Source organism: Acomys russatus, chromosome 3 (genome assembly GCF_903995435.1).
Source record: "Acomys russatus chromosome 3, mAcoRus1.1, whole genome shotgun sequence".
NCBI lineage: Eukaryota > Metazoa > Chordata > Mammalia > Rodentia > Muridae > Acomys > Acomys russatus.
Genome location: NC_067139.1, coordinates 24,332,134 through 24,392,544, shown reverse-complemented (window position 1 = coordinate 24,392,544; position 60,411 = coordinate 24,332,134). Strand labels below are relative to the sequence as shown.

The 60,411-nt window shown below is 43.7% G+C and overlaps 1 protein-coding gene across 1 annotated transcript; it reads right to left on the bottom strand.

Moving 5' to 3' along the window:
- Positions 1–2,543: 2,543 nt before the first annotated feature.
- Sycp2l (synaptonemal complex protein 2 like) lies at positions 2,544–60,011 on the bottom strand. The gene is given in 32 exon segments (XM_051143235.1): positions 2,544–2,651; positions 5,170–5,332; positions 8,187–8,278; positions 9,428–9,537; positions 10,718–10,795; positions 12,959–13,028; positions 13,227–13,300; positions 19,207–19,272; positions 21,008–21,152; positions 21,262–21,311; positions 22,028–22,172; positions 23,873–23,921; positions 27,216–27,294; positions 27,392–27,449; positions 29,237–29,361; positions 29,819–29,907; positions 31,907–32,060; positions 33,548–33,608; positions 33,715–33,807; positions 37,757–37,802; positions 38,596–38,648; positions 40,796–40,938; positions 42,436–42,470; positions 46,133–46,221; positions 46,332–46,417; positions 51,928–51,952; positions 52,473–52,577; positions 56,577–56,696; positions 56,786–56,923; positions 58,128–58,196; positions 59,806–59,944; positions 60,001–60,011. Coding segments are annotated over 32 exon segments (2,868 nt in total).
- Positions 60,012–60,411: the final 400 nt, after the last annotated feature.

Genomic DNA, 60,411 nt, shown 5'->3' with positions numbered 1-60,411 from the left:
TGTGTAGTTGTTGATGGCACTGACGTCCAGCGCGTGGGCACCAGGTAGGCTTTCCTCAAGTGCCAACAGCGGTGCCTGCCCACCCCTGGCTTCCCTTTCTGGGCAAGCTCCCATTTTAACTTTTCACTGTTAAAGAATTGTACTGACTTTTTAAACTCGTAAGTATACCGCCCTTCTCAGTGGTGTGTTCTGGCAAACACCACAGTCCCTGTGTCCTGTGCTGTCCCTTACTGTCATTCCTGCTGAGCAGACTCTGTCTGGAGACCACCTACTCTTCGATGTATTTTCTAAATGATTTTCTCAAGCTGATCTGCTCTCTGGTGCTTTCTCACCACCATCTCTGGTGACTCAGACTCAAGTCACTGGATTATTCTTTCCCAAGAATTCATGTTAAGGGTCAGCTTTGAGTATGTCATTGATCTTCTGTGACAAGACCAAAGAAGCAGACTCCTTGGTGAAACTGAAGGTCAGTTTTAATTTTCAAACATGATCTGTAATCTGTTACTAAAGTGAATTCTGGGTAAAAATTAAGACTCAAGAGGCATCGCTGGTCATTGCACCAGCTTACTCCTGCTTGTCAGTGAGAGATGCCGAAGCCTCTCTGTGCATTGTCCCTTCAGTGCGGGACGTCTTCATGACGCCACATCTGCGTAGCACAGAGGGCGTCATCTTTCTTTGGCAGATCAACAATGGCAGCTCAAAGTACCAGCAGCTTTAAACCTCCCAGAGCAAAGCTCAGAGCAACACTAGGCCTTACACCACACGAGGGCTGACAAACATGCAGAGCCATGACAACTGAGCTGCATAAATGTGCTCTGGTAAATGTTTAACCCATTTATTCTTAGTGTAAATTTTCTAAAATAGAAGTATAAGAAAATTTCTATCTCTATAATCTAATAAGAAACAGTGTGTTTTTCCCAGGTAAATTCCCTTTTATTCATGAGAACAAAAGTACTTGGGTACTATGAAACTTTAATTTCCCCAACTTTTAAAATAAAATGGAATATTTGCTGAATGTAATTAAGCATAGAAAATGTCAACCCATCAAAATTATATTTATACATATTGGTGGATAAGTTCCTGTCTTCCCACATTAGAGAATTATTTTTTTACCAAAATGGGCAGAATAGCATTTTGTACATTAGGACCATTCTACTCTAGTCCTTCCAGGCATTCGTGGGCCCCTTAAGAATGTTAGTGGAGGTCGCTACTTTGGACGCTGAGGAGCTTTGTTTTCCTTTGAAAGTGCTGCATCTGGAGAACACAGTATCATGACTGGGGTGGAAGGGAGGCAGAAGCCATTTTTTTTTTCTTTTAGATAGGAAGCATTCTGTGTGATTGTTGTATAATAAATTGATTTTTATGCTAAAACATGTTGCGATTTTTCTTATTTGGCTCAAAGAAACTAAAATGCGGCCCTGTGTGGTATTCCAAGTAATCTATTATTCAGGAATTGTCTTTACCAATAAAGTGATATTTTACCGATGAATTTTAGGTTCTTATTTCAACAAGCAGTGGGGTGTTAACATAACATTATTATGCTGTATTTATATACCCAGCTAAACCATCTAAGAAGTTGGTCAGTCACAAGGAAAATTTAGTAGCACTCAGATAAGCAGAGGCTGGCACTGTGAGAAACTAATTACTATAGAGTGTAACAGTATAACTGTGCTGTACTACACATACCGTATAGAACAGCAACCGTACCTCACCAGGCTTCACTACACACTGAGGGTACAAACGCCATAAGTTACCAATACCCTGGCCACCTGTGGTGTCTCCCCAGGTGGAGGAAGTGGCTGAAGCAGGCCAATCTTCCGTCCTTCACACAGAGGCTGCATTCTCAACCTTATGGCAAGGTACTAAAGCACACTTCATTAAAAGTTATCAAGAAAAAAACTCAACAATTCAATTAGAATTGCATACATTTATATTAGGGAAAACCTGCACATTAATATGCTGCCTATAACGTAACTCACTAAGTTATAACCAAAACATACTGCTCAACACACAGGCTCTACTGTCCAATCATAAGCTGTCTGACTTTGTGAGTATGCTCAAGTCATGTCGGCTTTGCTTAACTTCTACAAAATAAATTCAAATGCTCCAGTGTACACTCACCCCTCTGCAGACAAACTTCATGGGAGACTTAGGAGTGATCCCAGGAGGAATATTCCTCCTCACCTGAGCATGTGCTTGGGATAGAGGGCTGGAGAATGGAAACATCTGAAGAACAAATGTGTAACACCCTTATATATTCATGCCCAGCTGTTTTCACCCATTCTGTTTTCATATTACTTTCCCTTTAAGGGGCCTTATGGCATAATCTCTAAGCAGCTGCTGAGTTCCCACAAAACTTGAAGGCATGTCTCAAAAGTTTACTTTTAAAATTATATATGAAAAGTAAACCACTTGAAAATTGGAACATCTTGGATTTTTCTATTACTGGACCAAGTTTGACTATGAAGGCTAGTTTCTGTGAACAAATGGATAAGGTGGAAGAAGCTGTGGACCTGCCCTACCCTGCCCTCGCCCACCCTAGCTCAGCAGCTGCTAAAGGCCTGTCTGCTGTTGAGCGTCGCTCTGAAGGACATCCCTTGGGCCAAGACATTACAGATTCTATCTCCATACCCTTCCTCAGGCTGTTGTACCTGGTGGAAAAGGAAACGGAGAATAGCAATTAGTCAAGGCACAACCACCATACATCTTGGGCCTTTGGAACTCACAGCCAACAAGGCCATCACCTGTTCTTTTTCTTTTTCTTTTCTTTTCTTTTTTTTTTTTTTTTTTTTTTTTGAGCTATGTCTGTGACTCATATGCTGGGGGCTGGAAGTGGGGTAGTCACAATCTTAAACCCAGCACTTCGGTTCTCTGTCAGGGCAGCAGTAAGAAAGCAGAGAGACTGGAAGCCAGGTGAGGAGCCAATCAGAGTGCTCAGCCCAGTTAAGCTATAAATGAACATGCTCCAGAAGCTGTAACTCCCAAAATTCAATGTACTTATCCAACACAAAGTTATTTTGTAGGTGGCCTTATTGCATGAATGCTTGTATGTATGAGTGCTTTGCTTGCATGTATGTGTGCACACCACATAGGTGTATTGCCCAAGGAGCCCAGAGGAGGGAATTGAATCTTGAGACTAGAGGTACAGTTAGTTGTGAGCCTCCATGTGGGTCCTCTGGAAGAGCAGCCAGAGTTCATAACCATTGAGCCATCTTTCTTGTCTCCTATTGTCAGTGTTGTGTGTGTGTGTCGGTGGCAAGTGCCTTTGTCCCCGAGCCATCTCCCTGGCTTAGAACTTCTTTTTTGATGTGGTAGGAATGTGTCTGCACACTAACCAGCCACTGCATCTCCATGTTTAGTGCAATGTTTGATAGACTGGGGAGAGCTCTCAATTATAAGGACTGGACGACTGACCCAAGGGCCTAATCGTGGTGTTGGGGTAATCTCAAAGCAGAAAGGTAGCATAAGGCGTCAGGGTTTTCAGTGCTCATATTCTCCCACCTCAACTCACAAGGACCAAACAATGTAGATTTCTGTACCTACCTGAGGGTACATCATAAAGCCAGGCTTTGGCTTTTCTTATGAAGACTGAGTTGAATTAAACCTGGAAGGAATTAGCCTGTCACTTACTACATTCATATTAGGCATATTAAAAACAAATTTGTCTCAGTATGAATCAGAGTTATTCTGAGGATTGGTTTATGACAATGCCCAAGGAGGGTTTGTGGCAACTCAGGTTATCAACAGAAATGCTTCATTTGTATTTCCAGTGAAGTCTATTTTAGGAGTTGTCTCTGTTCACATCACTAGCCCACATATATGACGCAGTTAACCACCACCACTCAGAGCTCAGAACCCTTAACTCCTTGAGGCTATAGGCTAGAGGTTGAAACAGTACAGTTTGAGGGTGTCCTTGATGCATCCTAGGAAATGAGATAATGCTGTTGCTGAGATGGACTGACAGGAGGGAGGCCACTGCATACCTGTGTGATCTTGATGGAGCTAACTATCCTCTAGCCGGGATACTAAACATTGAGTACTCAATGTCATCACTCAGTGTGTGCTAAAAACCACATCTCTATCTGCCATTTGCAAGCCTGGGGGTGGGGGTGGGAGGGCAGTTTTCTTATGCCTTAGAAAGGAAAGAGAATAAAAGCAAGTGCTTAAGGAAGTACATTTGGAAGAGCGCTGCTCCCTAAGACAGTCTCAATTTGCCAAGGGCCTGAATCATAGGGAGATTGATGTAAACAGTTACTACTGTCTAACAGTGTTAGCTGAAGCAATGGTTGCCTCAGCTGGCAGTGGGGCTAATTGAAAACAAATGAATCTATCATGTTTTCAAAGACTTCTCTGAAGCTTAAAGCAGAGTTGCTTTCTATCAGCTGCTCTCAGAGCCAGAGATCCTGTGAAGTCAAAGCTTTGACAACAATGACATTAACATATTATTTGCTTTTCCATTGTCGTCTCACCACCATGCAGTGGTACTTCCTAGCTGCTATGGCACTCAAAGGTACAAGAAGGAAGAGACAGCAGTAGCGCCACTGATCAGGTGTCTGCACTCCTGTGAACAAACCCTCTTCCATGTTCCCGTAAGAAGATATGAAAGTGGAGGGGAGACTAGTTACTGAGAGGGAGAGGGTTGGCAGGAATACAAGACAGCAGGCAAACAAGAGAACGTGACAGGAGTATGAGCAAAGTGTGTTCTATATGTACATGAAAACAGGGTCATATGATGAGCTGATGGATAAGGATGCTTCCCATACAAGCCCGACAAGCCGAGTTTGATCCCTGGAACCCATTTAAAGATGGAGAGCTGACCCACAAAACTGTCCCCTGACTGCAAACAAGCTGCACCCCCATCAATACATACACATATAATAAATAAAAAATTCTCACTTTTGCAATGTGGTAATGAGCCAGGTGGGGCAGCTTGTACTTTTAATCCCAGTACGTAGGAGGCAGAGGTGGCAGGTCTCTGTGAGTTTGAGTCCAGCTTGGATACAATAATGACTTTATCTCGAACAAACAGCAAAACAACAACAAAAGATACTTCTAGAAAGAATAGTTTCTGAGGTACCTCAGCACTTGCTGATCACAGAATGATTGCAAGTCGGCCGACTGTTTCTCCCAAAACTCCTGAAATGGAACAGAGGTTTTGACTAAACACACCACGCATTTTTCCCTAGAGAAGGTCCCATTTTGTCCCAGAGACAGCACAAACAATGAACTTGCCAGAGCATCCTTCTCAAGGCACTTGAGAGTCTGAAGCTCCTTCTCCAAGTTGCTCAGCTGCTCAAGAACACAGTTGTGAAACCTCTCCAGCTTGTTCAGTCTGCCAAACACAAAAGCAGCTGACTTCAGTGGGACCAATTGGGTGTGACAGACTAGTCCGCAAGAGACCTTGCTCACCAGTCAGTCTTGCCTTACGAACATATTGGTGCCTTCCTCCTCTTCCCACGTTTTCATGGTCCAAGATCCCCAATTTCAGAAGCTCAATGAACTTGCCTCTCGCAGCAGCCCAGAGGAAGCCACTATGTCATCACTAGCTTCACAGCACAGGACAGATGGTTCCAGGAAAGGAGACTAGCGCACCCTCCTCCCTTCTACCTCTGTTTGCTCTCCTCTGTCTGGCCTTGTGCTGCTCTGGGAGCTAGGGTTGTGGTAAGTTCACATACCATTTTCCTGCCTCTGTGTTTTAGTTTCACATTTTCCAACAGAGCAGCTGTGGCTTTCTGCTCCTTTGGATGTAGAATGTTAAAATCTCTGTTCTAGGGTAGTAGTATTGTAAAGTGATGGAGGTGGGGCCTACGGAGAGTGCTTAGATCACTAATGAGCATGCCCCAAAGGGGTCTTGAGTTCTGGGACTCTTATTTTTATTTCCTGTCAGCTGAGTAGTTTTCTGTACTACCTGTTGTAGCCCACTCCTTTTTTGCATAACTATAGCCATTTTTGTTTCAGCTCCACTAGCCACATCATATCAGGTTGTTGCTGACATAAAAGAATCTCACTGGCTGCTCTTCCAGAGGTCCCGAGTTCAATTCCCAGCAACCACATGATGGCTCACAATCATCTATAATGAGATCTGATGCCCTCTTCTGTCAGAATACTATATACATAATAAATAAACTTTTAAAAAAATCTCTGTCCAAGGTGAAGTTGACCATAAACTATGTTTATGTTCAATGGGAAACTCTATGACCTTGTTATTCCCAGAAATCCTCCAACCATAAGCACAGCTGGCTCCAGCTGCCAGGCACACTTTCAAGGTTACCTAAAACTGCTTGTCTCGTTAGCAAAAATAACTTGAGTTAGAGCTGACCACCCTACCTCACCACCATCTGCCCCTCCACCCATATTGTGGTTGTTGGCATTATAAGCTAACTTTAAGAAACACTCAAGGTCACAGTTTGGCTCCCCGGTCCATTCTGTGTCCCTGATTGTGATCAGTCTTGGAGTGTGAGGTTCATTAAACCATCTATATTTGACTTAATTCAGGGACTGAGTGGTTTGTGTGGCTTCCTCTAGACCTCAACACTACCTGTTCTTTCCATGATACCTTCCTCTAGCCCAGAGCCTAGAGTAATGCTGCCAAGTAACCACAGACTAAATCCTCCAAAACCACGGGTCACAATATGTGTGTGCACATACATGAGGACCTAGTTTTATTACAACAGGGTCTTCGCCTACAATCTCAACCTATAAAACTCATTACATATCCCAGGATGGTCTAAAATCATGGCCGCTCTCCTGCCTTGGCCTCTGAAGTGATGGAATCACAGGCATGGGCCATCATGCCCAGCTGCCGCACAGCTGGCTCCCAATGCTCTCTCACACTGAGCATGGTGTAAGCACCTAGCACTACTCACATGGAACATATGATACATGTTCAGTGTGTGTTCGCTGAGTGGATACATGGCTGAGGATAAAGCCCTTCAAATACAACAGGAACTCCACAAATCCAGAGTCCTCCATGGCTTTGCCTAGCCATTGCATATGTTTAAAAAAAAACCAACTTGGAAAAATACAACTTTTTACTCAAATAATACATTTTAATCCCAAGAAGCTTTCTATCTCAACTAAGCAAATATCACACCCTCCCCCCCCATTTCAAGCCATTCCCTTCAATATGTAGCAATCTCTACACTCTCTTCCCCCATGTCACTCAAGTCTCCCCCGTGCCACAAAGATCTCACTGAAAAAGTGATTCCACAGCAGTTGCTCTGAACAGACTCTAATTACACAGAATCCATCTCTCACTTCCCTTTCCTCCTGTACTTCTCTAAAATGCAGGCACCTCGGGACCCCCTACCGACACAGTCATAAAGGTGCTATGTGTACTGTATCTTCTTATCACCGTGTAACATAAAAACTTCCCTTCTAACCATGTTTAAGAGGGCAGCTCAAAGCAGTGGGCATATCCACAGTGCTCCACACCCTCACCATTACACATCTGTAAAGTTTTCCCACATGAGAAACAGAAAATCTGTGCCCATTACACAATAGCAGTCTTCTCCCACAGCCTCCATGATGCTTTCTATCTCTACAAGTTCCTATCACTGCAGTAGGTACCTCATTTAAGTGGAATCATGCAATATTCACCCTCTAACAGCCTGGCTTTTTTCTCTTAGAACAATATTTTCAAGGTTCATCCATATTGGGTATGTGTATTGTTGTGCATGCATGCGTGCGTGTATACGTATGTGCATGTGTAACAATAATAATCAAGAAAAAAAAAAGAGGCCATAAGTTTGAGAGAGACGTGACATGGAAGGAGTTGGAGGGAGGGTTTTGGGAGGAGCCCAAGGACAGAAAGGGAAAGGGGACAGTGATGTCATAATACTTTAACTAAAAACAAATTTCTTCCCAAGGCTGGATGATAGTGGGTTGGATAGACCACATTCAACCTAGTCTCTTTATACATGAATTCCAGGCTTGCCCTGCTTTGTGAGTGGATTGTCACTTTCAAAGTAGCATCCCTGAGGGTTATTCCCTGTAAGATCACAAAGGGGCTGGAGGACAATGCTGAGTTCCAGCTCTTGTGTCATAGATGGAAGACAAGACACCATAAAGGTTAAGAGGTGCAGGAAGTCTCACACCCTTCACACTCTCTCCTCAGCCCCCATATGATGATCACAAGATAAACGTTGTTTCACCCCCACGACTTTGCTTTTCCATCGAGTATTTACCTGCACATGTATATCTGGTTCCAAAGTCTTATCAGGCAACCTGGCACTTCCTTGGCTTCTTCTGAAGAACATGGAATTGCTTTCTGCTTGAGCTAAGGCCATGAACACAAAAACAAGATGTGTGAAAACATGATACATAAATTCAGTGTTTACTGTTTCTGATGGACACCACCAGTATACAGGGATGCTGAAAGGAAACAGTCCTGCTGAGAGACCAGTAAGGCATCATCCTGTGTACACTTCAGGCACTGCCTTGGGGCTAGAACTATAAAGAACAAGAGAAACTAGGAAAACCTATGTTCATGCTATTAATACAATGTATTGAGTACTATGGACATATGCCCACTATACATTTGCCTTATTGCAGAAAGCAGGACTCTGGAGGTCTCCTGAGTTAGAGAGATGATATTTTTCTTGAATGTGCTGGTACGGAGAAGTCATTACAAACTTTCAAGTAATAAGACAAAAGTCAGAGGAATCCAAAATTGCTGTAATGTTCATCTCACAGACAAAGCTGAGGGGGCTTGCCCACCCAGTGTGTCAAAGATCTGCTGTTATTAAACAGAAGCCATCCAGCATCCCTCTACCCCTGTGTCTTAAGAGTCTGCTCTCCAGCACATGGTTCTGTCCTGTCACTGTGGCCAAACCACTGCCTTCTGAGAATGCCACCAATGAAACCGAGCCTAGAGAATGGACCGGGAACAGTCCTATCAATACAATATTGCCATCAGAATGGCAATAAAGTCAAGGGCCACAGCCAAGATGAATGAGGCTGCTTTACACATGAAGAGTATTGTGCTACTGAAGAGTGAAAGGAATGTGGTATATTCCCAATGAGCTGCCTTGTCTTTCTGTTGCCTTCTTGCCCAAATTTGTTGAGAGATATAGTTGACAAATTAGTTGTTTTTGTTTGTTATTCGAGATAGGGTTTCTCTGTGTAGCCTTGGCTGTCCTGGACTCACTTTGGAGACTAGGCTGGCCTCAAACCTACAGCGATTGACCTGCCTCTGCCTCCCCAGTGCTGGGATTAAAGGCGTGCACTGCCACCACCACCCACCTAGTTGACAAACTAAAAACATGGGGACTGGCGAGACTTCAGTTTGTTTGTGCTCCCTGGCCACTACCTGTCCATTCCCTGCCCCTCCCTGGTAACTGCCCTTCTGCTCTGCCTTCTAGTTCCACTTTCGTAGACCTCGTGCTCTGGCTGGCTGGCTCATTCCACAGTTTTTGCTTTAGTGGACTGATACCTCAAATTTTCTTCTCAGGTCTCTAGTGAAGTTTTCAAAGGCTGTTTTTAAAGCAGAACTACTTGCATTTTCTGGCACATCTTCTTGGGACAGAGTAGAAATATCTGATAAACAAAACAAAACATTAAAGATAACTAAAAATGCTCAAGTAGACATGCTTGATCTATCTGCTGGCCAGAGGATGGGGCAATTTGTAAGCACAGATATAAACCATAGACACCCCCAACTAGCTATCTGGGTCTGATTCTGCAACATGGCTGACCCTGACCTTGAACACACTAAGGCTTTACTGAATATGTAAGACAGGAACCTCATGCTGCCTCCCACCAAACCCCACCCTCTTTCAAGTGTTCATTTCATCCAAACCTCAGCACCTTAAATCAGATCAATTGATACTGTGTCAAAGGCAGTGCCTTGGGTATTACAGGAAGATGTAAAGAACACACAACATGGGAGATGGCTCAGTAGGTAAGGATGCTTGTCACCATGCCTGTTGCCCTGAGTCCAATCCTCCAGTCCCATATGATATAAGGAGAAAACCAACACCAGAAAGTTTCCCTCTAACCTTCACATGTGCATGACATGTGTGTACATAAATAAAGAACAAAGGATCTAACAGAGTATGTCAGTGAAGGTGGCCTGACATGGCAAGTCTGGCACCCAGAAATTCTTAAGCATATAAGGTCTCTGTTCTAAAAGATTAGCATTCACCAGTTCATTCATTCCTTACTAAAACCATAGCAGGTGCTTCTAGGACTCACATGAAACATAGACAGCGTTTGACTTCTGCAAGCTCATGCCGGTAGCAGCTCCAGGAATAGAACCCAGGTTATCTCAAATCATGATCATCTTTTGCCTCTTAGACTTCCCAATCTGTCTTTTTGGAGCCCTTCATTTCAAGATAGATAGTACGAGTCATCCAGAAAGATAGCCAGGCTCACATAGACATGCCAGATCATTCTCTTTGATTATAAATTAGTATAATTTATAGTATAAGGTAGTAGCTATCAGCCAAGCAGGAGCCTCTATTTTTAGAACCTGCAGGTCTTAAGGAAGAACTACAGGGCAGAAATCGAAGTGCTAGAAAGGGAGGGTGCTTGTTTTTAATCCACAATTGTGTAACAATCTGTTCATCTTGGAAAGAACAAAGTCCTTAGTGCGTAAGCTGCTGCAGCCCTAGTGATCTTGAGATGTAGTCTCTCTCTCGTAATTCACACGGGTACATTAGGAACACACATATCGGTCACGCCCCTCCCCTCAGCTGCTGCTAATGCGTGGGGCTACCTGTCACAATGGGGGATCCGGGAGCATCTTCTTCTAATCTTGATTGCTTTGGGGCCACAGCACTCCCATCTGGTGCCTCTAAATGTAAACAGACACTGTGATGAAACTCTTGTGCGTATTTCATTTCAAATGTATCTTGTCCGCTTTTCTTTGAGGATTTCACATGTGCCCGCTGTATATGCAGCACCGTATGTTGATGTAGGTCTTTCTACATCCCTCTTTCCAACCAACTCTTCTTGTATCCCCCAAACCACCCCCTCTTATACTCATAACCTCTACAGACAGACAGACAGACAGACAGACAGACAGACAGACACATGCACATGCACATGCACACGCACACGCGCACACACACACACACACATACACACACAATCCTACTGAAAGAAAAAATGTGTTTCTTCCTCCCTCAGTAGCCACTGACTGCCAAGAGTTCTCTGTCTAGGGTGGGCCTTGTAAGGTTTTCCTGCATCTATACTGGTGTGTCAATTGGTGCGGCCTTTGCAGGTCTTATGCAAGCAGCCATGTTTTCAAAATCATGGGAGCAACACCTCTGCTCTGTCCAGATGAAACTGTCACACGGTGTTAGTCTCAGTCCTCAGGCTCTTAACACCATCGCCACCTCCACTTTTGCGATGTTCCCTTAGGTTTAGATGTAGGAGTTATGGTCCTGGCCATTTGGAGCCAGGTACCCGTGCGGTCATTTATTTTATGCACTTTCACTGGCCATGGACCTCTTTTTGTCAGTTAATATCTAACTTTGATACAACGCTACAAACCCCATCTCCTTTCTGTTACTAATTACTTATTATTGGTGGGTGGGCTGAGCACCACCTAAGCATCAAAGCACTGGTGTCTACTGATGCCTGAAGGAGGACTTGACCACAGGCATCCCTTTGATGAGCTCAGACACGTTTATGGACTCTCTGCTTCACAAGGTACAGAAAGACTCGTTAAACACAGTACTCTGAGTGAAGCCAGAGCAGTGGACAGCAAAAATACTTCCAGATGGTTGTAGCTGTGGGCTTACCTATGACTCCTCTGTTCCCTTCCTTTGGTTCTGTGGGTTTTGTGTCAGTACTATGTTGTGTTTTGTTACTGTGTTGGAACCAGGTACTATACCTTCAGCTTGCTCTTTCTGCTTGCCTCTGTGACTTTGGTCTTTTGTGCAGCCTTGTGGACTTTAGGGTGTCACCCCCCCCATTTCTATAGAGAGTGTCATTGAATGTATGATGGGGCCTGCATTGAATCTGCAGATTGCTTTTTCGATAGCTCTTGAACAAATGGTGCTTGAGGGGTGAGCGCACACATAAAGAAGGGTGAGACTACATCCCGAAGTCTCATTCTCTACAAAAGTCAACTTAAAATGTAGGAAAGGTGTCACTGTAAGGCCTGAAACCTTAAAACTGCTAGAGAAAAACACAGGGAAAGCACTTCAAGATGTAGGTACAGGCAAGAACCTTCTGTAAAGGATGCCAACTGCCTGCAAAATCATAGCAAGAATCAATAAATGAGATTATTGATTCCTCTACTGTCTCCTGACAAGAATCTATGCCAAATACCTGAAATATTGACTTACAAACCTTCAGACCCAGTCTGAAGTCAATCAGTCTAGGATAAGAGCAAAAACTTTCACTCAGCAGAGGCTTGTCAGGTGCACATGCCAGAATCACATGACAAAAACACAAACAATATAACAGGCCAAGACACGACTCTCCCCAAAGCCATGGATTATAGAAATGTTCACCAAGGAAATTACCTACATAAACCCAATGACACAGAACTTTAAAAAAAATTATCAAATATGATAAAAGAATTCAAGGAGTTTAAAGAGGATAAGAACAAACATGAATGAACTTGAAGAGGAGAGGAAAAAACTCCAAGAAAATACAAATATATGCTGAATGAAATGATAAAGACAATTCAGAATTCAAGAAGTAACTTCAATAAGAAGATAGAAATACTGAAGAAAATTCAAGATGAAACGAAGTTAAAATTGAAAAAAACTAGAAATCTCAGGGTAAATCCCTATTGGTAGACAAAATCAAAGAGAAGAGGAAATATTGGGATCTGAAGATAATGTAGAACAATTAGGCCACACAATCAAAGAATATGATTACTTTTTAAAACACACATGAAAGGACCATGAGCAAAGTGATTTTTATCTGGTGCAAGCTGAAAAATGGCCCAGATTAATTACACTCCCTTCCCCCCTGGAAAAAAAATTGAATTACTAACCACCTCCATGTTCCAAGTTTTCTAGCTTATGTTTGAAGCTACTGTTCTCCATAAATGATTCTAGGTTCGCAATCTAAAACACAAAATATAGACATACATAATCTTATATACATAATTGTAGAACAAGGATGTGGCACTGTGCCATTCTCTTATCAGAACGCGCAATTGTTTATGCGAATATAACTTTAACTCTGGAAAATCTGGATAATAATAATAATAATTATTGTTATTATTATTATTATATAATAAAACTCTGGATAATAAGTAGTACCTGCAGCACATTTTCTTCAACTTCTGGGCTCTCTAATGAAGATACACCACCCGATGGAAGGGGACTTTGAAGTTCTGAATATTAGAGAAAACAATGCCCAGTGAGGGAACAGATCAAGAAACAAAGACAAACAGCATTCTATGACTGATCTCTGTGTCAGTTCTCATCGTTAAAAGATGAAGAACAAGCCAGGCGTGGTGGCGCACGCCTTCGATCCCAGTACTCCTCAGGAGGCAGAGACAGGCGGATCTCTGTGAGTTTGAGGCCAGCCTGGTCTCCAAAGTGAGTCCAGGACAGCCAGGGATGCACAGAGAAGCCCTGTCTCAAAGAAGGGGGAGGGGGGGGAAAGGATGAGGAACAGTCTTAAACAAAATTCTGTGCCTCTCAGGGAATGCATGCTTGTTGGGTTTGTAGGTAAAATGAACAGTCGAGTCACGCCAGCAGCCTCAGTAGCTGCCTGTCTGCTACATCCAATCCTGCTTTTCTCTCCTCCGACTTAAGTCACCTCCTTTATTTCATTACTCTTTCCTATGTGTGATGACTTGATTTGCCCATATAGCCCAAACAGCACTCACTGGTTATCACATTCAATTAATCCAAACATCATTCACATACAAAACCTGTTCATCTAAAAACGTAAGATTTGCATGCTTTGACACCTCCATTTTCTTACCCATATGGCAAACAACATTTTACTTTCTGCTTCTAGGATTTTGAATTGTTTTGACTCCACACACCTCTCTGATACAGCACCTCTCCAGTTGGCTCACTTCACATAGAGAAATAGCCTATAGAATCATCTTTTCCACAAAAGGCCAGACCTCCTTTTTATAGAACAGGATGGAATTTTACACACACCACATTTTTGTTAACCACTTGCTCATTAATAGACATATTAAGTCGTTCCACCAACGTACTGCGGGCTTAGGGTAATGACAATGAGAACCTTCTCATAGACTTTGTGGGCGTTTGGGTGTTTTGTCCATTTATAATTCTTTTTCACACTGGAACTGCAAGTTTCTTACAGGTTTTAAATATCAGCACTTCAGCAGTTATGTACAAATGTCTTCTCTGTAAGCTGTCAGGCAGGCCCCCTGGCCCCTTTCTTACTTATTTCTGCTGCCTACTTTTGTGTCATATCTAAGAAGTCATTGCCAAGACCAATGCCAAGGACCTGCTTCCCTATGCTTTATTTCAAGACAAGAGCTGCCTTGTTTTACTATGGGGGGGGGGGTTGCACAGACATTTCATGAACATATGTACTGTAACTTGAACACATTTGCCTATTAGTTGCCTCTGCTCCCCAGACAGCTCCCTATGGCAGTTCACAACCATCTTTCACTTCACTTCCAGGGATTCTAGCACCCTCTTCTGGCCTCCATGGGGACCAAGGGCATGTATAAACACACACACACACACACACACACACACACACACACACACACACACACGCGCGTGCGCGCGCGCACGATGCACAAACATACATGCAGATAAAACACTCAGACACATAAACAAAAAGTAAAAATACCACATATCTGCCACAGACTCTTTAGTTTAATCCTATGAGCTCTAACTGCCTCTATTTTCCAACAATTACATTGCTATCCTTCTTTATGACTATACAAATTCCTTTGTGTATGTACCCTATTTTCTTTAAAAAAAAAAAAAAAAAGATTTTATGTATATGGGGGTTTTGTCTGTCCGTCTGTCTACACACCAGATCCTGTAGAACTACAGTCATAGAAGTTGTGAGTCACAATGTGGGTGCTGGGATTTGAACCCAGAATCCATGGAAGAGCATTCAGTGATCTTAACTATGGAGCCATCTCAGCAGCCCCTACCACGTTTTCTTTACCCGTTCCTCCACTGATCATCACCTAGGTTAGTTCTGTAGCTTGACTCTTGTGATTCATGCTGCACTGGTTTCTAATGCCACGGTGAATCCATTTCGCATTTTGTTCATAGTATAAAACAAAGGTTTAATTCAACTCTTTTGCATGTGGGTATTCACTCTCCCTCATAACACTCAATAAACACCCCCTCCCCCCAATCATTTAGTTTGGCATTCTTGGCAAAGATTAATTGATCATATATGTGTTGCTTCTATTTGGTCCAACTGCCATTTATCTTTTTATACCAACTTAACTTTCTATAACTCTATAGTATAAATTGAAATGGGGGAGTTTTGACATGTCCCAAGATTACTATGGCAGTCTGAGATCTTCCATGGCTTCATACAACTTTTAGAATTTACTTTTCTATTTTGGTGAGGAACACATTTAGAATGTTGATAAAGATTGCATATAAACTTTGGGTGGCATGGTATTCCAAAAATATCAATTCTTCCAGTCTAGGGGAGGGTGAGAGAGTCTTCCATGTGTTTATATCTTATTCAAATATTTTTGCAGTGTTTTATTTTCTCTAGTATATGAAGTTTTCACTCTTAATTTATTCCTATTGTTATTTATCCCATTACAAATGCTTTTCTTGCATCTTGTTTCAGATAAATCTCAGCTAGCACACAGAATGTGATAGATTTTTAAATTAACATGAATTATATATATTAATGTAGTGTGATAGTCCTATAAATCTAAATAGTATGGATTGATTAAAGCCAACTATCCCTTGTCAATCCTCTCCATCCACACATACCCTCCCCAATTGCTAGTAATCTAGTTTCTACTGTCAAGAAGAATTTAGCTTCTACAAATCAGAAAAGACACTTGGTACTGGTCTGTGATTGGCTTCTTTCACACAAATCCTCCAGGTTCCTCCATTTCATGCGAAAGGTCAGCTACCACTCTTCTCTGTGGCTTAGTATACTTTATATACACGCTACATTTTTGCTACCTGGGCATCTCTCTTTTCAGGGTTATGTGGACTGAATCCATATTTTAGCTACTGTGGGTCACAATAAACCTCATTCTGATGGTTTGCCTCTTTAGTGTCCTGATTTCTTTCCCTTTGGTTACATTCACAGAAGTGGAGCAGTTGCACCAGATGGTAAGACTCTTTTTTGTTCTGTAAGGAACCTCAGAATCGGTCTCCATAATAGCTGCACTAGTTTGCATGTGCACCAGTGGTATGTAAGAGTTCCCAGTGTCCACATCTTTGGCGGCATTGTTTTTAAGTAAGTCCTCATAACTAGAGGTAACTGACTTCTTGTTATAGATTTGTTTTGGTTTTGTACTAAAGATCAACCCAGCATACATCATTCAAATGCCGTCTCACTCATCTATAGTTCCTGCCTCTTGGATGAAAACAACTTTGTAATGGTAAAAAAACTTTTTGATTTGCTAGTATATTGTTAACAACTCATAAGTGTGTGTGTGTGTGTTGGGATGGGGTGCTAGAGGATGGCTCAGAGGGTAAGAGCACTGGCTGTTCTTCCAGAGGTCCTGAGTTCAATTCCCAGCAACACATGATGGTTCACAATAATCTATATTGAGATCTGGTGCCCTCTTCTGGTGTGCAGGCATATATGTGGTCAGAATATTATATAAATAATGAGTAAATAAATCTTTGAAGAAGAGGAGGAGAAGGAAAGGAAGAGGAGGAGGAGAGGGAGAGGAGGAAGAGGAGGAAAGAAAGGGAAGGAAGAGGAAGAGGAGGAAGCAGAGGAGAAGGAGGAAGGAGAAGGAGAAGAGGAGGAGGAGGAGGAACAGGAAGAGGAGGAGGAAGAGGAGGAGGTGGAAGAAGAGGAGGAGGAAGAGGAGGAAGAGGAAAAGGAGGAGGAAGAGGAGGAGGACAAAGAGGAGAAGAAGGAGGAAGAGGAGGAAGAACAGGAGGAGGAAGAAGAAGAGAGGATTCTGTGCTGTAGCTTGCTGTCTTCTTGTCACTCTTTGGTTCACAGGGCAATGCTGTCACCAATGCAAGTGACAGGTCAAGATGGTGGCTGAGTGAGTTTAAGTGCTTTCCATGCAAGGCTGGTGACCCAAGTCTGGCTTTCTAGACCCCACATAAAAAGCAGATGTAGTAGCACAGACATCTGCAACCTCACTGTGCCCATAGGAGAGATAGGCAGACACAGGCAGGAGACTCTCCAGAAACTCGTGGGCCAGCTAACCCAGTCTATGCAGCAGTAAAGAAACCCTGTCTCAAAACAGCGAGAGGGCTGACACCAAACGGTTATCCTCTGCCAGCCTGTGCACACACAAACTAAGTCGAAGAACTGAGAAACACGTGCTGTCAACCTCTAGCATACATGCACACACATGTACACAACTTTTTTTTTTAAGGAATTAGAAAAAAACGTTTCCCATTATTACCTTTACGGACTAATTTGGGGATTTTCATTATTTAAAAACTTGGTAAAAATTCAGCAGTATAGCTATCCAGTTCCAGACTTTTCTTTGAAAGGATATTGTTTTTTATTGATCCAATCCCACCGCTTCCAGGGTTATTTTATGTCCTCAAGGATCAGTTTTGGTAGAAGGTGTGTCCAGAGATTTGCCCATTTCTTTTAAGCCTCTAATCTGTTGATAGTTTTTAAAATATAATTATCTGTAATAAGCTGTATTTCTGTGGTACTAGTTATAATGTCCCCGTCATCATCAGTTATGCATGAGGCATCTTATATTGTTGATTAGTTGTAGCTAATTGTTTTTAACTTTTTAGAGCCCAGGGGGATTGGGAAGTTAATGGGATAAGGGTGCATTGTGTGAAATTTCCAGATAATCAATTAAAAAAATAAGTTAGAAAAAAGAAAATGAGAGAAAAGACTTTTATAACTATAAAATGTCTTCTGTATCACTCACATCTATTGAATAAATCTACTAAGATAATATTTTTATTTTGTGTGTGTTTTGCCTACATATATGTGCGTGCCTGATTCCAACAAAGGGTAGATGAGGGCACCAGAATCCCTGAAACTGAAGTTAAGGGTGGTTATGCGCTGCCATGTGGACACTGGGAATGAACCTGGGTCCTCCACAAGGACAGTAAATTGTGTTTTTAACTTCTGAGCCATCTCTCCAGCCCCAGGCTTCCCTCTTAATGCTACGTTTGCTGCATTTCACAAGCTTTAGTATGTTTGCTTCTACTTTGGCTTGTTTCAACATATTCACACTTTTTTTCTTCTGACATTGATGATTTAGTATGCCTTCAAAAAGTCTGTTGCTAAGAATATGATACGGCCAGCAGCCATGAGCCATCCCCATCTGAAAAACTCTTCTGTAGGGGAATTCAAAACTTCAGGGACAGCTGGCATGTCTAAGAATTCGGAGCTTTACGTTTTAAAAGAACTAACGATTTATAGACGAGATAAACAGAGGTATAAGGAAAACCTACCCATTCCAAGATTTTGACAAGATGGTCTCCAAAGTGAATTAAACAATCAGCTGGAGCTCAAAATCCAAAATAGAGAGGAGAAAACTTAACCAAGTGGTTGCAGTTTTGAAAAAACAAACATGCTTAAAATGAAGGTGGTCAATTAAATAGAACCGCAGAGATCCATCACTAACAGCGCTGTGGGGGCAAGGTGATCTATGGAGGCAGGTTATGGCATGAACTGCATCGTGCAGGGATCTCCTGTGGTGTTCACAGGCATCCTGACAGCAGCGCGTGGTCAGGTGGTGGCGGCAGCAGAATCTATGCTGATGGGGCGTGGGGAGCAGAAAACACTGGCGGTCCTCCTTCCTTGAGACTACATACCCAGGAGTGGGAGTACAGCCAGTACTCTCCTTTGAAGGGTCTTTATGCATGTCCACCCAGGGGCCCAGCTTTTAGCTGGCATCAAGGGAGTTATTTAAGACTCCTCAGGTCATGCCTGAAGACATGGCTGCAGGGGAAATTAAGTGTCCCCTCCCTATGCTGTGGGTGGCAGGTGTGTGGGCTCAGTACAAGATGGAGAGGTGACAGGAACCATTTCACTGTCTTGACACAAGCACACATGCATCTGGCAGCATCCTCTATCTTGGAGAGTGACCCTGATCTCCTAGTCCAGGCCTAGTCTACCCCTTGGCCTTGCCATAATGCTCACCTCTACAGTGCACATGCCTGTTAGCGTCTGTCTTCTTTGTGGAGGGGCTCGGTTCTGAGCCTCTTCCTTCAGACATCTTCAATCATAAGTCACCAAAGGAAATGCACAATTAATTTTTATAGATTGGTTTTGTTTCATTTTAACGAATTGGCTTGTTAGTTCTAACAGTTTTTTGGTAACATTTTGGGATTTCTCTTTCTATCAACTACGTCTTCAATCATTCCTTCAGTTTCTGTCTTGCTGATTGCTCTGGCAAGGGCTTCTGGGACTGTACTGGGTTGAATGGTGGAGATCCTTCTGGATCTTGACAAAAAGCTGGTTCACCCTTTCACGCCTTAACAGGGCGTGAGATCTAAGGTTCTAATGCACAGCCTTTAGTAGCAGAGGCATAGCCCAAATGATGTAGGCTTTCTCCAATATTCTTCTGAATCTACTGAAATTACAAATTTTGCTCTTCATTTTGTTATTGTGGTGAACGTCACTTATCAATTTTCCTTGAGCCATCCTTGCAGTCCAGGGATAAGTCCCACTTCGTTGTGACTCACGAGTCGTGCCTTCCTGTTGCTCTAATGCAGCATATCATGACCGAGAGCAAGTTGGAGAGGGAAGGGCCTTTATCAGGCTTGCACATCATCAAAGAAGCCAAGGCAAGAAGAATATCAGGGCAGGAGCCACAGAGGATCCCTCATGGCTTGATCACCCTGCTTCCTTACACTACTCAGGACCACCTCCCCAGGGTGCCACCATCCACAGTGACCTGGGGCCCTGTAACACAATCAACAATCAAGAAAAAAAGCCTTATAGTCATAATCCAGGCAATCTCGTGAAGGTGTTTCTTTAACTGAGGCTCCTTCTTCCCAGATGGCCCTAGCCCGTGTCAAGTTGACATAAAAGCCAGCAGAGTGTTGCATTTGCGTTGCTTGGGGACAATCATATGTGAGGTCTTTAAAGACATTTCCTCATCTATCCCGGATAGCTCAAGAGCTACTGGCCTCATGAGATGTCTATCGGAGTGTTAGCCCCTCTTCAGTTTTTGGAGTTTGAGAAATTCTGTTGTGAATTCTTTAAACACTAGGTACAATTCACTCATAAACCCACCAAGTTCTGTGCTTTTCTCAATGGGGATTTTGATTATTGACTATTATGAATCAATTTAGCGGTTCTTTCTGTCAGTCACCGTGTGAGATTCTCATGTACAAGCCAATCTCAAGTATTAAAGCAAAGTTAGGAATTCAGTATCATGCACCTTCTACAAGTGGAGACGGTAAACAGAAAAACTATCGCACCGTCACTTACTCAGACATTACTGTTAAGGTTTTCCTCAGAGCCAGGGACATAGCCTAATGGATGAATGCACTTTCTTTCTTTCTTTTTAAAGATTATTTATTACATGTACAGTGTTCTGCCTGCATGTGTGCCTTCATGCCAGAAGAGGGCACCAGATCTCATTATGATGGTTGTGAGCCACCATGTGGTTGCTGGGAATTGAACTCAGGACCTCTGGAAGAGCAGACAGTGCTCTTAAGTGCTGAGCCATCTCTCCAGCCCTGGGATGAACACACTTTCTGTCAGACAAGACTGATGGCTTGAGTTCAGTCCCTAGAACTCACATGGAGAGAACCAGTTCCTGGAAGTTGTCCTCTAACCTCCAATTAGATGTTGTTACACACACACACACACACACACACACACACACACACACACACACACACACACACACACACACACACACACTTTTACAAAGTCAAAAGGTTTCTTTTACAGACCATATACCAAAATATAATTTTTAAATAATATAAACTAACTGAAAGTCAAGTACCTATTTTCTGTGCGGATGCCTTGGGAGTTAAGCGCACAGAAGCACCTCGCAGTTTTGTTTCAGAGAATTTTGGAAGAGCTGTATCATTTCCTCTGGAGATGCCTTTCCATAGTGGTGTTAGCCTAGCCTAAAAAATAACAGTCGTGTTAAACATTAACACTCATAACACTTAAAAATAATAATAAAATCTCCCAACATATTTCCAATAGCCTTGAAGACTATTAAAGTGCACTTACTTGGTCTTCCTCACGAGCACTGCCTCTGCTGATGGGGGAGAGTGGTAGGACTGAAAAGTGAAAGTGAGCACACAGTGGGCACACAATGCACACATTTCCTTAAGAATCATATGCACACCACCCCTACCCCCAATCCTACACACACACACAAACACACACACACACACACACACACACACACACACACACACACACACACACACGGCCAGTTCCAGCTGACTGGGGCTTGCTCCACGTCTACACTCAGGAGGCGTTTCTAATCATCAGACTCATTCCCCTCCACCCCCACCATCACCATCACACCCCCACTCCTCGCCCTTACCATCACTATCACCCCTGCTCCACCCTCACCATCACACCTCCACTCCCTGCCCTCACTGTCACCCCCCACCTCCCTGCTCTCACCATCATCCCCACCCTCACCATCACCATCACACTTTGGTTCCACTTCTCAGCTCTTCAAATCTTACTCTTCCCTAAGAGTTAGCTCAAGATCTGCCACCTCTTACAGAAGATAGTTGCAGCTTGTGGCCGATTCATCTGACCTGACTGCCCATTCTGCTTTTCTGTACCTCGTATGTCAATCATAGGCTGAACCCACATTTGGTTTCATGGGCAAACATTCCAGCTTTGCAGGTGTTACAGGAAGAAAGTCCCCAAGATCGCATATTTCCTTGGTACCTTCCTCCCTGCTCACATACTGAAACATAAATACCCACTGACTGACTGAGAAGTGGCCCAGAAGAACATAGGCAAACTCGCTTACTCCTTAGAGAGCTGACTCTGGGCTTCCTTCTCTGGGAATATGTTCGTACGGATTTTCTTCTGTGATTCTGGATCCAGTCTAGTTCGCTGGTACTTGAACTTGAATCTTCATTACTCTCCAAGTAGTAGTATTTCCTATCACTAAACTTTTCCAAAACAGATGACAAATGAGAACACTAAAAGCAGGCATGTGGGCCACCTGTGAACAATTAACCGCTACAGCGCATGTACACACACACACACACACACACACACACACACACACACACACACACACACACACACACACACACACACACACACCCCACCCCACTGTGATTTGTGATTCCTCTGGGAGGCACACCTCCTGACACAAGACCAGGCTCTCTTCTACAATAAAAATGTAGAGAAACGAGTGGGAGGGGGAGGAGGAGGAGGAGCTCACTGCATGATCAGTCCCCACAAGAGGCGCTGTGGCAAAGGATAACAAATTCTCTGGCCAAGGATTTGGAACTGAAGGTGGGATTGGTAGCTGTCCCGAAGCAGCCACACCCCAATATTACTCCAACACCATCACTTCCAGCACAGGTTGCCATGACAAAACCAAATTAAAACCCTTCTTCCCGGGGCAGGGCTGTAGCTCCACAGTTGAGAGCTTCCCTAACATGTGTACAGCCCCGAGTTTTACCCACAACGAGGCAAAAGGAGGCAGAGGGATGTCTTTGCAAGACAGGTGCAGTGAATAGGAGTGCGCTTACTCCATGTTACTCATCATTGTTGGCTGTTGGTATTCAATTATATGTTTAAACTATCCTTTATACGCCTCTATGGAAAAACTTTTTGCTACGTGTGGCTCGCCCTTGGTTGTATATGGCTTGGAGAACTTTACTCATGTGACCTTTATTAACACTAAATTGTCAGATGCTCTGAATAAAGTCCCCTATTATTGCACCAGACCTCAGTTCGCCTTATTATCAGCTCCATCCTCCCAGGTCCCACCCTAGGGCAGTGATCATGGACCAAACAGCCTTTCTCTCCTCACAGCTGATTTGCTCAGTTTCTCATAGCAACAGAAACTTGACAAATACAAGTCTTTAAAAAAATAAAAATAAAAAACAAAAACCCAATACCCAATGGTTGTCTGTGTCCTGTTTCAAAGGAGTCAAATATTCCAGACTTCATTAGTATTGTCTGCAGACTCCCTTTTTAAAGCAAGAACAAGCTTTAGGCTCCAGTTCCAATTTAACTTAACAGGATTCGTGGGGTTGAAGTAGAGCCCCACTTCTGATAAGATATCTTTGGCCTTAATGTGTTAGTCACCATAGTAACACCCATTTTTACCCAATGTGCCTCTTTGGGCCACACTCATCTGCCACAAGGCATGGTTGTTCCTTTGGAGAAGGCTTGTGAATCCACGCTACTGTACAAAAGGCTGCCTGAAGGGATCTGGTTTTAAGTCTTCTACGATCTAGCTACCAGCAAGTGGGATTTAACACAAACTTTGGCCCTCTTCAAGTTTTGTTGACCTCATTCATCTAACTGAATAAGGCAGCGTGTTGTAGATTTACCAACCCACAGTTGGCACATGAAGCCTGCATCACACATTGGATGAGAAGACAGAAAATAAGTAAATATATATATCAAAAGATTAGCATTGCTATTTTCTACTGTTATTTGTTTGAGGGGGTCTATCTACTATTAGAAATACCACTGACTTTACATTTGAAATTGCAATAATTCCTGGTATCATGACTTGAGGAAGTGATAGACAATGTGGAACAGAGTTAGGGCAATTTTGATGTCGTCATGTAAACGGCGGACATTTGGGGGAAGTGCTACCTTAAGCCAATGGAAATTCCTACATTACCAGCATTCTTTGGTCCTGTTCTCTGTCCCTCTCAGAGGCAGAATCTTCCCTAAAATAAAATATATCCAGTTAACAGGACAGGTGAAACCTCCTTCGCTCTCTCCCTCACTGCAAAGGTGTGACTTTGTGCTCATGGACTTAGTCCATGTGGGGCGGACTCAGTGTCTTACCACCTGTTTCTGCATAGTCTCCCCGAGAGGGGAGTTTCTGTTATTTAAAAGATGAACCTTGGTGGGGTCCTTCATCTCTCAGACACAAAAAGAGGGGGGTGCAGGTTGGGGTCAGCAGGTAGTATGCCAGCACAGTTGGTGCTCAAAAGTGGGATCTCTCAACCCTGGCATCCCCAAGACCCATCTGGGGTGCCTTAAAAAGGGTTGTCCCCAGAATTTGGTGATGCTGAGTGTCAGCTGGCCGCTTGTGCCTACTCCTCATTGCTTTATTGAGTTCTGTAAGTCTATGCTTAGCAGTAAGGAACCTCTTGTCAGGCAGCCAGTCTACTGACATAAGAAGTTGTGGAGTGCTTGGGACTTGTGTGTACTGTTGGGAGCAACTTCTATGGAAAATAATATGATGCAACAGAAAAAAAAATAAAGGTAGAACTACTATATGATTTTCCAATCTCACTTTTGGGTTTATATACAAAGGGATGGAGAAATCGGACATTGGTATGCAAGTTAGTGGTTCCGAATCTAAAAACCCTACACGCCAAAGTCCGAACATTCTGAGTGTGAATGTGATGACACAAGCAGAGCCCTGCGCCTGCCCTGTGTGATGGGTCAGTGGGACTCAGGGGCCCCAAAATCACCATCATCCCACGAGTATCAGGCAAGTAAAGGACAAAGTGACTATTACGTCTAGATTTGAGTCTCACGCCCAAGATATTATATATATATACAAATATTCCAAATTCTGAGCCCCCAAACACTTCTTGCTCCAAGCTTTTGGATTAGGGACACTCATCCTATACAAATATAAGCTCATCCATCCATCCACCCATCCATCCATTAATTAATGAGCATTTGAGTAATTTCTATTTGATGGTTTTTCTAAATGAAGTTGCTATGAACATCTGTGCACATTCTCTTTGTGATATATGCTGGCAGACATCTTGGAAAATATATCAGATTGGAACAAATGGACCAGATGGTAGGCATATATTCAACACTTTAAGAAGCCACCAGGAGACACGAGAGTCCTGCCCTCCCTACACTGTTATGAATGTGAAGAGCAGACAGCATTTCTGAGATCAGCTGTCCTGATGGTGTGCAGTGCATCTGTCATCTGATGCACGGTCCCTGTGCATGTGCTGCTCTGCCACTTGTATGCTTTTTCTTTGGGACATAATTTGCTTAAACTTTTGCCTGTATTTTCATTGGTCTGTATCTTTACCACTAAAAATTATAACTGTAGGGCCAGAAGCAAATACTTACAAATATTTTCAACAAGACTATGGCTATTCTTTTCTTTCATAACAATGATATTTCATCAGAGAGGGCAGGGGGCTTACTTTATCTTAAAAAGGAGGATAGTTTATCAGTAAGTTGTTTACAGGTTGTTCTTAGATATCTTTTAAAATGCCCCATAGGAAGTCACAAGTGTGCTCTAAGTAAGGTTTATATATGTCTATGACACATATACAATGAAAAGTAAGACGGGAAGGTCATTTGTTTTCTTGCATAAGAATATTCAGTTATTTTCATATCATTTCAGTTATTTCCACATCATTTATAGAAAACCACATTTTTCTCCACTGGATTTTCATCAGACATCAACAACCCACATGTCTGCAAGCCTTTCCTTACTCCCTGCTGTCTTATTCGCATATATTTATGACAATACCATACGCTCAGCTTCTAGTGAGTCTGGAGAGCAGGTAGTGTGACAGCCCTGTCACTTTGCTCCTTTTTGAAAAACTGTTTTGCTTCCCCACAAGGAATTGAGAAAACGGCTTACCAATTTCTTTCTAAGCCTGTTGCTATTTAAACTGGGGCTATTGGGGTAATATTAAACCCTTAGGTCTATTTGGGAAGAACTGAGAGCTTGATATTAAAGTATTCCTCTTATCAGCAGAGTACTGCGCCACCTACTTATATGTTTCTCTTTTCTCTCACCATGGTCTGTAGTAGCCCCTGTATGGTTCCGTCCTAAACACACCCTACAAATTAAAACCTAAGCATGCTATAGCTTACTGCTGGTAAGAGTGGTACTGCTTTGTGTTTCAGTCGGAAGAAAACTGAGTTTTCTACACTGATTTTGTGTTTAACCTGAAATGCAGCAAATAAAATAAAATATGCTGCCAAAGGCAACTCTGACGGCATGCTTGCAGGACCATGCAGAGCTGGTGTCGTCCAACACAGTTCAAATTGCTCTGCAGAAAGCTTCACGTGGAAGTCAGATGGGCATGGCCAGGTTTAGGCAAGCTCAGATGAGCAGTGGCCTTGTGTGGTCTGTAGTTTTTACCATAGCCTAAATGCTCACCAAGAGATGAACAGATAAGAGAACATCACACACACACACACACACACACACACACACACACACACACACACACACACAAAACTGCTCAGCCACCAAGGATGAAATCCTGAGATTCTCAGCATGGGTGACACTGGAGGACATTCCACTAAGTGGTATAAACCAGGTCGACAAAGACAAGTTCTACATGACCTCACTGTCATGTGGGATCTGAACAGTCCCACCTGTGAAGGGAGAGACAAAATGGCGGTCACCAGAATCAGGTGAGAGAGTGTGGTGGGGTGTAGTTGGCCCATAGTCACAGCTAGATCACAGAATGCTCCCAGTGTTGGCATCATATCAGGGTGACTACAGTCAACAGCACTAGTCTGTTTCAAAATAACAGAAGAGGCTGCTGAAATCTCTCACTACACAGAGAGGATGACTATGCCAAGAACTGTTACACAACAGGTACTTGTATAGAAAAAAAAGAAACACCCTATCTCCCATACACATGGCAATTATCACACTGATACAAGTATGGATGCATCATGATGTCTCCATAAATATGGAAATTACCACACCAATACATGTATGGATGTGTCACAATGTCTCCATAAACATGAGACTTATTATAGATGCAGACAGGCTTAGAAATATCACTGTGTACAGTTACTATGCCAATTTAAAATAATAAATATGTTTACAAATGAAAATCACACCCAGCAATGGTGGCACACTTTCAATCCCAGCACTCAGGAAACAGAGACAGACAGATCTCTTGAGTTCGAGGCCAGCCTGGTCTACAGAGCAAGTCCAGGACAGCCAAGGCTACAGAGAAGCCCTGCCTCAGAAAAGCAAAATGATGAGGATTATGATGATGACTTACTTTGTATCATTTAATTTAGAAGCCTGAGTTTGAAGCAATACTTCTTGTTCATCTGAAGTACACTCGTGTTTTGGAGTAACTTCTAAAGATCAAAAGTTAAAAATAAATTGGCGATAAACATGTTGGGTAAACATTTAAATAGACCACTCAGCGATGGTGAAGAAAACGCAGGGTACCTTGTTTGGGGTCATCTGGTTTTGAGTTTTCAGGTGAGCGGCCTTCTGTATTTGTTTCCTGCAAGAAAACAGAAGTTACTGTGGTGTCAGGAAAGCCTGATCAGGTCTCCAGTCTTTTGGAACCACTTTCCTGTTGAAGAACTGAGGACCACAACCCCAAGACTCTGTTGTTCCAAATCTTTTTTTTTTTTTTTTCCTGCTTCCCAATCAGAAGCAAAGACATGACACTATCAGAGATGGCCGGGGTATGTCAGGGGTCCAGAGCATGCATTACAAGAATGTGTCCAGGAGTATCAGCACTAGGGACAAGGGTTCAACTTCCCAAGGTACCTAAACGGTGACATTGAAAGGTGACAATTTATCAGTGAAACATACAAATCCTGACACGGTTATTGGTTCTACCTCTGTCCTGTGTATTCACATAGGGAAGTGAGGAGTGGAGTGAGTGCCTAGAGAGACCATGCAGGCGCTCTGCTATCTTGTTTGATTTTTAAACTTTCACATGAAACTACACATGTATGATGTACCATGTTCGGTTCTGCTCCATGTCTGCATTACAAATGTTTGATAAGTCAAGCTAATCACAAACATATGTATGTCCTCAAAACATTTATCATTTCCTTAGAGTGAAAACATCCCAAATCTTTTCTCCCGGCATCATTATTACCCACAGTCATCCTGCTGGGAAATAACACACCAGCCCTTTTTTGCCCCCACCAATCTATAATAGAGGACCCATTTTTAAATCCTAAGAAGGGCAGACCTAAGAGCTACATGTCACCTCCTGGGCTGGCTAGTTTTATGTCAACTTGACACAGGCTAGAGTCATCTAAGAGGGAGAAAACCTCCATGGAGGAAACTCCTCCATAAGATCACTGATTAGAGCATTTTCCTAATTAGTGATTGATATGGAAGGGCCCAGCTCATCACGGGCAGAGTCACCGCTGGGCTGGTGGTCCTGGGTTTTATAAGAAAACAGACTGACTAAATCAATTGGAGAAAGCCAGTAAGCAGCCCCTCTCCATGGCCTCTGCATCAGACCCTGCCTACAGGGCACTGCCCTGACTTCCTTCAATGATAAAGAGAAACCAAAAAAGAAAAAAGAAATCTCTTTTCTCTCCAAGTTTCTTTGGTCATAATGTTTCATCATGGCAGTAGGAACCCTGACTAAGGGGGCAGGGTGACATTATTAGAAGTGGCCTTGTTGGAGTAGGTGTGGTCTGGTTGAAGGAAGTGTGTCATTGCAGCGGTGGGCTTAGAGGTCTCCTATGGTCAAGCTAAGCTCTTTGTGGCACAGGTAGGTCTCCTGTTGCCTGCGAATCAAGATGTAAAACTCCCAGTTCCTTCTCCAGCACCATGTCTGCCTGGACGCTGCCGTGCTTCCTGACAGAGTGATAATGGACTAAACCTCTGAAACTCCAAGCCAGCCCCAGTTAAACGTCTTCCTTTATAAGAGCTGCCTTGCTCAAGGCATCTTCTCACAGCAATAGAAACCCGAAGACAGATACCAAGCCACAGGAACATCAGTAGGAGTCAGTGTGTCAGCATGTCCTCAGTTAGAGAAGGAAACCACATTTAACCCTGAGGTCCTTCCCTACATAACTTTGCAGGCAATTTCCTCCAGATCCCAATTGAGGGGACAAGACAGATGCCAGTCCAGGCAAGCATGTCATGAAAGAGACATGTTCAACAAACAGAGACTTCATCCATTCAGGCCATGAATGCAATCTCAAGGAGGAGACAGACGTTATTGTCTGACAACTGTTCATGAGAAAAACGGGCTAGCATTCAAGAAGAGGACAAACAAACATCTGCTTGTCTATCCTGCTGGCCACAAATCCCAACCTTCCTTTCCCAGCTCCCTTTACTCACAGCAGGCTCCAACTGGACATTAAAGCAGCGAGTTATTAGGCAACGGTCAACTTCAGCATCCATGAACCCTGGCAGGACTGTGGATTCTTCTGAATACTCTTTCTCTATATTCAGTAAGAAAGGATCACCACTACCACCAATAACAAAACAAAGAAACAAACAACCTCCCACCTCCCACCCCCCACCCCATCACCTCGAGAAGCTGGTACTCTGTCCTTAACTTTCCCGGCAAGCATGGCTCCGGTACACCGCCACCTTGTGGTAAGAGGTGGTAGTGAGGTTGTGCCTCAAATCTCAAACCCAAAGCTAAGCACTTGAGATCCAAGTTCCACAAGGCAGGACCCTGAAGAGTCGCACCTCCTGCCACCCCCAGCATCTGTTCTTCTTGGTCACTTCCAGCTCTCCCCAAAGAGGGCATTAGCAGGTGGAGAAGGAACGCCAAGGCTGTGATTCTGTTACATGACCAGAGCAGGGTGTGCGGGACCTCTTCCAAGATACACTCGTGCTTTGACAGGGTATTTCGACTCAGAATGCTGCCACCACCTCCCAGCATACCTGTTTCTCTTTTGAGGCTACTAGGAATCTCACCATCTTCTTTTTCAAGGCCAGAGGAGACCTTTATCAAAATAGGCATCTGAAATGAAAGCCAAGGCCACATAAAATTAAAAAAAAAAAAAAAAAAAAAAAAAAAAAAGTGGGGCTGGAGAGATGGCTCAGAGGTTAAGGGCACAGGCTGCTCTTCCAAAGGTCATGAGTTCAATTCCCAGCAACCACATGCTGGCTCACAACCACCTATAATGTGATCTGGTGCCCTCTTCTGGCCTGCAGGTGTTACATGCCAGCAGAACATTGTATACATAATAAATCTTTAAAAAAAAAAAAAAAGTTTCAAAGCTTATCCCACAGCACTTTGATAAAGTAGGGGAGCTAAGTATTTGCTGTCTTCTTTTGCATGTTGCTCTCTCTCTCTCTCTCTCTCTCTCTCTCTCTCTCTCTCTCTCTCTCTCTCTCTCTCTCTCTCTCTTTCTCTGGCTTACAACCCTCCACACTCACCCCACCCGCAATCCCCACCCTCTAGGTTCATCTCTGGCTCCCTAGTACTTTGTTTGTGGTCACACTCTCATGGTCTTAATATATCTGCCCTCTGTTATGGCTTCAAGGTGGCTCTCCAAATTCAGCATGTTAGAACCCGTATCCCCTTCACAGTAGTTCTGAGAGCTGGGGCGTTTGAGAAGTAGGGCTCCAAGATCTGTGCCTCCCGGACTGGAGGCCTTCATCAGAGGCTGAGCAGAGGAAGACACACTCAAGGGTGACTCCAGCCTCTAGGGCCACGAGCTAAATAAACTGTTTCTTTATCAGTGATCCAAACTGTTGATAACTTAGAAAATGGACCAAAGAGGAGGAGGAGGAGATGGAGGAGGAGGAAGAGGAGGAGGGGGGAAGAGGAAGAAGAGGAGAAGGAAGAGGAAGAGGAGGAAGAAAAGAAAGAAAGAAAGAACAAAACAAAACTATCCTCCAGTTCTTTGGCTCCAGTTGTTCTAAGCAAGCTCTGAGGCACCTTTGCTCCCTGCTTCCCTAGGGGATGTGGTTCTTTCCATGTGAGCCTGCAGTGAGCATCCAGTCATGCTCCTCCACTCTCCCCCTTTCCTTACTGGAGTTTCCTACTCCTGGAGCTGTGGCTCTGCCCCTTGCAGACTCCAGCTCTCTGCATCAAAGCCATCCTACTCACTCTGAGGAGTGTGGAAATGTGCGTGATTTTTGTGTCCCTCATAAGTAAAGGCAAACTTAGCACACCAGGCCAATTTGTTGTGTGACATTACAGAGGAGGCTTCTTTTTTTTTTTTCCCTAAGTGGTTAGTACTCCTTCGTCTCACCCTCGTCCTCTTGTATAGTACCTTGAGAACTATATCTGCAGAGTGTGTTATCATCTATAAGATGTCTTAATATATAACTCAGAACAAAAGGAAACCAGCCAAGACTCCCTCCCTCCCTCTGCTCCCTCCCTTCCTCCGACCTTTTCATTCAGCCCATTTCTGTCTGTCACTGGATGTCTTTGTGCACACATTTCTTTGCCTTACCCACTGTCTATAATGAAAACCCTGTGTGTGCATAGGAAGAAGTGAGGTCAGGGGGGAAACTGCAGAATCTCAGGGCAGGTGCAGAGCAAATCTATCAGAAAAGACCAGTATCGAGGTGGAGAAACTCCTGCTGATTCCCCCTGGGGCCAGGAGGAAGAGTCAAGAAGACCTCCTAGGGGTGTGGTGAGGAAATAATACCTCAGGCAAGCTGCCTACTGTCCACAGCAGATGCAACAAAGCATTTCAGAAAGAACTTTTGTGTCCTCCATACTTGAAGCAATGACACCAGGAGGAAGGCACACGGGGTGAGAGCCCAGAACGCTCAAGTCCTTCTGCTTGACCAAAGGGTACAGCAAAGCCCAGCGTGGAGACTGGGGATATATGAAAATACATTTTCAAACGAGCAAAAGGAATGAAGCTGGGCATCGGTAGCACACACCTTTAATCACAGCACTTTGGAGGCTGAGGCAAGTGTATCTCTGAGTTCAAGGCCAGCCTGATCTATAGAGAGAGTTCGAAGGCTATAGGGAAAAAAGGCTATCTCAAGAGACAGAGTGGGGGAGGGGGCGCCACCTGTTTGTCTTCTCCCAAAGCTCGCACAGATGCTTGTGATATGCCAAGTTGCCGGTCAAAGTGGATTTCTATGGTCCTTGCTTCTCTCTTGCTGATAACAATTGGCTGTTTCAGGTAAGCGATGAACGTCTTCATCCTATCTTTTTCTAACAAAAAACAATGCACTTTACCAGGTGTATCGGTAACTAAAGCTTTTGTCAACTGTGCAAAATTTTCTGCAAAGAGAATATGAAGGCATATTAAGCAGAAATAACTTGGGAATTTTTATTTACACATGACTTAGAGGCCAATTATCTGAACCTTGCTTTATGGAGTAAGGAAATACATGCCATCTTGTGTGACACCAGTACGTGTTTTATAAAAAGAACTCTTGCTGTACAGCAGGTATTCTAGTGTCAAATGCACTAAGCAAATTTCTCTCCTTCTCTCTCTCTCTCTCTCTCTCTCTCTCTCTCTCTCTCTCTCTCTCTCTCTCTCTCATCTTACATAGGACTAGAATTCAGTTTTGAACATGCCAGTATCCCTTTCGGTAGACGCCACTTCAAGAGAAGAAATGGAAGCACCTGTCAGGATGCTGGGTCTAAACAACAGCCCCTTCCATGACACTATCATGACAAATGAGCCGTCAGTTTCAAAACTGAAAATAACTTGGATCAAAATTAAAATTCAATCTCCAGGAAAAAGCCACAATAAGCACAAACTGGAAAGATGCTGGAGTGAATAGGAAGGTCATGAGAGCAGGCAAAGCTAAGAGGCAAGTACATACCACGGTTTAAAGGAGGGGGAGAGGGAGGGGAGGAGGAAGGGGAACACACTGGTGTTCACCTGGGTTGTCCAAGATGGGTGATACAAACATCCACGACCTGCCATTATAGCACCCACATCAGACTATAAAGATTTAACACAGATTAGACACACAACAGCACAACCAGCGTTATTATATTAATTACAATATCTTTCTAAGAGCCAGTTAAATAGTGAGTTGAAACTGATCCACTCTTTGATTTAATGAGGCTAATAGAAAGTTTCAAATGCTCCCTGGTTATCTAGTGGTCCGGATCCAGCACCCTCTCAAGCTGGGTTCAATTCCCACTCAGGGAAGCAGGTCTTCTGGGTCTGGAGAGATGGCTCAAAGGTCAGGAGCTCATTCTATCCTTCCAAAGGACCCAAGTTCAGTTCCCAGCACCCACATCAGTCGGCTCACAAACACCCTTCGCTCCAGCTCCGAGAGATCCGACGCCCTCTTCTGGCCTCTATGGATGTCCGTACACATGCAGGTTTTTCTGGACACAGACAGACATGAACATATAAATAAAAACAACAAATAGGAGTCTAGAGGGATGGCTCGGTGGTTGGGAGCACTGACTGTTCTTCCAGATGACCCGGATTCGGTTCCCAGCACCCACATGGCGGCTCACAACTGTCTGTAACTCCAAAATCTGACACCTGTAGACATACAATGCATATAAAATAAAAATAAATAAAATCTAAAAAACAACAAATAGTTTAAAAAGGAAGAAAGAAAAGAAGGTCCCAAACAAGAACACGTGATCAAAACCCACTCTAGAATTAACTACGGTATCATCAACAGAAGCAACTCTGCAGGCTCCATCGGAAGGTGCCCACGTCTTACCCACTACGGTGAACGTGGCCACTGTTTCCTTCAAAAGTTGCACTGGCTCCCACAGAGGACTCTTGAGGGGAAAAAATGGGTGAAAGTCATGAGCACATAACCGCGTTTACACAGAGAACCCCTAACCGCTTAGCTCTGCTGCTGGGGAACGGGCCCTGGTTGGTTACCTCCGCATTATCTACGTAAAACGTCACGCTTTGGCTTCCTAGGTTGAAGTCAATCCAAAACTCCTCTAATTTTTCATCTGCTGGTTTTATCATCTGTGGGAGAATTTCGGCAAAAGTTATACAGGAACCTCACTTCAAAGGGTCCAATTTAAATTACTACCAGCAACTCACGCTCCTAGAACAGAACTGCCCGCAGCTCTTCCCGCCAAAATCCCGTGCTGAGTCTCATACTCCGAGCCATTTCCAGGAAGATCCTGTTATCTCCAGCATATTTAATAAACACGTAAATATGTCACGTGACTCTGCCCACACAGGTTTTTTTCCCCTTGGTGGAAATCATGGAGGTTGGGGAGGGCACCTGTTTCATGTTTAATCGGTAGCAAACCACACTGAATAGCAAGGGAAACTTCTAGCAAAGGATAGTGTGGCGATTTGGTGTGCAGCTTACCATTGAATTGCTTTTGCTTTTATCATTAGAAAATAAATGCATATACATGGGGAAATCAAGGAATCCAGCAATGCAAGAGTATTTACTGAGACTTCTCTCTCCAACTTCTCCTGGGCGTCTGTCCAGAAGCTCCACCAGCAGTACCCCTGACCCTCCCCAGAGGCTCTCTGGACAAATGTCAGGAGTCCAGGCTGAGCACTGCTCATCAGAAATACTTAGACCAGAGCAGCTGATTTTGGACCATATGCATGTGCATAACATGGAAGGGGACTTGGGGGAGGGACTTGTTTGCAACTGACACTGATCTCCTAAGGGGACTTCATACAATTGTTTACATATACTGGTATTTTACCTGTGTCTTGCGTGAAGACAGGTGTGGGGTATTTTATGTTTCTTTTACACCTTTTTTTTACTATGTGTTTACATGCACATGAGTGCATATCACGGCCTAGGTACCGAGGGCAGAGGACCACTCACGCCTACCATGCATATCTCAGGGACTGAATGCAAGTCACTGGGCAATAAGCACCTCTATCCAGTGAGGCATCTCCATAGCCCATGGGGCTTTTTTCACCTTTGTGTGCACATGTGTTTATGTGTGTGTGTGGGGGGGGGGTAAATGTGCATGTGTGTAGATATGCATGTATGCAGAAGCCAGCGGACCATCTTTAGGTATTGAACCTCGAGCACCGTCTATCTCTCTATCCTTCATGCAGGGCCTGGAAGTCCCTGCGTTCTATCTGGCTTGCCAGAGAGTCCAGGAATCCTCCTGTCTCCACCTCCCCAGCACTGAATTACACGTAGGGACTGCCACTCTTAGCTTTAAAAAAGAAAAAAAACAAAGGTTATTTCTAAGGATAAACTTCAGTCTCTATGCTTGTGAGGCAGGGACTTTTATGACTAAGCTCTCGATCTTTCCATTTGTTATCATGGAGAACTCAGTGGTCCAGGGACTTTGGAGCATCTTAGACTTTTTGGCATCAGGATGTCCAAACAGCAGACTCACTATTCTATAACCCATTTTCTGGTGAACAGGATTCTTTGGAAATTTTTCCTTTTTATCATCCAAGCCTACCACAGCGGCCACAGAGCTTAATGGACAGTTTCACCCACAACACATGCCACTAAAAAGCCAATGCAAGGGCACAAGTATAAGAGCCCAAATTTAAGCAGATAAAATCTTGGAACCCCAGGTGAGAATTACAAAGCAGAGAATGAAATCCTCAGGGAAGGAGGAGAAGGAGAAGGAGGAGAAGGAGGAGGAGGAGGAGGAGGAGGAGGAGGAGGAGGAGGAGGAGGAGGACACTGACAGGCAAGCATCCATCCATCAAATTCAGTTATGGACAGAAGGAACTCTGGGTGTATTAGAAGCTGAAAAGTGTCAATGGCCATGCAAGAGGAACAGCAAAACAGCTTTAGAATTTATGTAGCACAGCCCACTGGTTAGAACAAGCATGATGGTGTGCTCCAAAGAGGCAGAGCTCTGAGAACTGCATGTCCTAAGGACTCTATACAGTGATGGAACATGGCTCTGCACCACATGCCTCATAAGCTATGACTTGTGTGGCTGAGCCTGGAGGTGTAGACGTTACCAATGACCACCACCCTTACAAAGAACTTGGAAAAATTAGACTAGAAAGGTTAGGTTAAGATGTTTTTGTTAGTGGATCTGATGTAGAAAATCTTGAGGAACAATTTGAAGTCCAGAAAAGTACACTCTTAACACTTGAGCTAGGCACTTTGAGGTTAGGGAGGAAGACTAATAGCCCAGATTAGCGCTGGCTGACTTGACTCTTTCTCTGAAGCTGGACTGGTTGCCAAGATAATGATTAATTTCCTATACCCACTTTTGTCCTCAGCTTCCTGATATAATAAATATTATTAATTAACAGATGTGGACCTTGAGGATTTAAAGTAGAAATGACTGGTTGATTTTTATATACAAGTTTACATTTGTGATTCTTTTAAGATTTTTTTTATAAGATTACTTATTAAGACAATTCTTTCTTTGTAACTGCAAATTGCAGCCTGCCAGGAAAGAGAAACTGGCTGAAAATTTGCCTTGTTTGCTTACACTTTGCTAATCTGCAACAAGTTGCTTAGTTACAAATGCATGTGGGTTCCTGGGGATTTTTTTTTCATTATTTGTTTCTTACCCATAATATGTGAAGCATGTGATCATGTGAGGGTATTGAGGAACATGCTTTTCTTATGTATACCCATTATAACTGTTCCCTTAAAGAAAAACAGAATGTAAGCAAATTGTGACTTTTGTACTGTTTGAAAGATTTTGATGAGATATATAAGCTGTGGGAGAAAAAAAAAAAATAAAGTTGTTTGGGCTTGCTTGTTGGAGTTTGCTCCATCCAGTCAATATGTATATATGTATATGTGTATATGTTTATATATGTAAAGTTGGTTGGAGCTTGCTCTTGAAGTTTGCTCTATCCACCCAATGTGTGTGTGTGTGTGTGTGTGTGTGTGTGTGTGTAATTGTTGGAGCTTATCTTGCTTCATCTATCAAATGTGTGTGTGCCTCTGTGCCCCTCCCCCTTTTTCTCTTTTTCTAGCTACAAGCAGTTCTGGCCCAGAGAATCAAGCTTTGTAGCCTCAGAAAAAAAGTCTGCTGACTCTTTGCCCACTGCCTCAGTCTACCCTGAACTGTTGAAGCTCATCTTCAGCAGAAAAGCTCAACCCAGAAGCTGTGAATGGGTCTCTGAACCCGTGACAAAGAAATGATTGATGAAGACATTCAAGAAGTCTCAGCTGTGTCTTGATTCTAGGTAGCTTCATGTATTTCACCTGGAAATTGTGATGGTATTGGTTGGAGCCTTTTTTTACCCAAAGAGCCTTGTTCTTCTAGAGCCCAAAGAATATGGGGGGAGGAAACTATCTAGCCTTAGATTCCGAAGTATAAGTCAGAATGGGAGCTAGAAAGCGCTCGCTGGTGTCATAGTGTCTGAGCTACAATGGTACATAGTTCAGAAAGAGAGCTTGTAGCAATGTGCCTTGTACTATAGAGCACAAAGTGCAGAGAAAGGAAAGTGGATCAGTTGCCAGAAAAAAAGTGTCAACTAAAGGGAGAAAATTAAGAGACTGTGACTCTTGGCCTTCTAGTTCTACATCTACAATGTTCCCTGTGAACAGGTAAGTGCTACAAAGGTCTGCCACTCACAGAGCCTGGCCTCTGACATCCCTTCTCCCAGCACAACCACAGCCCTTAAAGAGCTTTCTGAAAATGCACCCTGGTTCTGACATGATTTCATTGGTTTGAAGGTGAGGCCACTTAGAGAAGCTAGCATCCCTTTTAAACCAGTTCCTCTGTGTACCCAGTGCCTTAGGAGTGACACCCAGGGTTATTCTCGCCTCTACATGTATGCACATGCTCACACACACACACACACACACACACACACACACACACACACACACGGGGTAAATGGCCTCTTAGAGTACTGACAGCAGAAGTCTAACCTAACTGTATAAACCTAATAGTGTTTAATTTTACACAACCCTTATGACTCCTGAGAGATGGGGGAGGGGGAGGGAGAAGAAAGGGAGGGGGGAGGGAGGGAGGCAAGTAGGCCGACCTACCTCCTGAGCATCGGCAAAAGCAGCCAGGCATGGAAATGAGTAGACCCTGAAAAAATCTCACAATTAAAAAATCAATCAAAACGAGCTGCATATATCTCATAATGAGTTTTTACAACTATGGCACGCTAGGAGGTCTCCTATACACAGGATACATGACGGCTTCAACTCTACAAATATAGATACACTGTGGGGAGGTATCACCTCTCCAGCAGGCAGTTTAAAGTCAGCATTATTAACACTCATTTCAGAAAAATTACTTGGTTCAATTCCTAAAGAACAGAGCACATTTAGCAAATACTGTCTCATCAAAGACCCACCTATTCGAGATATGCCTATCCTCCGGCACCTTTAGTCTTTTCAAAATTACTCTTAAAGAAATCTGGGAACTCTCAGGATTGGCGAGGTGCCTTCATGGTGGAGAGCACCAGCTGCTCTTGCAGAGGACCTGGGTTCAGTTCCCAACACCCACATGGTAGCTCACAACTGTCTAGAACTCCAGGGCCAGGAGATTCGATGCCTCCCAGGCACATATCTGGTATACTTACACACCGGGGAAACACTCAGACACACAAACTAAGTAAATCTGAAAAGAAAAACAGAACAAAACAAAAACCACCTGCTTCAGCCTCCCACATGCTAGGGTTACAGGTGTGAGCCAGCATACCAGGCTCTCCCTAGATTTCCAATTAATTAACCACTTGGTTCTATCAATAAAATGATAGAGCCTGTATGCTTCTGTACACTCTTAAAATTAAAAAGATCCTAGATATTCTTTTAAAATATTAGACAATATCAGATTATAACTACCCAATAAAATAAAGCCCAAATACACCAGTTACCTGCTCTGGTCACTGAGCCTGTTATTCAGGAAATTGAGAAACTGCCGACAGTCCTAAAACAAGCAACACAAGTCTTAGCTTTGGTGCGCACTGTCCTGACTACCTTCCTAGCCAACCCTAAATCTCCACAAGGATGTGCTGCTTTATGTTAGCAATGGTTCGTGCCAAAGGAGAAGGCTGTAGGCATGCTGGTTCCTCATACCCTCGGTACTGCCTACTCAGCTGAAGAATACTTAGGCCTCAAAAGTCAAATGCAGGATGGATTCGTTTGGACAAACAAGAGCACAATAATAATAGGGTTCCCTGGGAACTTAGAGTCTAGTGTTTGGCTAACCCACCTAGCACACATCTCCCTAATGTCTGCCCCGCACAAACCATGTACGTTAAGAGACGATTTTGGAAACAAGATAGTCTCTTTTCATCATCTGCAGAGGCAGATGAGGAGTGTCTGGCTGCCTGCATCATCCTGGGCACCCTTGGTCTCTCTCAATGAATTATCCTTGTGCTAGCTAATTTTATATCACGTTGATACAAGCTGGAGTCATCTTAGATAAGGGAACCTCAATTGGGAAATTGCCTCCGTAAAACACTTGAAAATCCACAGTTTGACTCCTGGCTTAGTTCCCTCTAAAGAAACCCCGTATTCATCTTCCCACATGTCCCCCAGATAGCTTGTAGTCAAGCCTGCAGGTCGTTTTCTTGACTAGCAATTGATGTGGGAGGACCCAGCCCATGTTGGGTGCTGCTACTCCTGGGCTGGTGGTAGTAGGTCCTATAAAAAGATAGACTGAGTAAGCCAAGAGGAGCAAGCCAGTAAGCAGCACCCTCCTCCGTGGCCTCTGCACCAGCTCCTGCCTCCAAGTTCATGCCCTGTTTGAGTTCCTGCCTTGGCTCCCATCAATGAGCCGTGATTCAGGAGATATAAGCCAAGAAAATCCTTTCTTTCTTGCCCAAGTTTCTCCTGGTCATGGTGTTTCATCGCAGCAATACCAACCCTAACTAAGACACTCTTCATTTTAAGGTAGCATGTATTCCCATTTTTTGAGATGAAACACTAAGACTTCATCAGTCCATGATCTTGTCTAAATTTACTCAAACATGAACTAAGTCTGGCAGGTGGGACTCTAACTTGAGGTAAAATTAAAAACCAAAAGCCTCTGGAGTCTTAGAATACACGGTATCCCCACTAAGCATTTTCTGTGCATATGCCAGCCCTGGAGCCTGAGACACACAACATAAAAGTTCAAACTTAGTACAGTGTGAATCACAGAATAATCCTGATTACACAATAGTTTTGATTAGAAGGCTTCATTAAAATGAACACTTAATATGAATTTTACCTCTTTCTGAGACTCTAACCCTGATCTAAAGACGTTTGGAAAAGAATAAAGAAAATGCATTAGCGACTGTAGGAGGAAGGCAGAAGCAGACCAAAGCCAAAGGCTACTTTTATGCTTCTTGCAAACAATCACAGGAAGCTAAGAGTGCAAAAAACAAACAAACAACAAACCAACTGCTGCAAAACCTCTGTCCCTTCAAATTACAGCAGCTGGACAGCACACGGCACGGTCACTCTAGGGTCCTCACCACCAGCATGAAAATGTCATTGCTAGCCATCTTCACATGGTCACAGAGTCTCTCTTTAGGGCTCAAATTTGTTTCTTTATTTTCTACTTGTATCCCTGCTCTTTGAGGGCTGTTCAAAATCTCTACCTGCTCCTAAATATTCCCCTTGCCTGAATCCATCAAATTCACAATTCATCTCCTGGATCGACTCTCTCTAAAAAGCCCTACACGTATCTCCTCATGTTATTTATGCCACCTTCAAATCGTTTCACTGATAAGGGTAAACAGACAGTTAAGGGCTGCAATCTGATCCTATTTTAAACAGCGAGGGACTGGAGAGATGGCTTAGCAGTTAGGAACACATTCTGCTTTTGCAGAGCATCTGAGTGTGGCTCCCAGCACCTATGCCAGGCAGCTCACAACAGCACATAATTCCAGATGCAGGCAATACAGCACCATCTCCTGGCTTCCAACAGCATTTGTACTCACACACATGTCCCTTCTTACACACACACATATAATGAAAAACAGTTATTCATCTTTAAGAAAATTAAACATTCTCCTGAGCCTAAAGAGCCCAGGTTCTGAGAGGACCCTCACTGGATCTGACTGAGCAGGTGCCCAGAATTCTTACCGTCTCAAATTCCCGATTCTTAATGTCCTTGAAAGCTTCAGCCAGAACAGCATCGCCAAACCACTGAGCGGCAAGTTCATCCCTCTGAGTTCCGACTGCCATTCTACACAGTGCCTCCAACAGAGCAACCTGCTGGCTGTAATCTGGAGAGTCAAACCACAGCAGACATAGGTCAACTCCGGGCATGAAGCAACAGAAAGCAAGACATTCTAAAGTCAACATTTGGTTTGGGCTAAGTAAGTCACTTGGTGAAATGCAACAAGATGCATTCAGAGTCATTAAGAGCATCTAAAAAATACTTAATAATTGCCAGGGGAAGTCTGAATAAATTTCATATGGACAGCATCTTTAAAATACTTGTTCTGGGGCTGGAGAGATGGCTCAGAGGTTAAGGGCACTGACTGCTCCTCCAGAGGTCCTGAGTTCAATTCCCAGCAACCACATGGAGGCTCCCAACCATCTATAATGTGATCTGATGCCCTCTTCTGGCCTGCAGGTGTACATGCAGGCAGAGCACTGTATATATAATAAATAAATAAATCTTTTAAAAAATACTCGTTCTGAATGCTGGGAATATTGTTCAGTGGTAGAATGTTTCCCTACATTCTACATAAAAGATACTGAGCTCATTCCCTAGCACTATAAAAGAAATAGGGACACGTATGTTTAGGTTTTATATTTAAGGCATATCAAAAAATCAAATCAGATCAAATAGCCTTAAAATATTTCTAAAACAAAAATAAAATCTCATTTAGAATATTCTACTATAGTTACATTATATGCTCAAATGTCAAATAATTCTTTTAAAAAAGCAGAGTCCCATTGTAGCTCAAGATAGACTCAAATTCACTATATAGCTGAGGACGGCTATGAACTCCTAATTCTTGTCCCTTCATCTTCCAAGTGCTGGAGGATAGACATATGTCACCACCCCTGATTTAGGGGAGGTCAGGCTCAAACCCAGGGCTTTTCTCATGTTGGCAAAGACTCTACCAGCCACAGCCCAAACCTTGAGTAATTATAAAGGCAAAAAGAGGGGTATAGGGCTGGAGAGATGGCTCAGTGGATAAGAGGTCCTGAGTTCAATTCCCAGCAACCACATGGTGGCTCCCAACCATCTATAATGTGATCTGATGCCCTTGTCTGGCATGTAGGTGTTCATGTGGATAACATACTCGTATACATTAAATAAATAAATATTTTTTTAAAGAGGGGTATAATCAGATGGACCAGCAAGGTAGTAGTCATAGGATGCTTTTAAATCTATTAAAACAATTATGTGATTATTATGCAGATAAAAAACATAAAGATTATGTTTGGGAATGAAGAGATATCTGAGCCAAAGATAGGAAGCAGGGGCATGCGTACAGGGGCATAGAAGCCTATATCTGTGACTCTGATGTGTTTTACTTAAAAGAATTTTAACTGAAGCACATGTAGCAATATATTAAAATGTGACAAAACTGGCCAATCGGTGTCCATTAACTACTATGCCTTTCAGCAGGCCAGAATCTCTCAGAAGCAAAAACAAAAATCTTAATTTCCTAACCTCAAATAAAACATAATGTATTCCTCATACTTCCCCGTATATGTCCTAGCGTCCAACATTCTAAGCATTTAAAATTCAAAATATTTCTTACCGCCCACGGTCAAGATCGTCCTTGCCAATTCTTTCCTGAAACATTTACATAATTATGTTTTACTGAGATGAGCACCAAGAGGTAAAGCACAATTAAATTAATAAGTTTAAAACCAAGATACGTATTTTTAAATCAGCATCAGAATTCTCACAATGTGCATATATACCATTCAATGAAAATTTTCTTCAGGTTTATATATTGATGACTGATACATATTTTTTATGTTTTTAAAATATTTTATTTTACATGCATTGGTGTTTTGCCTATACGCACGTCTATGAGAGGGTGTCAGATACCATTGAACTGGAGTTACAGACACTGAAGTCCCATGTGGGTGCTGGGAATTGAACCCACATCCCCTGGAAGGACAGCCAGAGCTCTGAATCACAGAGCCATTTCCCTAGCCACCCCCCAACATGAATTGGGGTTTTTTGTTTGTTTGTTTGTTTGTTTGTTTGTTTGTTTTTTCCTCAAGACAGGATTTCTCTGTGTAGGCCTGACTGTCCTAGAATTCACTTTGTAAACCAGGCTGGCCTTGAACTCAAAGATCTGCCTGTCTCTGACTCCTGAGTGCTGGGAATAAAGGCGTGTTACACCCCTGCCTGGCCTGATGTGCATTTTAAAGAAGCCAGGAGTCACAGATTTTTGAGGTTCCACCTTCCCTTTTGTGAACTGAACTTAGCTTCCTGAAATCTGGGGGCCAATTGGATGATCTGTTTCCAAGTTTCCGATTTCTTAGGGTTTCCTGGAGCTTTGGTAGGGAGATTTCCGCCCCCCCCCCCAACACAGGGTCTTACTGTAGCTCAGGGTAACCTTGAACTCACAGCAATCCTGCTGCCTCAGCCTCTACAGGCATGAGTCACATCTAATTGTTCTCTTACCAATCACCAGCCCATCAGAGTACGCACGGTCCTGTGACTCTCCTATCCCAAGATTAATGCACTCTTCAACTGACAAGCTTAATTGAAAAGCATAATGAAGGTAAGCTATCACATTTTAACACACTGTTACACTGTGATCTTAGAGTCTTCTCTGGCTGGTACCCATCCATTCTAGTGTGTTCACCAAATACTAAAACACAAGCTGTTTATTTTCCTTAATGTCTGCAAATCACTGTTGTGGTGGGCAGGGGTTGAGGGGGTGGGTATGGGTGTGAGGCCAAGGCTCAGATCTGAGGCAGATGCCTCATTCAGCCACATTCATAGCCCTTAATGTTTTTGAGACCATTTCACTAATGTAAGCCAAGCTGGCCTTCACATAATGATCCTTGTCTTGGCCTCCTGAGTGACTGGGGTGGCAGGGGCACACCACCACACTTGCCAGAAATCTGTTACTTTAGAGACTATTTAAAGGAGTCCTGTGAGCTGGGGGAGATAGCTTAAGCAGTAAAGAGGCTAGCTCACAAGCCATGAGGACCTGAGTTCCAGCTACAGAAGCCACATCAGAAAGCCAGGGATCCGTGTCCTCCTCCAAGGTCTACCCCGGCAAGGTCCCACCCACTACCACATACTTTTCCTGAAACTCAACCTATCTAGCTAGGGTCCCAGAGCCAGTGACCCGGCCTAGTCTGGCCACTCCACCCAAGCCTGAACAGCAGCCAACCTCTAGGCTTCCACAGGGTCCTACGTTCCCAGCCATGCCTAGTCCTACTGTTTCCTCCAACTCCTCAGCCAACTCTAGACTCCCACTAGGACCCGCCCTACCTGCATCCACCCACACAAAACCCTTTTCCCTGCCTCCATCACTCTACTCCATACCTAAACTTACTATGTTCTCTATCAGGGTCTAGCTTGGTGAGTATCCATAATCTCTCCATCCATGCCTTTTCCACAATCTACCAGGGTTAGCCTGGGTCCTACAACCCACAAGCCTAGTCTTGCCTTGCCTGTCTTCCTTACAGAAAAGCTCTAGGCTTGGGCTAGTAGCTTTGCTACCAATCTGTCAAACCACAGGGCTCTTCCATGTCATATCCAACATTTCCACTCAGATATCTACCCTGCCCCACCCTGGGCCTGGAATAAGCCAATTCTAATCTGAACCACCCCCACAGCCCTGCTCCCACATCTCTTCTCCTCCAACCTGCCCCATCCATAATAAACTCAGAAATAAACAGATGATTCCACATACCCAGATCTCATCAACAATATGAAAGATCAAGTCAGTATCTTCTCTCCAAAACCTAGAAATGCTTCCCAATGAGAATTGCTAGATGAAATCCAGGACACAGAAATTGAAAGAAAAGAATCATAAACTGCCTCAAAGAATTCAAGAAGTTTAAAGAAGACACAAAGAAACAGCTCAAAGAAACAAAAGAGAAAGAATTTAAGGAGAATAAATGCCCGAGCAATACCCAAGAAGACACAAACACAAGGCTGACAGAAACGATAAAGACAATCAAGACTTAACAGAATTCAATCAGGAGATAGGAACACTGAAGAGGACTCAAGCTGAAATGAAAATGGAATTGACAAAACGCAACAGCCCCAGTAAAAAACACAAAGGAAGGCCTCATAAGTAGAATGAATCAAGCAGAAGACAGAATATTGGGTCTTAAAGATAAAAGAGAGGATACAGACCAAATAACCAAGGAACATGAACTTTTTTTTAAACACTGGAAAGTATCACACAGGAAATGTGGAACACTATGAAAAAAAAAAAAAAGCTTTCAAATTATAGGCATCAAGGAAGGAGAATCCCAAATCATCAGCATAGACCAGATCTTTAACAAGATCATAAAACTTCCCTAAACTAAGGAAAGACATTCATACTGGTACAAGAAGCAGCACACAGCACATCAAATAGACAAGACCATAATCAGCTGCTGTGGATAATCTGAAGCAGCCCCATATCTCACACCTGGGATTAAAACAAAAACACATTTCCATAACTTAACTGGTTTTTTTTTTTTTTTAAGAAACCAAAATTTCTCACTATAGCCACAGTCTGTTAAGAGTAGTGATTTTCCCCCAGTGGAGTCTGGATTCCTTTTTTAATGAGTAACTCAGTCAAAGTCACACCACTCATACCACACAATGAACAACAGCAAGCCCCTGCTCGGCAAGAAGCACTTGTAGGTTCTACAGAATTCTCTCTCTTGATGGCATACCACAGGAAGGGTCACTGTCACCAATATGCCTGCCTTGCTGGCAAGCCATCCTCATAGTCATGTGTTTATGTCTAAATTTCAAAACAGGTGCATGCTTGCAATTCACTTCATCTTGTATTAAAACCTCTTCTTCAAATGTCACATTCAAAGCTCTGTATAAAACTTTATCTCCGAATCTTCAAATGTAACATTTTAAGATCTATATAGCCACAACTGGGGCACTAAAATGGTGTGTGTGTGTGTGTGTGTGTGTGCGCGCGCGCGCGCGTGCTTGCCTCTTGATGTCCTTCCACCAGTCAACACCAGAGTTCACCTTTACATAATCAGTCAGCTGAGAGAACATTGTGACCCACAATTTCAATGCAAAAGACAAAACAAAAACAACAAACAAACAAACAAAATAACCCTACACTGTTAAGAGCAGAGCCTGGCAAAGTCTGTCCTCAGTCTTTAGTCCTCCCCAGACTGATACTCTGAACTCACAAGCCACACCCTGAAGGATGGAATGAAGTAGGCAGGCGTGCAGGGCGCAAAGAATTAGTACAAAGAGATGTGGGGCTTACACCATCACCCGAGTGTGAGTTAACTTACATAAGACGGTGCGCGCCTTCTCCTGAAGACAGCTTTCTTCTCTCTCCCCGGGGTGCAGCATCCAAAATGCAGTTCAAAGTCCTCAGAGCCTGCTCAGAATTGGAATGAGGACTCATGGCAGAGACAAAGTGAAAACTCATGCACGCCTTCTCTGAGTTTTCCAGAGCAATTGGTAGCTTACTGTGTGGTTACAACTCACCTCCTGTTGAATGGAGAGCTTTGTGCTGCCTTCTGTCACCAGGAATCCTAAACTAAATATGAAGGAATCCAGCATCTGGATTGTCCCTGAAAATGCAATTGTAAAAGCAGCATATGGATGCTGGAAAGAGCCCAAATTGACCCCTGTACAGCAGAAAGCAGTGCAAGCTGGGAGTAGTATACAGCATGGGAATGATGGTGCAGACAAGGGACAGATCACAGCCATCTTCAAGTCACAGGAGCCCCAGGCTACAAGACACTTGTTTTCATAAATATCCAGAAAGGGCTTTAACAGCAGCCTTAGCAAAGAGTACATAGCTTCTTGTCACTGCTGTAACCTGAGCAAACCCACTCGTTGTCCACAATGGGCAATATTCTAAGTACAGACACATGGGCTGAACTGCTTACATTGTTTAGATGAATATGTATTATGTAATAACACAAATATTATATGTAATATACAAATGAAAATTCTATGAAGTCTTTAGCAGGGAGGCAGACACTTTTAAATAAGTCAGCCATCATTACAACAACACAAAAACTTGCAGCTATTTATACATTAAAAAAAAAACAAGACTGTGAAATACTCTTTTATACATAACTATTATTACAGTTAGGTTTGTAGACTTATATTAAGTTAGTAAGTGGAAACAGTAGTGTACATCATAGAAAAGGAATACCAGGGTCAGAGTATAATTTTGATAGGTTCAGATGCATCATCTCAATATGCAAATTATTTATCACAAAGTATATACTTTTACCCCAGTGTAACCCATACAGTTGTAGGAAACCAAACAAGGAAGGTTAAACATGCTGTCTTCAGTTCAGACAGGCCACACTAGCATGGCTAAATAGCCCAGCAACAATAGAAACTCAGCTGGACCTAGTGTCCACCAGACTAGACTCATAGGTAGCCAAGCCTGGCTGGCCAGCACAACTCTTGACGGTGTCTGCACCTTCAACCCGTGTTCTGGTTAGCATCATCCTGAGAGGAGCTAGAGAAAATAAAAGGATATGGCCTTGTGACATAGAAGAAGAGAGCTTGGATGACACAGGGGTAGCAGAAAAGTAACTTGTGAGAAGTGTGTCAAGACCGTTTGTAAAAAGCAGAAAGCAGGCTGGAGAGATGGCTCAGCGATTAAGAGCACTGTCTGTTCTTCTAGAGGTCCTGAGTTCAATTCCCAGCAACCACATGGTGGCTCACAACCATCTATAATGTGATCTGATGCCCTCTTCTGGGCTGCAGGTGTACATGCAGGCAGAGCATTGTATTCATAATAATAAATATTTTTTTAAAAAAGCAGAAAGCATTTGGTTCATCGTCCTGGGATGGACAACACAAAACATGAAATACATTTTTGAAGAGAAACCAACAGAGAACTTGCCTGAGAACGTACCAGGCAAAAATGAAAATAGGTATAAAGAAAAACAAGAGTAAATAAAACTTAAAGCCATTGTAGATATTTGAGTCGGGGGAGGTTAATAAGTGAAAATCACTGGAAAGATAGGGGGAGGTGAGAAGGCAAGCTGGAAACAGTGAGGTAGCCCCAGCTTTACATCAGCAGGCAGCCACTGCCCCCCATTTCCTATATATGCCCCAGCACTGAGGGTCCTAAGAAGAAAAGCAGTCAAGGCCAGCACTATGGTTTGGACATAAGATGTTCCCAGAGGTTGCCAATTGGAGATGGTGGTACTGTAAGTGATCATAGAGTGCCAAGCCCATGGCTACATTAACCTCACTGAGTTCAGAGCTCCATGAGCTACTAAGAACAGCAGGGCAGGGAGAGCTGGATGGAGAAAACAGGCCACTGATGGGTGCTCCTTCAAGAGTTTATGTTGTCCCCAGTCCCTATTCTCTCTCCTTCATGGCCACAGATACCTTGAATAATCTGTCTCACCTCAGGCCCAAACACTGGGGCCAGCTGACTGCAAAACCTTCTGAAATCATGAGACAAAATGAACTGTTCTCCCCTTACATTGATTTCTCTCAGGTATTTTGTCATAGCTACAAAGAGGAAGAGGGAAGGAGGAGGGAGAGGAGGAGGGGAGAGGGGGAGGGGAAGGGGGGAAGGAGGAGGGGCTACACAGAGAAACCCTGTCCTGTGTGTGCCACCATGCTGGGCTGCCTCACTGGATATAAAGTCACTTGGTCACATCTCTCTGGTGTATCTGTTATGGTGTTTCTAGGAAAGATTAACAGCAATGTTCTTTTTAATTGGGTGGCACCATTCCCTAGGCTGGGGGCCAGCAAGAATGTAAGAAGTCCAAAGTGTCAGCATTCATGCTTCCCACTCTGAGGCAGAAGCAAGCAGCTGCCTGTGCCCCCTGCTGCTCACAGCATCTTATCCTGTGCATTCCCTGTCTTGATGGACTGCGACTCCCCAAACCCTGAGGAGAAAAGAATCCCACCTTTCATAAAGGGTTTCTCGATGGGTATTTGGTCAGTGGCAAAAATGAGACTAATACAGAAACAACAAAGAATAAAGCATTAAAAAATAGAGCAGGACAGGGTGGATGGGCGGGTGGATGCAGAGACCAGAGTTTGGTTCCTAATGCCCATGGCAGGTTTGGGTGGCTCGAAACTGCCTGCAATTCTAGCTTCAGAGAAATCTGTCAGCTCTGGCCTCCACAGCGACCCATACTTACAAGCACATATATATTTATTTATTCATTCTCTGTCTCTCTGTTTCTCTGTTTCTCTGTCTCTCTGTCTCTCTCTCTCTCACACACACACACACTTTAAGTTTTTAAAAAGAATGAAGCTAAGTCAGGTGGCATAGCTCAAAAAAATCCTAGTTCTTTGGAGACATGAGAAAAGAAGGTGCAAGTTTGAGGCTGGCCTGAGCTACTGCAAGAGTTCAAGGTCAACCTGGCAATCAAAAGAAGTGGGTCTCAGAGGAAGGGATCTTTGCCTAGCATGTGTGAAGAGATTGTGAGTTCAATCTTCATGGCAAAAAAAAAAAAAAAAAAATCATCTTAAAGTTAGAGAACAGAGATTTCATGAAATAAAAATGTTAGGGAAAACAAAAAACAAAACAAAAACAAAACCCCACATAACTACTGTAACAGAGCAAATGCTATGGGCCTAACACTGATGGGGAGATGGAGGATGAAACACATATATGTGAGCACAAACACATAGTAAAGAAGAGCTACAGCAGCATCGTGTTGGTGCTGACTAAGAGAACTCTAAGGATAACTCGAGACTTGGAGCACACTCATCACCAGAGAAGAGCGAAGTGATGAAACAGAAGCCGCATGGAGCAGAGGAATCCCCCCAAAATGGAACACGAATGATAAAGTTAAACCTTGGTTGAATAAACAATGGGAGATTAATCCCACAATGGCAGGAGATGGAGGGAAGGCTGCCAACAGAAACATCTTTCTACCTCAGCTAGAGGAACTAGACATCCACTCTGCAGAAGCTAGCAGGGCGCCCATGCGAACCAAAGACAACATGCAAGAACTTGCTTCTTGCAGAGAAGCTAGTCCCACCCCCACCCCAGGGGAGCCCTGAGCCACGAACTGATGTTGCTATGATGTGTGGCACTGTCTCCTCCCCATTGCAATGTTGAAGCATTCACCCCGATGTCATCTCTGAGAGAGGGGCCTTTGGGAGACAACTGAGTTAGATGAGGTCACAGGGATGAGAGACCTGCATGGTAGGGTTGTCACCCTTCTGAGAGGGGAGACCAGACACTGCTGGTTCTGTCTCTCCACCATAGTGAGAAATGACAGAGAGCCCTTCCCAGGACCCAATAATGCCAGCAGCCTAATCTCTGAGTTCACACTCTCCCCCCATGAGTAGCACAAACGAATGTCTGTTGTCAAAGCCACACAGGTCCTTGGTGTTTTGTCATGGCAGCTAGATCTGCCTACAGCAGTCATCTACGAGGGTGAGTCTCCACCAGAGCAGTAGAGTTGCTGCAAGGAGTGCCCACAGTGCACCACATCATGGTTATGGACCCAACAGACACCTCACGTGTGTACTAAGTACATACTGTTTAATAAGGTATGTTTTACAGTGTTGCAAAGGTTACAAAGGAAGGTGCCATCGTGTACTTTATCTTACTCTTACAGACACTATTAATGAAATTCATAAAAAAAAAAAATAAAGAAGAAAGAAAAAGAAAAGCAAATGTTGAGATCCACTAAGACAGCAAGAACCATGATAGCCAGTCTTGACACTTTACTTGGGATCAATACAAACTCCAGGTGTATTTGTGAGGGTGTTTGTTTGTTTGTGTGTTTGTTTGGGGGGGTTCTTTGGTTGTTTGGGTTTGGTTTGTTTGTTTTTTATTTTTCAAGACAGGGTTTCTCTGTGTGGCCTTGGCTATCCTGGGCTCACTTTGTAGAGCGGGCCGGCATCGAACTCACAGAGATCCACCTGCCTCTGCCTCCCTGAGTTCTGGGATTACAGCTGTGCACCACTGCACATGGCAGGGGGCTGAGTCTTAACCTGGCCTCTTTCTCATATGCCTTTGTTCTGCTGCCTGCCTGTGGTCCTCACCCATCACATACCATGACGTTCTTCCCGAGTTTATAAACCAAGCAATTCTGAAACTGTGAGCCTGGATAAATGCTTTTATTTTAGTTATTTAAGTCAGGCATGTTGTGCTATCAACAAGAAAGCTAATGGATACAAAAGCTTTTGTTTCCAAGTATGCAGGACACCCCAAAGCTCCTGGCGCGTTTCCTCAATTACCATCCATTGTGAGTGTGACATCAGCTCATTAACAGCTTCTTAAAACTGAGTAGCACCCCAGGAAAATGACATTTTTCCATGTGCTCTGGGATGCTCCCAAGTGCATCTTTGCTTCCAGAATATCAAACTACCCTTTAACTGTAACTGAATGGAACAAAACTTCAGAATTTTTCAGAATCTTATCTTCTATACTCTGGACAGACAAAATTATCTTCATTGGCTCCCAAAGTAAATCAGTAGCTAAACTGATTTACTCCAAGTTAATTAATAGTAGCTAAACTTGTGCTGGTTTGTGTCTTTGGTAACTGTCTGTTGCTATAACCTGAATCTGGATCCACTTAAAGAAAAAAGAATGATGTAGCTCACAGTTCTGGGAGCTCAGAAGCATGGTGACATAATCTGTGACTACTGGGGAGGAACCCATGGGGGTCATGCCATGATGGCAGGAACACAGTGTGGAAGAGGGCAGTGGGCAGCAGAGAGCATGAGAGCAAAGGGCAACAGCCAAACTCTGTAATAAAGAATTACAACTAGGTAATCAGTTCCCACTCTTGTGGTGACTAGCCCAGTCCCACAGCAGATCAGTGCCTTCATGGGGCTGTGGCACACGGATCTAACTACCTCACGCTAGGTGCACACCAGGACCAAGCCTGGACCTGGGCAGAAACCAGATCCAACCCGGAGAGCTAAACTCTTGCCACTTTGGAAGACAAAGTGGCTTTCCATTGTCTGCAGAGAGGAAAGTCAGCTACAGCAGTGACAAGAGCCACTAGTTATATTGCAGAAAACCGAGGGACGCTTTACAAAGAAATGGCTTCTGACATCACAGTAGGACTATGTAAAATAGTCTCTTGACAAAAATTGGACAGTTGGCAAGTGCCCATACACTTACCTTTCCTGCTATGCCTGGAAACGATCTAATAAAAGGGAAGGAAAAATGCAACTTGTTATTTTAAAGTGTCACACGTTCCAACACTAATGCATGAATATAAATGCATTAGAATCACAATCACTTGATTAAAATGAGCACAGTCCCCCACAGCCAAATAATGAACTTGAATACATAAAACGAATGGCTTCTCAGTTTCCTGTGTCACTGGCTGCATATATTAATGTCTGTTACTCTTTCAATGATGTAATCATAAAATGTGACAATCTATTTAAAATCTGAACATAAAAGGGAAGGAGGTTTTTGTCTTTTTTTTTTTTTTGGTTTGGTTTTTCGAGACAGGGTTTCTCTGTGTAGCCTTGGCTGCCCTGGACTCTCTTTGTAGACCAGGCTAGCCTCAAACTCACAGCAATCCACCTGCCTCTACTTCCCAAGTGCTGGGATTAAAGGTGTGTGCCCCTGAACCCAGCTGAAGGAGGTTTTAAAAAATCACTTAGATTCCTGCCCACCAGTGATGGCCTAGTCCCTTGAATCACTTCCGTCCTTACCAGTGCAGTGTCGAGGAGGTCGTCCATGGCGTTAGTCAGCTGCGTATCTGAGGCCAGGGCTTTGGCGATCAGAAGTCCTGTTATTGTTTCAAGCCAGGAAACCATGTACACAGAAGAAACAGTGATGGAACCCTTGGGTCTCAGTGAGTGCCACCTACTTCACAGAAGTTACAAGATCATTGCCCACTAAAGAAAAAGCAGCCTGTAGACCTTTCCCCACACATAATATGGGCTTCCCGTCTGTCAAGAGCAAGTCAGAAAGGATGCAAACGGCCCAGAATTACACACAGGAAGCTCACACACATCAGTAAGAATGGGACACTTGATGAGAATCAGTGCTAAACACTCACAATGGACCTGTGCAGCACAGGGAAAATAGTGTGGCTTTGAGAAGCAAGCTATAGAAAGCAGACAATCAAAAAAGATGAGCAAAGCTGGGCAGTGATAGAGCATGCCTATGAGCCCAAAACTTGGGAGGGGGGGGCAGGAGGACTGCTGTGAGTTCAAGGTCAACCTAAACTACACAGTGAGATCCTTTCACAAAACCAAACTAAACAAAAAAGATGAACAGTTCAGACATTGCTGCAGAAGCATTTGAGGCTACAGGAAACATGCCCCAGGCCTTGCTATCTTCTTCCAAGAGCTTTTAGCTCATTGGTTTCCCCCCATAGGAATATATGTCCAATTTCATGCTATGATGCTGAGCTTAGAATGGTTAGAAATAACTTTTGTGACATCTTAAAACAGAAGCATTCAATAAAGTATGGGTCATCTTTAGACTATTTTTTTGCTGAGAATAGCCATTCACAAAAATAGAAAAACAGATCTGGAGATGCAGCTTAGTGGTAGAGCACCTGCCCAACATGTGCAAAGTCCTCAAGCCAATCTCTAGTGAGACAGGCAGACAGACAGACAAACACACACACACACACACACACACACACACACACACACACACACACACACAGTGTGGGGGATAAGAAAGCACATATACACAAAATCAATAATCAGTTGAACATAGCATTAGTGACACAAACTATTGATTGGCCCCTGTTGAGTAGAGTTGGAAAGGGGGTATTGTGGCACAGTTGATCAATGCTTATGACTAGAAATGTTTCTCAAGCCCTTTCGTGTGCCCCGATGGTACATTATCTACCAGACACCCAGCTTCCTCACAGAATAGTAGCTATGGCTTAAGGATGTGGTGCTGACCCTTCTTGGCTCTCAGGGGCAAGCCTAGACATAGAGTTTCCACAGAGGACCCTTACTCTATGTGGTAGACTCAATTCCCAGGCACACTGTATGCTGAGCCTGCAATTGGCTTTTCAATACATAGCCTAGTACCCCTTTCTCCTCCACAGTGTCTATCTGCTCCCCCTGGCCAAAAACCCTTCAGAAGGTGCAAGAGATGGCTGTGACAATCTCATCACCAAGAAGAGTCTGGATAGAACGTGAATATTTTCACTTCAAAATCCAGTATGGATATGACGTGGCCCTTTCTTACATATTGGGAGCACATTTGTGACATTAGTCTCCATTGTCACCTTGACTACATTTAGAATCACAATAGAAACACACATCCAAGTGTGTCTGCTAGGGTGTTTCCAGAAGGATGGACCAGGTATGGGAGACCCACCACGGATGTGGATGGCACCATCTTATGGAATCAGGTCCTAGACTCAATAAAAACAAGAACTGAGCACCAGCATTCAATTCAACTGGCTTCCTGGTTGCTGATGCAAGGTGACTGACCAGCTGCTTCGTGTTCCTCCTGTGGTGTCTCCCATCATGAGTGGCTAATGCATCAAACTGTGAGTCAAATCTGCTTAAGGCACGTGTCATAGAAATAAGTGAAGTGTCTATTATAGCCCTGAAGATTTAAATAGGAAAAGCAGGTTGGGGCATAGTCTAATCCACAACCCCCTAGCAATCAGCTTAGGTTTCGAGGGGCCCGTAGGGCATCTCTGCTCTGTTTCCTTTGAGGTTCATCTCCTCTTCCCTGCTCCCTATTAGCTGCACAAGTTAAGGCACCAGCAAGCTAAGGAACAAATACAAAATGAGCTCACGCCTTTTGTTTGTTAATGATCCTGGGTACTGGGCCTCATCCATGCTTGGCAAGTGCTCTACAGCTGAACTCTATCCTGGCTCTCTTTTACCTATTCTTCTTTTTTACTGTTGGAAAAAAGCAAGCATAGATTGGGGGGAAATGATAAAGAACTCCCAAGAGTTTCTAATGCCCTCTACAACATTTTTAAAGTCCCAGAGAGGGGCTGGCGGGATGGCTAAGCAGGTAAAAGTACTTGTCACCAAGCCTGATGATCTGAGTTTGGTTACCAGAATAGATGGAGGGAAGAAAAGGACTGACACCCAAAAGTTGTCCTCTGACCCTACACACACACACACACACACACACACACACACACATACACACAGAGGCACACACTCATGGACCCACATTCACACTCACTAGACACATGACATATACTCAAAGACATTAAATAAAAAAAAACCCTAGAAAGGAGTTTGAGAAAACAGTTTACTCTCCTCCCTGAAAGGGGCAGCCCCAGAAGGAGTGGCAGTTTATATTAAAATGGTAGTACCCCTTTGGCTCAATCAGGTCTGAGTAAACTCTTAAGGGCTAGATAAGCCCAGGTGATAGAACAGACTTATTACTATTCTCACTGCCTTCAGCCACTGCATCCTCCTCCCCCTTTTCTCCAATAAACAGAGACAGCAGAAGCCTCACAACGTAGAGATGAGAATTGCTGTAAGAGGGTTGCGAACTTGCTTCCAGCTGCCATTTACACACACTCACCATTATTACCTGGCTATGTTTCTGTTTTTGTTTTGAGACAGGGTTTCACTGTGTATATCTGGCTGTCCTGGAGCTCATTCTATAGACCAGGCTGGTCTCAAACTCAGAGATCTGCCTGCCTTTCTTCCCAAATGCTGGAATTAAAGGTGTGCACCACCACGACCCGGGACCCAACAACCTGGCTAATTTTTAAAAGCCATAAAATATCCCTCATTTGACTTGGATAAGAAAAAAATCTCTTTGCTTTTTCTTCTTCCTTTTCTCAATCGTGGACTTAGAAAGGAGTGAGGTGTATTAAGAGCAAAGGGAAGTTCTTGATGAGCTCTCTAGGTCTGATCATGTTCAGAAGGTGTACTAGGGGAGCTAGCTCCCTGATCACCTCATCTTCCCCAAAGTCTCTGAAATGATCACTAACCTGCCATTACTAGCTGGGCTTGGCAGCACACAAGACATGCCAGCAAGCCCAGCACGTGGAAAGCTGAAGTAGAAAAACTGCTGAGCCTGAGGCAAGCCTGGGACTATATAGCAAGGTCCCTGTCTTGGGAAGGGGGTTGGGAGTGGAATATAGAGGGTTGTGGAGATGGACCAGAGGACCAGAGTTTAGTTTTCATCACCCATATCAGGCAGCTCACAACCATCTACAAACTCTAGTTCCAGGGGATCTGGCACCTCTGGATATCACAGGCACCTGCGCACGCACAAACACACACAAGCGTATGCACACACGCATGCACAGTTTTAAGAAACAAACTACAAATAGCAGCTTGGGAGGTAACTTATTTACATCATGCAGAAATCCCCCGGTTTTATGCCAAGAACTTGAGCAGGGAGAACAGAAGGGCAAGGTCATCCTCAGAGCAAGTCCGGGACCAGCCTCTTCTACAACAGCCCCTGTCCCCTCTCTTCAAGAAAAATGTCATGTGAAGAGCGGGGGTTGGTTATTTCACAACTGTGTAATTCCATATATTCTCACAAAGATTTTTTTGGTTTTGGTTTGGTTTTTGGTTCTTGGAGACAGGATTTCTCTGTGTATCCCTGACTGTCCTAGAACTAACTCTGTAGACCAGGCTGGCTTCAAGCTCAGAGATTTGTCTCCAAGTACTGGAATTAAAAGTGTGCACCACGACTGCCCCAGCATCTGTTTTTTATTTTATTCCCCACCCCTGGGAGGGGGGCTTGGTTTTTATTTTATTCCCATCTCCACCCTACAGGCAGGTGCTCCACCACTGAGCAGCACCCTCAACTCCGCACAGTGTCCCTCAAGCCTCCCGGCTGTAAAGTGCACTTATCTTTGGGATGAGTCCCTGCTGGATTAGCAAAGGCTCCTCTTGGTCCGGATCCTCTTTGAGGAATCTCTGGATACATTTCAGCAGCAGGGAACAGTTCTCGAACTCCTCTTTGTCCAGCTCCTGCACATCATCACAGCACACTGACTTCAAAACTCTTCCCAGGGCACATACACTGACATTTCAGTCCTCACACAAAGTAAACCACTCGCCTCATTCATCACTCTGTCAAGATGGAGGAGGAGGAGATGGTTGTATTTTTGAGGCACGAGGCTCTCTTTCTGCTGAAGATATTCTTCTATCATGTGAAATCTTGTGCCATGAAAGGCCTCAGTAATAAGAGACTGGAGCTGGAAAGGAGATGGTTTGTGGATTACTAATCTCCCAAAGCACATTTGCCTTATATCAACATTTCAGACTAATGGTCTACAAGAGCTGGGGATGTAACTCAGTGGTAGAGTTCTCGTCTAGCACAAGCAAGGACCCGGGTTCAAGACCCGGCACCACCACAAGAATGAATAATTGTCATTTTGTTTCTAAGGGTGCAGTCCAGTGGTAGAACACTTGGCTAGCATAGGAAAGACCCCCTGTGCTGACATAATCACTGCAAATAATTATAATTCAGAGTGAAATAAAATAGAGCAAAAGTACAATAAAGACATCAATCTTGAACTAAAAAATAGCAAATATGTCTGATGACAATCACTCAACAAATGTTAGTTTTCATTTGGTTTTAGATAAAAGGCCTAGATGTGGGGATAACAAAATAGCAAGATATGTTTAGTGACAATCAATTATCAAAATGTTGGAGCTTTTATTAATATCAGACAAAAGGTCTAGATGAGGGGTTGGTGGGCCCTGCCACAGCTGCATCTCCTCAGGATATTTTTTTAAGAGTTCAGACTCCCCACTGACTGAGTTTGACAACCATGAACTTGAGGAAAACTACACTTCAATTATGGATAAACAGGTGAAAGCACTCCGTAGTGTTGCAAACCAAAATTACTCAAGCCTAGGCTCACCCGTTAAAACTCAGAAAAAAAGTAGAGGAAAGAAAACAGAAGCTAATGCCTAGAATAAGGCAAGGTCTTCCTCGCCTCCTCACCGCTGTCCCTTCGATGAACTGACTCCCCCGCCCAGAAGTGGGTTAGGTACCAACTTACAGGCAGGGCTTCCAGAACCACCTTAAATGAAGCAGGCCAGGGGCTTCACTGCACCTCCCATGGGTCCGCACTACAGCCCTGCTCTGTTAGGTCTGGGCACCTGTTGTTTGGCTCTCTGCTGCTCCTAGGTGCCCTGAGGATAGGCACTGAATTTGTTTTCTTCAGTGATGGCTACTTCTACCTGGAATAAATGCTGGGCACTGGGTAATTTACAACAGGGTTCTGGGGGGATAGTTGAAGAAAAGTTGAACAGACATGACTGTAATGGGCTATCACACGGCGAAAGCCAAGATTTTTCTGCTCCAGGCTTAAGAAACCAATGGCGCTAAGGAGCCACCCAGAACTCCCAACTATAGCACATAATAGAATAGAAAACAAACTTTATCATTACCCAGAAAGCCCCTTGAGCCTTGTCAGTTCTGGCATCTTCCTTAACAGACTGCAGAGGGTTTTCATTTCTCTGTGTGCAATAAAAAGATGTTCTTTAAAAAAAATAAAAGTCAAAAACACATTTCAAGTTTTAAAAATAGAAGAAAAGTTTACGCTGCTCTTTTGGTTTCAGTTGTTGCTTGTGTATATCATTAATCATAGGTTTAAATAGACTAGTGGGGTTTCCCCCAACATCGTATTTTTATTAATTATTTGGGAATTTGATACAGTGCACCTGATCACATTCCCTTCCCGTTCCTCCCAGGCCTGCTTTCCAATCCTTGTGGTACACCCCCAAAAAAGAAAACACTAATTTGTGTTGCACATTTACTCACTGGAGCATGGTCAAACTCCCACTCCCCCATCCCTGGTCCCCGACGCCCACCCATCCACCCCCACCCCCCGCAGAAGCCATCAACTGTTGAAGAGCTACGGTTCAGTATAGAAATTAGTGTTTTTTTTTTTTTTTTTAACAAAGTTACCTTATTTGGCATGCTCTGCATAAACAAAATACTACCTCACAATAAGCAGAGAAAATGTCTGCATAAATGCCTATACAGAACAAACACAAACTCTATAGAGAGCACTATAAAATAGAAAGGGGCTTCATGTTAATTAAATTCATGTTTAAATTCAACCCCATAGTCAAAATTTATATTACAAGTTGTAATAAATTGGATTCAAATGATCCTTGTATTTATGACAAAGTTTAACATTAGGGCGTATATAGTGAAATTTCAAGGTCCAAACATCCGCGGCGCACAAAAAGAAGTTTACACACATGTAGTGGGCTGGTATGTTTTCATCAAGGGGCATTGCCAGGCCGACAGTTCTGCCTTTACACACAGCACCTAATCTCTTGGGCCCTGATAACTTCATAGAAAAGTACAATGTATACAAGAGAAATCTCTGCTAAATGATTCTTTTTAAGTCACCCTGGAGCCCGCTGTGGTGGATACCTCAACCCCAGCACTTGAGAGGTCGATCAAGAGTTCAAAATTGGGGCCTGGAGAGATGGTTCTGTGGTTAAGAGTTCAATATTATCCTCAGCTACGTGGAAAATCTACGCCAGCCTGGGCAAGTGAAATTCTGTCTCACACAAGGGAAAACAAAATAAAATTTTCTTTAGGTTAACAGTTCTGTTTCTAGGAACTTAATCAAAGTCCCTAATGTCGGTATATTTTTGCAATATTGTTATCATCATTAAGTATAGATAGGAGAAAAAGACCCCCATCTGTCTCCGGGACTGTCCTTTTCTTACTGCTGGCTGGATTACCAAGACGGGGTGGGAGTGTGGGGGGGGGGGGGGGGAATAAAGAGGTCTGCAGCATCAGCAAGTCTGGAAAAGCAGTCACTAGTTCTCTCAAAAGAGCTACGGAGCTCCAGTCCTTCCTTTCCTCTCCCCAGGGGCTTTTTGAGCCAAAGATCAGGAGCCCTGTTATTTCCCCACTTTCCCTGAAAGCTGCTAGCCAGGTGCAAACTCAAGAGGACCCGGAACCATAAGGACTTGTCTGGACGACAGAACGGTGCTGGGTCTCTACGCCTTATGCCCGAGGGTGTAGCCTAGCCCGAGCATCACGGAAGACAGTGGCCCGGGACGCCAGAAGAGAGGCCCGGGCTCTTCCGTTGATGTTACTCACCGCTGGCATCCGGAGGCCACAGCTCCTGCACACTAGCTGCGCAGCTCCACACCCGCCTCCGCTGGTCTGAGAACCCCCGAGGAGATCAAAACAAGGATCCCAGTAGCAGGTGATGCTTGGACACAATCTTCTCCGGGAACTACAATTGGGTGAACCTGCTCCGGGTGTTTGAGATTCTAGAGAGCGAGCACTTACCGAGGGCACATGGTCAGGCCTGCCCGAGTGAGTGCGCACACCTGCAGGAGCTGAGCTGGTCCAGACTGGCACCCCTGTGGCTGAAGCCAGTGAAGTTTACTGCCCAATTTGCTAGCCTGAATCTTGTGCTACGGTGGTTTGGATTTGGTTTGGTTTCAGGATCTCATTCTGCGCTGAGACTGACCTGGAACTCACTCTGTAGCCCAGGCTAGCCCTGAACTCTTAGAAGGCTGGGATTAAAGTAACCAGGCCAGAATCCCTGCTGTGTCTTGACCAACAAAAGCACCCTGGGAAGGGGAGTCCATGTTCAGAAACCAGTGTGGTCCTTCTGAACCAGACTCGGACCTGAAATTACTAATACTATCAGGATACCATAAAATAAAGTCATCTATGGTACTTTAGTCAAAGGGA